This window comes from Leptodactylus fuscus, chromosome 3 (genome assembly GCF_031893055.1).
Source record: "Leptodactylus fuscus isolate aLepFus1 chromosome 3, aLepFus1.hap2, whole genome shotgun sequence".
NCBI classification, from domain to species: Eukaryota; Metazoa; Chordata; class Amphibia; order Anura; family Leptodactylidae; genus Leptodactylus; species Leptodactylus fuscus.
The window spans coordinates 47,042,443-47,114,531 of NC_134267.1; the positions used below are offsets into that span (position 1 = coordinate 47,042,443).

General features: G+C 42.6%; 3 protein-coding genes across 4 annotated transcripts; 1 reads left to right on the forward strand and 2 right to left on the reverse strand.

The window, feature by feature from the left end:
• Window positions 1-2,961: 2,961 nt before the first annotated feature.
• DZANK1 (double zinc ribbon and ankyrin repeat domains 1) lies at window positions 2,962-29,394 on the forward strand. Its single transcript, XM_075267516.1, has 20 exons — window positions 2,962-3,079; window positions 3,714-3,867; window positions 5,235-5,352; window positions 6,590-6,677; window positions 7,179-7,303; window positions 8,920-9,005; window positions 11,077-11,194; window positions 11,498-11,611; window positions 13,493-13,585; window positions 13,668-13,790; window positions 13,892-14,056; window positions 14,893-15,112; window positions 15,637-15,740; window positions 18,604-18,678; window positions 20,005-20,104; window positions 22,577-22,674; window positions 25,731-25,811; window positions 26,873-27,000; window positions 27,728-27,802; window positions 28,914-29,394. The coding sequence occupies exons 1-20, from the start codon at window positions 2,971-2,973 to the stop codon at window positions 29,077-29,079; spliced, it is 2,340 nt and encodes a 779-aa protein (XP_075123617.1). The 5' UTR covers window positions 2,962-2,970; the 3' UTR covers window positions 29,080-29,394.
• A 2,372-nt stretch (window positions 29,395-31,766) lies between these two features.
• On the reverse strand, window positions 31,767-52,013 carry KAT14 (lysine acetyltransferase 14). Of its 2 annotated transcripts, XM_075267513.1 has the most exons (10): window positions 51,760-52,013; window positions 50,566-50,687; window positions 50,322-50,443; window positions 48,172-48,350; window positions 44,716-45,138; window positions 39,454-40,001; window positions 38,234-38,370; window positions 35,517-35,692; window positions 33,368-33,558; window positions 31,767-32,022 (listed from the first exon to the last, which is right to left on the reverse strand). In XM_075267513.1, the coding sequence occupies exons 1-10, from the start codon at window positions 52,010-52,012 to the stop codon at window positions 31,849-31,851; spliced, it is 2,325 nt and encodes a 774-aa protein (XP_075123614.1). In that variant the 5' UTR covers window position 52,013; the 3' UTR covers window positions 31,767-31,848. The 2 variants fall into 2 exon arrangements, with proteins under 2 accessions (XP_075123614.1, XP_075123615.1); XM_075267514.1 differs by lacking the exon at window positions 44,716-45,138.
• Window positions 52,014-52,120: 107 nt separating this feature from the next.
• On the reverse strand, window positions 52,121-54,886 carry PET117 (PET117 cytochrome c oxidase chaperone). Its single transcript, XM_075267515.1, has 2 exons — window positions 54,767-54,886; window positions 52,121-52,402 (listed from the first exon to the last, which is right to left on the reverse strand). The coding sequence occupies exons 1-2, from the start codon at window positions 54,860-54,862 to the stop codon at window positions 52,253-52,255; spliced, it is 246 nt and encodes an 81-aa protein (XP_075123616.1). The 5' UTR covers window positions 54,863-54,886; the 3' UTR covers window positions 52,121-52,252.
• Window positions 54,887-72,089: the final 17,203 nt, after the last annotated feature.

Here is a 72,089-nt window from a genome sequence, read left to right on the forward strand (position 1 = left end):
ATTATCCCCCATAGTGGCCCCTACACACAGTATTATCCCCCATAGTGGCTCCTGCACACAATATTATCCCCCATAGTGGCCTCACACAGTATTATCCCCCATAATGGCTCCTGCACACAGTATTATCCCCCATAGTGGCTCCTGCACACAGTATTATCCCCCATAGTGGCTCCTGCACACAATATTATCCCCCATAGTGGCCTCACACAGTATTATCCCCCATAATGGCTCCTGCACACAGTATTATCCCCCATAGTGGCTCCTGCACACAATATTATCCCCCATAGTGGCTCCTGCACACAGTATTATCCCCCATAGTGGCTCCTGCACACAGTATTATCCCCCATAGTGGCTCCTGCACACAATATTATCCCCCATAGTGGCCCCTACACACAGTATTATCCCCCATAGTGACCCCTGCACACAGTATTATCCCCCATAGTGGCTCCTGCACACAATATTATCCCCCATAGTGACCCCTGCACACAGTATTATCCCCAATAGTGGCTCCTGCACACAGTATTATCCCCAATAGTGGCCCCTACACACAATATTATCCCCCATAGTGGCCCCTACACATAGTATTATCCCCCATAGTGACCCCTGCACACAGTATTATCCCCCATAGTGGCTCCTGCACACAATATTATCCCCCATAGTGGCCCCTACACACAGTATTATCCCCAATAGTGGCTCCTGCACACAGTATTATGTCCCACTGTGGACACCCATAAACAATTATTATAAGTAACATGTTTTTTTATGTTTCTTACCTCTCCCGGTCCGCCAATCATTATACTCGGGGGTCCGAAAAGACCCCCGAGTATAATGATAGCAGCGGTAGCAGCTGTCACCGAGCCCCTAATGTCCCGGGCCCTGTGGCAGCTGCCTCTGCTGCTATGGTGGTAGTTACACCACTGAATGAAACTGATTTTTAGACACACAAATTTCTGCTGGGTGTGAGTATGTCCGATCAGTTATATTTATCTCCTGTGCACCTGATGATCTCTGAAGACTTCGGCGGGTAACCGATTTTTAAGTGGATTGGGTTTTATTCCAGTGTTTTTCATGAGATACCCACCTAACAGCCCTGTTGTTTTCAATGGGAAACTTTTCCCCTTGGGAAGGGGGATTGTTCATTATTGCTGTGATTTTAGAGCCAAAAACAAGGCCAAGACAGGAAGCCGCCCAGAGATTAGAACCTAACGCATGGGGTCAGTAAGTAATTATACTCACTACAGGTCACAACTGCAAATCTCAGCAGAAACCACAGGAATAGCCGAAATATTTCTCTTGCAGATTCAACAGGGGGAAAAAATCTACCTTGGATTTTACCTGACATAACCTTCAATAGTACAGTGGATTGTTAAACCATTAGTTAAAGGGGTTGTTCCATTACAGACACTTATCCCCTATCTAACCTGTCTGAGGGTCCAACCACTGGGACCCCATCAATCCGTAGATCTGTAGACCTTGGTTAGCACTATAGCCCGGCAGTCCTGGAGTCCTAGGTTCAACTCTCACCAACGACAACATCTTCAAGGAGTTTGTATCTTCAGAATCCCTGTGTTTTTGAGGGTTTCTTCCAGATACTCCAGTTTCCTCCAACAGTGCAAAGACATAATAATGAGGAATTTAGATTGTGAGCTCCATATGGGACAGTGACCAAGTAGTCTGTAAAGCGCTGCAGAATATGTAGGCGCTATATAAGTGAGCAAAATAAAATGACTGGTACTGCATTCATTGCTATGGGGTTGCTGGGACTGCAATCTCTGTCAGCCCTTATAGAAATGAAAAGAGGTAAATGCACTGGTGCTTGATTCACATGGAGGATGAAGAGGGGCTTTCTTTCTCTGTAGGTCTGATCAGTGGGAACCCCAGCGATCTGACATTTATCCTTTATCCTGTAGATAGAGGATAAGTGTATTTAATGGCACAACCGCCTTTAAACTAACGGTCCAGATCTATAGCATGTGTGACTGGCTGGAAGTTTAGTATATTCTATAGTGCTCTTTGCCTATGCCAGTATGAGCAGCTCTTCTGGACACCGGGTGAGGGCGTCTCCTTGTTATCTTCCTGGAAATTGTGTGTACTGAATAGAAGATCCTGTTGCTATATGACATAGTACAGTAGATGGGAATAGAAGACAGAGTGTTTTATCTGTATAAGGCCCGGTTCACATCTGCGTTTGGGCCATTCCATTCCCCTCTTTGCATGAAAAACGCAGAGAGAAAAGTCCGGCAAGCAGCACTGAAATCAAGGCCAAAACAAACCAGCTCCCGGAAAAAGAAGCAAGGTGCTCATTCTTCAAGCCGTTTTGCCTCGCGATTCGGCTTGAAGCCACTCCCTCCTCCAGACTAGGCCCATTCATTGGGCCTAATCCGGAGCGGAGCATGCGGCTGTATGCCAGTGCAGTGCATCAGCTTTCAGTCACGGCTACCCGTATTTTGGTCCGGAACCTGAGGCGGCTTCCGCCTCAGGTTCTGGACCAAAAAAACTCTGTCTGATCTTACCCTTATGTTGATCCTACCACCCCCATATGTTCTCTACATACCTGTCTCTCTATTCATAACACCAACAGGACTGGGTTGTCTTACCGTTAAATCCCATATTCATGTAATAGATCATGAAAGTGAACCCTGCTTTCCATTTATATGGCAAGTATATTACATGGCGGTATAGCTGGGAAGACTCCTTGAGGCTAAAGGAAATGCAGCTGATACACATTGCGGGTTTTTTTCCACGTTTTTTTCTGTATTTTTTTTCTTGTCTTATTACATCTATAGGGAAAATTTTGCAATTCCTCAGCTAAAGCTAAGAAGCTGCACTTTTGGAAAAGCAACTTTTCTTCTCCTGAAGGGGTTTTCAATGTTTTCTTTTACACAATAGTAGTACATACCAATAGAAATGGTCCTATTTGCCTGTCATGTAATGCTGATATCATTCTCCACAGGACCTCTCTGAAAAAGTATGACTGCAGGCTCTATATGTGTACCGCAGATTATACCACTTCGTGTTCCTATTCCTGGCAAAGGGAAGTATGAAGTAGACACAAATACTCCGATTGAAATCAAATCCGGTATGAAAAAGGAGAATTTACAATCTGATATTTTTTAATTTGTTTTTCTATTATTATTGTCATTGTCATGCTTATATAAAAGCGTTCGGTCCCTTGCACACGACGAGTCCCTTCTATGGATAACAGTCAGCATGTAGGACCCAGAACTTGGCCATGTGCATGAGAGTCATCACATTATAGTCAGTTATGGTAACAGCGATCATTACTGTAGTGATCAGGCTATTTGGGACCTCACCGCATCATAAATGTCAGACTTGTCTAAAGACTCCCATGCACATCAGAGTTGGCAGAATTGTCCAAAATCAGCAGGACCAGCCAACTTTATTATATGTATATGGGCCTTCAGGCTGATAGGCAATGCTGACACCACAAAGGATTGGGGATCCTGAAGTTTATCATGCCTGATCCTTTGTTTCCCTGGGAGACAAGCCACTTACTCTTCTTACCCTCTTGATAAACTGAGCTTGCATGTGTATGGAGGAGCCAGGAGGAATAGCTATAGCTGTCTGCCACACCAGCGACAGTTGTTGAAGGTGTAGGGGCAGCTTATGCAATCTGTTAGTAAACTAGATAACCTTACTTGGTATAGGACATTTCAATAATTCCTTTTCTCCTCCCTTTCATACACTTTTAGATACACCAGATGTTTCCATATTCTACACACTTGATGGGAGTAAGCCAGAATTTTTAAAGAAGAATAGTCACTCCGAAAACACTACATTGAAATATCGAGGGCCATTTACATTACCTGATGGTAAAATAACTCTTAAGGCTGTAGCTATAAGCAGGTAAGTTGCTACATGACCACATCTAATGCCAAGGTAGCCTGTCAGCAAGATAATCATTGACAGACTAATGACAGTACTTCATAGGGCGCCTTCTACACTTTCCAAAGATGCCTTTCTTATTTTGCATTGAGGACCCATTTTCACGATCCGTTGCAAATTAGCTGAAAAGGGTTTTAGGGGTGTCTGTTCTCTTGATGGGGCTTCAATCTCTGCTCTAGATAAGGAGCCATAACTGCGACGAAGTGGCAGATGTCACTCAAACAATGAGGGGACTGAGCTGTGCAGCAGTTAACTATGGTTATCGAGAACAGAACTTAAAGCCGCAGTAGAAGAAGAAACACTCTAAAGCCATTTTTTTTATCTAATTTGCATAAGAATAAATCCTGATTGTCATGAAAATGGAGCTGCAATGCAAAATAAGAAAGACATCTTTTGAGAGTGTACAAGCTGACCTATGAGGTATTGTCATTAGTTTGATACTGATTTTTGTACTGACAGACTCCCTTTAACATCTGTATCACACATCACTGGCTGGTTATAAATGTAGCTCTTCTGCGGCACAAAGTCTTCTCCGGCACACTATGACACAGCCAGCTCTATTACATAACATGCTTTGGCTGTAAAAATACATTGAACTGAATGTATAACGGCAGGTATGCGGTTACCTCGGCTTTTCACACTCTGTATATCAGATAAGGGAAAAAGCCCAAAATCCATGGGGGCATCACCGATGAAGTGAAATCGCCATCTTACTTTCAATGGGACCCTTTACTGCTGGAAGATTTGTGGTACAAATGTCAACTTAAGAGTTGGACCAGGAGTGACCGGTGGATCCTGTGGATAGGGAATAAGTGTCAGTAATGGCGTAACCCTTTAAGTGTAGCATACCTTTTTTCCATGACAGAAACCAATATGGCATCACTAGGCTCCATTTTTGTCTGAAACCTACTGTTGCACATGCATTAATAACGGAGGAGAAGGAGGAAACCTTAGATTTTTTTTTACTATTTTTTGGCTTGTAATTTCAGCCATAACAATATGAAGAAAGGGCAGAGTATAATGGTTTCTAAAATATGTGCAAAGTTATTTTGGAGAATATGACTAAGACTTCATGGACGTGGACAAGTGACAGGTCTACGGCACATGGATGATATCTGTGTAGTCTCCTTGCTTCCACAAACATAGATCTTCTTCATTGAGCCCAGGCCGCAAAACAGACAGTTATGGGATTTGTTTTGAGTCTTATTCGGTCCCCCATACATGGACACATGATAGCACACTGACAAAGCAAGTGTTCGTGTGCATGTAGCCTAAGTAAAAGTAATTGAGAAAGTAGCCCACCTAACTATTTATATTCTACTATTTAGGGATAGCCGAGAAAGTGGAACAGTAACTAAGGTCTTCATTGTGGAATACATTCCTCCAGAAGTAGACTCATCAGATGAGGACAATGATGAAAACTTCCTAAAAGAGCTTGCTAAACAGGTAACGTATCCCAACAGATGTGACGATCTGAAGCATTGTTAGGGAGCCTTCACACGGAGTAAACGTGCATGTATTTTTGCAAAATACACGTGTAAAAATACACGTGTAAATATAAGACTCCCATTGACTTCAATGACATTTTGCAGGCGTATGCTTACAGGCGTATTTTTACACGTGTAAAAAATATCATCGAAGTCAACGGGAGTCTTATTTTTACACGTGTATTTTTACACGTGTATTTTGCAAAAATACATGCGCGTTTACTCCGTGTGAAGGCTCCCTAATACTAAGGCCCCATGTTGCGGAAAAGCTGCTTTTTTGTTACAGATTTTGCTGTGTTTTTTTGAGCCAAAGCCTGGGGTGGATTAAGCAGAAGGGAGAAGTATATGAGCTTTCATTTATACTTCCCATTCCTTATGTAGACATTCCTTTGTTTGGCTGAAAAGGCCACAGCAAAATCTGCAACAAAAACACTATTTGGATAGTGGGGTTGAGTGCAGTTGTAACTACATCTATAGCCTCATTGCTACATGCCGTCTGCAGTTGTGGTTTTCAGCCATGTTTGTAAATGTGTTTTATCTGTAAGAACCACAACTGCATATATATATATTTTTTTTATATGGTTTTACGCATACCCAACTGCAACATCTTCATACTCCTGAAGTTGCACCTGTATATAGTGCCAGGATCAGCTTGAGTTAAGAGATTCTCCTACTAACAGCATTTGGATTGGCCAGTGTACAGATTCTACATGTGCATGGGGCCTTACAATGCACCATGCAGAGCTCCAGAAATCTAGCAATCCTGACCGTCTAAGGGTCTGTTCACATGAAGTTTTTTGCAGGTGGATTTTGACACAGAATCCACTTCAAAATCTGCCTGCAACAAAGTCTCCCATTCATTTCAATAAGAGTCACTCGTTATTTTTTTCCCGCTAGCGATTTTTTTCAGCTAGCGGGAAAAAGAAGCAGTATGACCTATCTTCCTGCGGATTCCGCAGCTGAGTCAGCCGCAGAGTCCACGGCTCGAGCACCCTCCTGCTTAGGCCCAGTCATCCAGGCCTAATCAGGAGCGGGATGCCGCGACAGGATGCCGATGCACTGCTGCACCAAAATGCTACACAGTGGAAAAATCCTAAGGAAGCACCCTGATCTGAGTCATTTCTGACAGGTAATATAGACAAATAAACAAAAAATAAACCAGAAAGACACAAGAAATGTTTATATCTGTATTTTAGGAGAAGGTTATTTCTCCTGCAAAGCCAAAGAAGGACGTCACATTACAGAGCACATCAGCCTGGGATGAAACCGTGCAAAGTCTTGGAGGTACGATGTACTATAAAGAATAAATATATAAACAAATACCATGTAAATATTTTAGGCAGGTGGGGAGAAAATGCTGGAAAGTAATGTTAGGGTCACACTATACTGGGGTTCGTACGGGTATCCATCATTTTAAAACTGAAACCAGTAGAGGAAAAAGCATCCAGTCTGTCTGGGATCACATGAAGAGACAAGGATTGGAGCAAGTCTACATCCACAGAAGACCTGTGCTTACTTCTCCAAGATGTTTAAAACAACTTCCCTGCCGAGTTCCTTTGACAACTACTAACACTTCTATTTTTGATCTGTGTATACACATATATAGTGTGTAGGTTGTGGTACATCGTCTGCTCTGTATTGTACAGTCATGAAATCTATGTATCTCCGCTATGATTTGTCAATAGTATACAATCTGTTATTTCTATCAGAATTGGTAGACTAAAATGTAGTTACCAGATAGTGAACATTATTTAGAATGCATTGAAAAGAATCCATTTTTTTCAGACCATGAAACGGATGGTAGACTCAGCAAGAAATCCTTCTCCGGTCCAAGATTCATGACAAGCCGTCTAGGTAAACCTAGTCAAGCAGAAGAGCCACTATCTGCACTGCAGACCCAGAGATCTCAGGTACTCAACATAGTTATAACACCAGAAATCTATCAGCCATTGTATAGTAGTAAACCAGAAAGACACAGAGACAGATGTACACAAATTGTTGAAAATATTTCAGAGTAAATTTGGAATGGAGAATGGTATAAGCACATGCACCATCTTCTATAGCGCTTACAAGCTATATTTTGCATGTTCTTCTCAGTGCTAACTGTTGAGCCAAGTGCTTGTACAAGCAAAAGGTTATGGTACAGGCAAGCCCTGGTGGTGAAGGGCCAAAATACTGGCACATATGTAATATCCTGCACTATCACAATTAAATAGCCTTGCCTGTATCATAGCCCTCTGTTTACATGGCTTTTTCTACTTTAGTTCCCTGATGAACCTCCTGTAGTTTGGAGGGGAAACATGTTGGGACCTTTGTATGAGACTCTATTATACTCACTGGCTTAAAGGGATCCTATCATTGGATACCCTTTTTTCTGACTAACATGTAGGAATAGCTTTAAGAAAGGCTATTCTTCTCCTACCTTTAGATGTCTTCTCCGTGCCGCCATTCGGTGAGAAATCCGGGTTTTCTTCGGTATGCAAATGAGTTCTCTTGCAGCACTGGGGGCAGTTCCCAGCGCTCAAATAGCACTGGAGGCGCCCCCAATGCTGTGAGAGAACTCTCCAGCGATGCCTCTATCTTCGCCTGGAACACCCTCTCCCTGTATCTTCTTCCGTCCTGGGTTACAATCTTCTAGGCCTCGGGGATAGCCGACTGCGCATGCCTGGGCCACAAGAAAATGACCACTTACATAGTAAGCTGTGTAAGCGGCCATTTTCTTGTGGCCCGCCCCCAGTGCTGCGAGAGAACTCATTTGCATACAGAAGAAAACCTGAATTTCTACCGAACGTGGAGAAGACATCTAAAGGTAGGAGAAGAATAGCCTTTCTTAAGGCTATTCCGACGTGTTAGGGAGAAAAAAAGGTATCTAGTGATAGGATCCCTTTAAGGCATGAATAGATTTATCCTGCTGGATGTTGCATTGAACTGCAGATTATTGGTATCTCGGTGTAGTCCAACACTTCTAGGGTGAGTTTTTTTGCAATATTAGATTTATACATGATCCTTACAACTAAGAAGCTTCACTGATTAGATTCCATCTCTTTTATTCTGTTGGACAATGACCATCTACAGTATTTGTGAGTATTATCTACATTCTCGTGCCCATTGCTAATGTTGTTTTATGGCCCATTGTGGCTTTTTGCTTAACTACCCTCACTCATCTATTTTTTTGCATTGTTTATGGGGCATCATAAATATAGTAGTTTATGTTTTAAGCCCCTTACAGACGATCTGCAAACTGGAATCACACACTAATGACTCAAGTCTGTGAAAAAGGAACACCAATTACTAGTTTGCAGACGGCAAACTACACACAGTCGTCTGCAACTAGGCTTAGACTGAGCCCCAGTTGTTTTTTGTGTGATAACTCCTAGTAGCAGTGCTGGAGTATTTCTGTATATACAGCACCTAATGGAGCCCGTGTGGCCAGTACGACAACCAGTCATGGTATTACTTTATTCAATATGCAGATACTATATAATATTACTACTTTATATACTTTATTATTCAATCTCTATTATAGCTTAATGGAACATCAGAACCTATTGTTCGGAAGAGTTTGACAAGTACACAGAGTATGAGAATCCAACGGGAGACTGATTTTCTCAAGTAAGTCGTCTCTTTGGACTACGAATGATCCATAGAAGTGATCGGGAGAGAGGCTACTAGCAGTTTGGTTACCTATACTTCTAGGAGTCTCCCCTCTGGCATACTGTTCAGGCTGGTAAATCTGACCAACACACGAGTTTCGTGACACACCAAGTTTCATAGCTTTCAGTGAGTAGCGGGGTTTATTCCTTATTCACACATCAGTCTTTTGCATCAGTGTTTGCAAGTGGAAAACAGGAGTGGAGACTACACACAGATAAGGTATAATGAAAACATTTGCACTCCTTCTGTGTTTTTCACCTTCTCCTGGTTTTGGTTTATAAATATAGACACTTTAGGGAACTTCTGCAACTTGTTCGCTGTGTGGACCTGACTTTAGGTTAAGGCCCATGTAACAAGTCATAGCTAAAAAAATTATGTGGAGAAAATCGCGGCAGAAACGCATCACAACAGTTTTTTAAAACTCAGTATGTCTGCTGCGGATATTTTTCTGGATATTAGCCACAATCCCAACCACTTTGCAGGTACTATAAGTCGCCACGGTTTTTATGCTACATGGGACCTCGGCCTTAGTTTGAACATTTTTTTTTAACCTATGTAACTTTGTAAATTTTAAAATGTTACAACCGCTACTAACAATTACTATAGAGATAGATAGATAGATAGGTTACTAGACAGTACTATATTGTGGTGTATTGTGGCCTGCGATTACCATGGCACATTTATTGACATATTGGACTTACCGGCAATTGATTAGTCAAAGTCTTAATTTATTATTTACATTCAATGCAGCAGAGTATGTGTAATATGCTTGCTACAAATTACTATAAGCTTATGCAAGTAATTTTCAGTTCATTCCTATGAACATTTGGTGCATCATGGTGGATCAGTGGTTAGCACTGTGTAGCACTGAGGTCCATGGTTTGAACCAACTAAGGGCAACATCTTCATGGAGTTTGTAAATTCTTCCCTTTTTTACATGGGTTTCTCCCAAGTGTCAAAAATATACTGATAGGTAAATTGGCTTGTGGGCATTGGGGATCAGCCCCTGTATGGCAGCCCCACAATGCTCTATACACTTTGAGTTTCCGTGGGAAAAGCGCATTACAAATGTTTGTCATTGCCATTGAAATTCAGTCTTGTGCTCTTACTTGCTTTTTATAAGTTGACCACAAGGTGTCACTAAAACACCACTTTGTCAATTACATTCAGCAGTCATTCATGTTTATTGGCTCACATTTACTAAACCTGGAACAAGGATGCTTCTGAAAAGTGGCCAAAAAAAAAAAGGAACCTCAACTTGGCGCATTTTTTGCGCATTGTGATGCATCTGTGCCTCAGCGCCCTGCTCGCCACTTTTTTAAAAAACAGGGCAGGAATCTAGGTTGGCTGGAGCCTCATAGTAATTCTAGCAATCCGGCATGGTGAGGGTATAAATGACATAGGAATCCATGTGTGTAGTCCAGTGGAAGGTGCATCCCTCAAAAATCTGCCCCTGTAATTCTAAAATTCACCAATATTTAGCTTCTCATTGTTGAGTGCTATTATTTGGCTACATTTTAAAGATGATCTGTCAGCAGGTCTGAAAAGCCCAATGTCATACCTCCTCTTGTCGGTGCTGTCACTCTGAGCATTTTGGAGTTTTTAGAGTGACAGCTATTCCAAAGATATAAGTCCTGTTAGTGTTGATGCAAATTTGGGTATACTAGCCAAGTGGGCGGTAACACTGGTTTCTTTGTAGGCGACATCTCTTGTGTGCTGTATGTCATGCAGTGTTGCCGCCCATTTGGCTAGTATATACCCTAATTTGCATCAACACTAACAGGACTTATATCTTTGGAATAGCTGTCACTCTAAAAACTCCAAAATGCTTATCAGATATACTTTTCTATATATATATGTATATATATATATATATATATATATATATATATATATATATATATTAGTTATACAAGTTTATTTGAATAAATATTGTAACAAACAATAACAAAATCCACGGAAGACCCACTGGAGCATATTCATGAAATGTTTGTCATTACTCACATCTGCTCTTTTTATTCATTTCTAGGTGTCCCCATTGCTTAGCACCTCGGCCTTCAGACCCTTTTGCACGCTTCTGCCAAGAATGTGGATCTCCTGTTCCGCCTGTGCCTGGACGTCGTCTCCCGCCACCGGAAGGAGGACAGGTAGCCATTCAGTTACTTATCTTAAGTTACTTTTGTACTTGTTTTGCAATGTGAATCTGTGAATGCAAATATCATGGCATTCTCCATTGGATAACATGGAAGTATAGCTGCTATGTTAGAATATCTGTGACATATGGGACCCAATAGAGAACCTTACGATGGAACACAGTATCCCTGAACGTCCGTGCTACTGAGCCATTGCAACTGTACGGCCTGCTATGCATAACTATTCTGTGTATGAGACCTCAGCTTTATAAGATTTCATGACAGTCAGTTATTTGCTAACATGATATTTCTTTGCAGATGGGGTTGTGTGTGGAATGCAGGACAATGGTTCCTATGAACACACCTTCGTGTATAGTGTGTGAAGCACCGCTTTATGCCCAGATTCAGCCTCAAGCCAGTATCCACCTTAAGGTAAGTTCCTATAGGGCAGGAGTAGGCAACCTTTGGCTCTCCAGCTGTTGCAAAACTACAACTCCCAGCATGCATACTTGCTCTGCTGTTCTTGGAACTTTCATGGAAGTGAATGGAGCATGTTGGGAGTTGTAGTTTCACAGCAGCTGGAGTGCCGAGGTTTCCTACCCCTGCTATAGGGTATGATTATTATAATCCTGTAGGGTATGATAATTATCGGCTATTTATTTTCTTCAGATCTTGCCTCTTGGCTGCTTTAAAGAGGACCTTTCATTGATTTGGGCACAGGCAGTTCCATATACTGCTGGAAAGCCGACAGTGAGCTGAATTCAGTGCACTGTCGGCTTTCCCGATCTGTGCCCCGGGTAAAGAGCTATCGGTCCCGGTACCATAGCACTTTACAGTCAGAAGGGCGTTCCTGACAGTCAGTCAGGTACGTCCTTCTCCACAGCAGTGCCTATAGCACTGTACAATGTGAGCGGGGAGGAACGCCCCCTCCCTCTGCTCACAGTGCTTGTCCATAGACGAGTATTATCAGGAGGGGAGGGGGCGTTCCTCCCCGCTCACACAGTACAGCGCTATAGGCGCTGCTGTGGAGAAGGACGTACCTGACAAACTGTCAGGAACGCACTTCTGACTTTAAAGAGCTACGGTATGGGGACCGAAAACTCTTTACCCGGGGCACAGATCGGGAAAGCCGACAGTGCACAGAATTCAGTACACTGTTGGCTTTCCAGCAGTATATAGAACTGCCTGTGCCCAAATCAATGAAAGGTCCTCTTTAAAGTTCAATTCCTTTAGAGCAGAGTTTTGATGTGTGACTACAGCTTAGCTACAATGTCTATAGGGAGTATGTGGTGGTCTGAGACACACTAGCTGTGTTATCATTGGCTCAGGCTGCTGCTCTCACCCTCGCCCTGCAGCTTTTCCTCCTCAGATTGGCTGCTGTGTGTAAACCCAAGAGTATCTCAGGGAAAATAAGAAAAGTAGAGGCAAGGGAAAAAGTCATATGCAGAAAAAACATATGCAATTGGGTTCTTACCATTTGCTGCACATAATGTGCTTTCAGGGCACCCTGCCTATGTATAGCACAGCAAATAGCCTATTACAAGCAGCAATAAGGGAGGCAGAGAAACGGACCCTCCCCAACTGTCCTCCACCCAGGTAATAGCAAGGCTTCAGGGAACCTGCATATATTTTAGTGGTAAAGTTTATCCAGTGCAGGGAATGGACTTGTAAGCTTTATTTTTCCTCAGATAACCCCTTTAATGATACATTCAACATAATTTACAGCATAATGTATGTTCTCCCGGGTATTTCTCCAGATACTCGGGGTTCTTCCCACTTGCCAAAAATATACTGATGGGTAAATTGGCTTCCTTTAAAAACAACTGACTTTTGTGGGTGTTAGGGACAGCCATTAACTCATCTACTCCACATCGCTCCCTGTGCTTTCCGTTCCCCTGAGAAAGCGCATTACAAATGTTTGTCATTGTCATTTTGCCCCTTTGGCAATGTCTGATGACCTAGCGACCCCTAGAGGCAATTCCCTGCTATCACAGCATTTTCCCAGTTGCAGTTTTAGGTGTCTGATATCTTCATATATTTGTCATTTTTGTGATCCGTCCATTATATCTTATGATTATTTTCCATTTATTGTACATCTCTATATCTATATATAATATTGTAGGCCTGAACTATCAAAAATGTATTTTATTGCTGTAAAGATATACACAACAAAATAAAGTGAACGTAATAGTGTCTATATTTCTATCTGTACCAGAATTGTTTTCAGTTCACACTCATGCTAGCTTTAATATATTGAATATTTTAGGTTATTTTCCACCATTATGTATTTCTGACATGTATTGTTTTTTTCAGGACAAAACAATCTGTCGCTTCTGTGGAACTGGAAATCCCATTAACCTAAAGCATTGTGTGACGTGCGAGGCCAAGCTGCCGGAAACTCAGATGGTACAGTCTGGTCGTATATTTTCTATGTGTGCTGTTGTCTTATAAATGTCACCATTGATGACTTCTATATGTGTATTAGCAGACGTTATTCAGTGGGGAATCCGCACCACCCTTGCCAAACCAGCAGGGCAAAATGCAGAGCTGCTCCAAGTGTGGGCGTGTGAACCTGGCAGATGCTCGATTCTGTGACTGGTGTGGGGCAAAGGTAATATAACTCATTTTAGTCATACCTTCAGTCTACCAGTGTATGTATATGTATAATGTAAATACTGTATATATATATGTCGTCTCCGTTTTCTTTTGCAGCCAGGTCCTACTGTGAGTTATCTGACCTGTTCTAAGTGCAGCGCAAGTAACCAACCATATGCCCAATTCTGTTCTTCATGTGGGGTCTATCTGGAGCCTCCAGCAAGATCCTCCACCTACCAGAATGGGATGGCTCGAACTGCGGACCACCTAACATTTTCTGGCGTAAGGCGGCTTATGTGTTTCATCAGTACCTTTGTTATAAATTTAGAATAAAAGATTACTTTTCATGTAGATTAAACATTTGACAATATTTTCGTAACCAAGGTATTCAGGGGACTGTAGTTCTAAAACATGACTCAACCCCTGGTGTGTGACTTATGTAAACCACATATTCTTTTAGCATGTCATGCTTGTCTTACATTGGTAGATTCAGAAAACACCTGACCTGCCATAGAAACATGGCTGAAGGTATACAATCACTAAGACTTGAAGAGCCTGACTATATTGCTCCTAGGTTATGTTCACTTCTGTGTCAGAAGCTTTACAAATAAGACATCATTGGTGAAAAAGAGGAATTTGCTCTTCACAGTCAGAAGGGCATTTCTGACAGTCTGTCAGGACTGTCCTTCTGTACAAACAGCGCCAATAGCGCTGTGCTCTGAGACCGGGGAGGAACGCCACCTCCCCTCCTGATAATACTTGTCTATGGATGAGCACTGTGAGCAGAGGGAGGGGGCGTTCCTTCCCGCTCCTTCTGTACAGCGCTATAGGCGCTGCTTGTACAGAAGGACGTTCCTGAGAGACTGTCAGAAATGCCCTTCTGACTGTGAAGAGCTACGGTACTGGGACCGCTCGCTCTTCACCCGGGGAACAGATTGTGAAAGCCGACAGTGCGCTGAATTGGCTTTCCAGAAATATATAGAACTGCCTCTGCCCAAACCATGAAAAGTCCTCTTTAACATGCCGAATCCTTCTTTTCTTCAACATCATCTGTCAAGGCAGAGGCAGGGGGTCTGACATCACCAAATTAATATTCTCTTTCTTATCCTTTATTTCAGAATTTAGATGGTCGGGCTTCCTGGCAACCTTTATCAGTCACATTGCCAAACTCAAGGCTAGATGTAGATAAAATGGACAAAGGAACCCAGACCGTTGGATTGTTTTACCCATCTAGTAAACTGATGGAGAAAAAGGAGCTAGAATTATTAAGTGAGAAAGAAAAGAAGGAGAAGATGAGCGATCGCAAGCCTGTGGTCACAGCAGTCAGTCCTGGCCGAGGTGAGCATGTCATGATCATATACATGATATGAGGGCAGAATGTGTCATTGCTGTATGTCATTTGTAATATCACCAGCAGGGGACAATAAAGCAAATAATGTATACAGTAAAATTTCCAGCAAGTCCACAGCAATTTTGTAACAAAAACTGCAATATAGAATGCACAATTCTGCCGCTTCAGATTTGCTGTGGATTTTCTGGGACATAATATCTGCTGCATATATATCCAATATATATAGACTGTAGGATATGCTCCAACAGGTGCAAAACACTGAAGGATTTTTGTGGTATTTTTGTGCAGATAATCTTCCACATTTTACAAGAGTGCAGTACATTACTATGGAACAGTACAGAACTATAAGAAATGCTATAAAATGTTATTTCATGGACAATACAAGTAATTACTAAAACAGGCCAGTTGTAATTAGTAGTGGTTCCCCTTTAAGATTCACATCATTCAATAGAACTTAAAACTTGTTTTAGAATACATAGAAGACATATTAACAACATGGACATCTTTCCAGGCTTTTGGAGACAGCAGTTGGATCATATCTGTGCTCACCTCCGCTGCTACACACAGAATGATTCGGAGTTTAAAGCTTTAATCGGAAAGCCTCGGATGGGAAGAGTAAGTAAGAACATACAGGGTTACCCAGCGCAAACTAGTAGGGCACCAGGTAAAACTGCAAATTTCTTCAAGGGAACTTTACATTCTGACAGATCACTTTAAGGCTGAGGCCCAGCGTTGCACTTTTTTTTTTTTTTTTTGCCCGATCAGTATGTCTTTGTGGAATGGGAGGAAACCCACACAAACACAGGGAGAACATACAAACTCCTTGCAGATGTTGTCCTTGGTTGGATTCAAACCCAGGACTCCAGTGCTGCAAGGCTGTAGTGCTAACCACTGAGCTACTGTGCTGCCTTTTTGTTACAGATTTTGCTGCATTTTTTGAGCCAAAACCAGGAGTGAATAGAGCAGAGGGTAGAAATATAAGAACTTCCTATGTATTTTCCATTACTGTTGTAGCCATTCTTGACTTTGGCCAAAAAAACTGCAGCAAAATCTGTGACAAAGAAATTTCCACCTCATCCTAAAGGGGTATTGCCATCTAAACAAGTTATCCGCTATCTTTAGGCTTGCAGATTGGTAGGGCCTGACTCCAGCTGATCAAGTTAATAAGTGAGTTTTGTTCACCTTTCTGAATGGAGTAATGGGCGCACAGTGGTCAGGCAGCGGGCAAATCCATCTATGTATTTCAGTACAACAGCGCTGTGAAAGTGGCGCATGCTCCGGCTCAACCACCACTCCATTTGCAATGGGGACAAAACTCCTTCATTTTCCTGAAGATCAGTGGGGATGTGAATAGTCGGAAATTTGAAAGTTGTCGCACGGATCCTCTGATTTATAGCGGTATTCCAATCTGAACAGGTTATCCCCTTTCTATAGGATAGGGGATAACTTGTTTCCATGGGATAGGGTATAACTTATTAAGATGGGAATACCCCTTATATCTCACTTGATAATTTTCGTAGCTTCTGAAAGGTTAGAATGGGTCATTTTATACATGTTTGACCAGTTTGACTCTTTGGGCTATCTTACAGATGTCATTATTTGAATAGGCCTGTCATAGTGACACTTTCCTTTCTCTCTTTTACTCCTATTATTTCTGAGACTTCCGGAGATAGCCAATGTACAGCGCTGCAAGGAACCACCAGTCTATGGATAGAAAAGAAGTTGTATTTATGGGAAAATTGTATTAAGTTTTTTTTTTTCTAGGGCATACATACATTAATTCTAGAGCTTCACAATGGGAAAAAAAAACAAAAAAAACTTAGATCTCTGAAATACATTAGAGATGTTCAGTATGATCTCACCTACAGAGGATATTTACACATGTAAATTGTAGTTATGTACTCTGCCTTCTATTTCACTATTGCTGTTTATTCAGGTAGTATTTGCATAGGCTATAGTACATTATATAATGGAGCAGTAAGCGTAATATATCAATAGCAAAGCTGCTCTTGGGAACAGAAAAGTGAAAAGCTAGAAATAAACTTGGGAGCATTCTTGAATTAACTTGTAATAGTCAGACAGAAATGTCCAATAAAATATAATTTTGTTATATAATGGCGGCCAAGTCCTCCTATGTGACATCCTTTGGTTCTGAGTAGTTAGGTTCATCACTTAGCAGTTACTTTTGCACATACAGACTTAGGTTCAGGACAGTGGCGTAACTAGGAATTGCGGGGCCCCGTGGCAAACTTTTGATATGCCCCCCCCCCAACTGACACCAACGCCGAAGACCTCGACCAACCCCCTCCTACGCATTCCTGCGCACTCTATTATGCCCCATAGTGGCCCCTGCACACAGCATTATGTCCCTCAGTGGCCCCTCCGCACAGTATTATCCCCCATAGTGGCCCCTGCACACAGCATTATGTCCCTCAGTGGCCCCTCCGCACAGTATTATCCCCCATAGTGGCCCCTGCACACAGTATTATCCCCCATAATGGCCTCTGCACACAGTATTGTACCCCATAGTGCCCCCTGCACACAGTATTATGTCCCATAGTGGCCCCTGCACACAGTATTATCCTCCATAGTGGCCCCTACACACAGTATTATGCCCCATAGTGGCCCCTGCACACAGTATTATTCCCCATAATGCACACCCATAAACAATTATTATACTCTGGGGTCTTTTCAGACCCCAGAGTATAATAATTGGAGACCCAGGGGGGAGAAAAACATAAAAAAACCCTCTGTTACTCACCTATCTCCCGTCTCCTATGTTGTCGGCCTTTGAAGAAGTCAATCTTCAATGACGTCAGACGTCACATGACCCGGGACGCAGGCCCAGCTCATGTGACGTCGGACGACTAGGCCGAAGCCTGCACGGATCGTGGAGAGGTAAGTAACAGTGTTTTTTATGTTTCTTACCTCTCCCGGTCCGCCGATCATTATACTCGGGGGTCTGAAAAGACCCCCGAGTATAATGATAGCAGCGGTAGCGGCTGTCACCGGGCCCCTAATGTCCCGGGCCCTGTGGCAGCTGCCTCTGTTGCTATGGCGGTAGTTACGCCACTGGTTCAGGATGTAGTCAGGATCTTTTACCTCTCAATGTTACTCTTTGCATTATTTTAGTAAAGATTTCATGCAATCTGCGCATACACATTAGGTGAAGATCAGCCATACCCACTGATTTTGGTGGCACCTTTTGAATTATCTCATGTATATGGAGGTGTCTCAATAGTCCCTAGATGGCAGATGTTGGGAAGAAGTCTTACGGGCCTAGGTGTCCTGCCGAGGCCTAGCTTGATCCCTACTCAGATCCACCCACTTTATTAAGAAGTGGCCAGGAAGGCACAGAAACAAGGAAGTGGGGCATCTTTTCTGGTGTACTTGTAATGGTATCTCCATCTTCCTACAGATTTTTGGTAAAGTCTCTCTTCTCTGGTCTTGTCCTGAATTAATTGTTGTTTACTTACAGATAATCTCAGCAACAATGCATGAGGATGGCTATGAAGTCAGTTTCAGGCTGAATTATGTTTTAGTAACAGACAAGGTTGGTACATATCCCCGTTAACGTTTATATAAGGTGATGTTCCTTTGTACATAGACAAGACAAACCTTTGATAAGGATCCAGCAATAATAGGTATTGTATTTCATGTAATAGATTGTGTAAAATGTCTAAAGCTAGCGACTGATCGGCTGATAACATGTATACACAATCCATCTGATATAGAATAGTATTTACTTACAGAGTTATCCTTTATTAGACTGACTAGTAAAATAAGGTAATACAATAAGATTTAAGGATCTGCTGACAATACAGTTTGTTCTGGAGAAGCCTCACAATACCATTGGAGGAAGTATGATCCAGAATGTTGGGCTTTGATGTGACTATTCAAAACCTTCTGTTACAATAGATATGTACAGCATATGTTTATGGGTAGCTGCAGGTCATTCATTTGACATCTGTCTCACATATGCTGAATACCAGGTGCCGGAGATATAGGTGTTGTTAGTTTTAGGACAGATAGCCTCCACTGTCAGAAGGGCAGGTCTTACAGCCTAGCGTTATCACTGGACTGTGAGGAACGCCCCCCCCCCCTTCCCCCGACCGTACAAGGCTAAAGAAGAGTACCGTAAGGGTAAATGTTCCTCACAACCCGGTGATTGATGCTAGGCTGTAAGTGCTGCCCTTCTGACACTGGAGGGATATCTGTGCTAAAACTAATAGTACCAATATCTCCGGTACCCAGGCGCACACTGGTACCAATATCTCCGGTACCCAGGCGCACACTGGTACCAATATCTCCGGTACCCAGGCGCACACTGGTAAAGCTGACAGTGCTCTGAATTCAGCTAATCTGAAGGGTCCTATGTAATGTTGGATGTTATATGTGTATGCTTTGCTACAATGCCTTTTATTTTATTTCTTACAATGATTTTATCTCAGACCATGTTCTTTAAAAAAAAAAAAAAAAAACAGACAAAATAGCTAAGCATGCTGCCAAAGGCGTAACTTGCAGTTCCTGGGCTCCAATGCAAAATATGTGACATGGCTCCACTTGTCATTTTCCTATCTATAATACAGATGTCTGCTTATGTTGTATAAAGGCCTTTTGACCCTCTGAGGCTCCAGGGCCTGGGTGTTATTGCTGCCTCTGCACCCCCTTTATCTGCCCCCTGCATGCATCAGTATTTTGTGCAGTAAAATGACCGACACTGACAGTAACCTGCTGGATCCCATTACTCAGTCAGTCTAGCACTGCTATTGTTTCTTTGTACTGCTCCAGATCACAATAGTGGATTAGTTTCTGTGTATATTTGTATATACAGTTTTGTTACTTATACTTATTAAAAGAAATACTTACCATCCCAAAGAATGTCGTCACTGGGAGGCCAATGAAACTGTCCAGCAATCACTTCCTGAGCAGCGTGACAGAGGGAAGAGACGACCATGATGAAACCCAGTCTAGCGTGGGTAAGTCTTACAACACAGTCCATGTTGGCCTTGGTCATTGTCACATTATCCTTTACTGATCCTAATATGCTTGATCAGGGAACAGGAAGGCGCATTGTCTCACTGAAGAGAAGGCCATCAAGGAAACCTTGTTTGTGCACTTGATCCATGGACAATACTGAGACTATGACTTTTCCTTTTAATGTATTCATACACAATATCAATATTGATCTCCTGAATCCTGTTCTCTTTGTACAATTCTCACTTACCTACATACATCCTACATACTTACATACAGTGCTGGTTATCTTTTTTTTGCTTGCTTTGTCGTTGGTTTTATCCTTTTTTCGTTCATGTAAGCGGTAAACATGAAACAGTATTTCTCATTTTATAAAAGCAATGCCGCCCTATAAGGCTACTCTCATACTGTTTTTTTGCAGTGTCCGCTTCCCATATGCATAAGGACAGTTCCTAGCGCCTATGTGAAATGTATCCATAGGTACCCATACACTTATTGGTGGAGGCTATGAGCATGGCTGACTCTTCTCTGATAACTAATACCACTCTGTGAGGACCTTACACAATTCAGTCCCTTTGTATATTATAAAATAGTATTCAGCAATTTCTGTATAATTAAATACTCAGTAACCTCTGTATAACACAATACTTTAGGAGCGCACATGGCACAGGAGCTGCCCAGCTACATGACTGCTATAAGTCGGTAATTGATGGGGGTAACATGAATTACACAATACAATGGGTACACATGAATCAAAGAAATCTTCGAACAATGTGTTTATTGACTCAAGAGCTTGTGCCTTCCATATGACATTGTATTTCTTGCAGGACAAATATTGACTTGATCATTGTGCAGGATAACACTGGATAAGAGTATCATAGAGAAACCACATAGTGGAATAAGTTGTGTATACTTATACATTATATATATATATATATATATATATATATATATATATATATATATATATATATATATGTGTGTGTGTATGTATATATATATATATATACACACACCAGAATTAAGATGTTCTTTATATTCTTACAGTCATGCACATTTATTCACATGCACCGAGCTTGTTGTCAGTATGAGCTAAGCCTACAATTACGCACCAGTGAAAACTGGCCATGTGAGTACGTTCTTGCTAAATGGGCAGAAAACAGCGGCATTAAATGCACTGTGTGTGAGTGGGGGCAATTCACTTGACCAATTTTTGGACAGTCCATTTTAATGTCCATGTTCTAATTTTTCTCCATTTTCAAGTTTCCCTCAATAGACTCAAATATAAGAGGGATCTATGATAACAGCCGGTCAATAGTTTCAAAACAGCTGTAAAAAAAACCCTCTTTTTTCACACCTGTTTTGTACCACAGTGGTGTGAAGGTAGGCTAACAGACATCATTTAAAGGGGTATTCCCATAACCCTTGTTCACCAACCTGCAGGCTGTGTGCTCTTTTCACTTCCTGGTTTTCTCGGCACATTGGTGGGCGAGGTTTCACTTGCTCTGCTATCTGCTGTTTGCAAGTCTTCAGTAGGTGATACTGGCTAACATGGTACCAAAACAAACATTTATGTTTGCAGTCAGTGATTAGGGATTGGTTGTAAATGAATTACCACAGTATGAAGCTGATGTAACAGAGCTGGATTTGAGTTAGCTTGCCTTACATACAGAGGTACTGGACTCCCTATCTCAGCCCTTATCAGCCAAATTTAGTTAAATTGGCTGATAAGAGGAAGAGCTGAAAATAGACAGCACAGTAATCCCGGAGCACTCACCTCCCCCCTCCCCTATCTGAGGAGCTCCATTACTTGTCAGATATACACAGCTCAGAGCTGCTCGCAGCACTCAGCCCCTCCCTCCCCTCTGAGAGCAGGCAGCTACATCACAGCAGATAAGCCCGTGGTCATAGAAACACAGTGTAAACAATGAAGTGAATAAATTAAGATAGCAGCCAAACAAAGCAGTTTTGATAAAGCAATGTATTTAGGAAAAGTCTTAAATCCACATAAACTAGCAGTATAGATAGGATGCTTTTCATGGGACAACCCCTTTAAGCTATCAAAGCAGGTTGAGTATTTATCTTCAACCCCAAACATTTCCACAGGATTCACTAACAGTCTAATGTATGTACAGACAGTCCCACTTTCTCCAACATACATTCAGCAAGAAGTATAACTGTAGGATAAGACTACATTAGGGTCTGTTAGTGGTTTTTGACTGTCTCCATAAGAGTTGTAGACACAAAACAATAGGACATTTTTAATCAAATTAGTAGTTGCATTGAATAATAAGATAAACGTATACTTCTGCCACTCACAATACAGCTTTTCAACAAGGCTCTACAAACACCATATAAGAGTACCTATAACCTATTATCCGCAAGTCAGTTTTGCTAGTCATGGTCATCCACTCCTGTGACTGCCAATATGAGTAACTATGTACCATTGTATAATACCGCTATATTCCCTGCAGCAAGTGAGGATGGACTCAGTGCCCGAAGCAACAATGGAAAGGCAAAACGGACCAAGAGAAAAAACAAAAAACCTCTGCAGAAGGAAGACCGGCTCCCGGTATGTATGTGACACAAAACAGGAATGAAACAGAACCTACAATAGGAAATTCTGTTGCCATGTTTCCAAACTCCAAACTAATTTTTTGATCTGGTGAGTCACAGACAAACTGCTCCCCCCTTCCCCGTGCCATATATTAATGGAGTTGTAGGTCACACATGCATGCTGCTCCTCCATTCATCTTTGTGGGATTGTTAAGCTGAGCACTGGCAGTCTCATAGAGCTGAATGGAGCAGCAGCATACATGCACAACCTGCCGCTACATTCATATAGGGCACATGGACCCCTGCTCTTCTGTTAAGTGGGAGTCCCAATAGTACCGTATTTTTCGGACTATAAGACGCACCCAGGTTTTAGAGGAGAAAAATAGGGAAAAAAAATTTTCAGGCAAAAAATGGTAAAATATTTAATATATGGGAGTTGTAGTTTTGGAACAGCTGCAAGGCCACATTGACAGGTGACCCTGCAGCTGTACGGGGATGTATAGGGCGTTTTTTTTGTGGGGCCAGGTGTAGACCGGGCATTTTCAGACACAGGGATACCTAATGTATATGTTTCACAGTAATGTTATACTTTTATATGTATTCTAGGGAAAGGAGGTGAACTTTTATTTATTTTATTTTTTATTATATTTTTTTTAAGTGGTTTTTTTTTTTTTTTTTTTTTTACTATTTTAATATCCCCCGCCTAGAGGGCTTGAACCTGCAATCATTTGATTGCAAGTCCCATAGACGGCAATACAAGTGTATTGCCGTCTATGGGAGATTCTATACATTACTATCGCGGAGTGTCATAGACCAGCCGCGATAGTAATATATATCTATGACTGGCCTGGGAGCCTTCATTAGGCTCCCGGCTGTCATCGGAACAGGCCGGCTCCTGCGGCCTCGCCGTGCAGGAGCCGGCCTGCATCACTAAAGGTATGAGGCCGGGGGGGGGGGGGGGGGGGGCTAACTAACTGTCGGGACCTGCGGAGGAGCAGTGGGTTTGCAGCATGGCCGTGCTACTGCCACCGCTGGTTTTCTTCAGCGGCAGTAGCGCGGCAATCCGCAGGCCCCGGCAGCTAAGACAGTCCCCGGCATCTGCTGTAATAGGCCGGCGGATGCCGGGGAGTGTCTTAGCTGCCGGGGCCTGCAGTATTGTCACACTCCTGCCGCTGAAGAAAACCAGCGGTGGCAGTAGCGCGGCAATCCGCAGGCCCCGGCAGCTAAGACACTCCCCGGCATCCGCCAGTCTATTACAGCAGATGCCGGGGAGTGTCTTAGCTGCCGGGGCCTGCGGATTGCCGCGCTACTGCCGCTGAAGAAAACCAGCGGTGGCAGTAGCGCGGCCATGCTGCAAACCCACATTCAGACTATAAGACGCACCCTCATTTTCCTCCGAAATTTGGGGGAAAAAAAGTGCGTCTTATAGTCCGAAAAATACGGTAATTACAGGATAACATGTAATTAACAGAATGCCAAAATTACAAAACTGTAACTTCCTCTCGTCACCACTAGAAGGAGCTGGCCACTGGCAGATTCTCTGGAAGGGGAGCTGTATAGGGTATAGGTCTAGCTGTAGTAAGCTCTTCTGAGCACTGACATCAATGCAGCCAGAATGTCACTGTATTAAGGTGGATGTGTGAAATGAAGCAAAGGACCTGGGGCTTTATATAAGAAAAACACAGTATAAAGATGTTGGATATGAGTTCTAGGACCACAAGAGGACCCACCAACCTTCAAAAATGTTTTTAAAAGCTATTTAATATGTAAAAACTTTATATACGAGTTTATAGTATGTATAAGGCTGGGGCTACATGGCGATTACAGTCACAACTCCCTTTATGTGAGCAAATATTGCTAGGTTGCCCTGGGAATTAGTGAATAGAGTTGCACTGCGACCCCTAGTGTGCCACAACCGTGAATTCTAACTGCAAAAAAAGTCAAATATTGGTGAACTTTTTTGTAACTAGAAGTTGAGGTCACAGAACACTAGTGGTCGGATTGTGGCTCCATTCACTAACATTAAAGGGGTATTCCCATGACGCTTGTTCACTAACCTCCAGGCTGTTGTGCTTTCTTCACTTCCTGCTTTTCTCAGCACATAGGTGGGCGGGGTTTCACTTGCATGGGATTGGTTGTAAATGAATTACCACAGTGTGAAGCTGATGTAGCAGAGCTGGATTTGAGTCAGTTTGCATTACATACAGAGGTAACCGACTCCCTATCTCAGCCCTTATCAGCCAAATTCAATTAAACCGACTGATAAGAGCTCAGAAATCTCGGAGCTCTCACCTCCCCTATCTGAGAAGCTCCGCTACTTAAAAGACACAAACAGCTCAGAGCTTCTTCCAGCCCCTCCCTCCCCCCTGAGAGCAGGCAGCTACATCACTTGACAAATGAGCAGATAATCCCAAGGGCCATAGAAACGCAGTGTAAACAATGAAGTGAATAAATTAAGATAGCGGCCAAACAAAGCAGTTTTGATAAAGCAATGCATTTAGGAAAAGTCTTATATCCACATAAACTAGCAGTATAGATAGGATCCTTGTGACAGGACAACCCCTTTAAGTGGTGTCCCAGTGAGCTTCTCTGTGTAGCCGTAGCCTAACCCCTCGTTCACATCTGTGTTGGTATTCCATTCGGGGGAGTCCGCATGGGGACTCCCCCCCCCCCCCCCAAACGGAATACCACACGCATTTGCAAGCGGTGTGCAGTGAAAGCACACGGATTCCCATAGACTACAATGGAGTCCGTGTGCTTGCCGCCAGATCTCCGTAGCGCACATGTGGAGAGGAAAGTACTTCACAATCTACTTTCCTGTCCGCATGACTCGTGCAGAGATCTGGCGGCAAGCACACGGACCCATTATAGTCCATGGGGTCCGTGTGCTTTCACTGTACACCGCTTGCAAATGCGTTCAGTAATCTGTTTGGGGGGGGTCCCCATGCTGACTCCCCGTACGGAATACCAACACAGATGTGAACAAGGGGTAAGACTTAGTTACAACTTCTACAGTTAACTAGTAGTTTTCCCTTCTCAATAAAATACTATTAACACATGACTATGTCACAGGCTGAAGATCGCAAGCTTCTCAAGGAAATTGGACCAAACGGAGAAGGAAAGATTTCTGTGGTGGAGGAGCTCTTGGATGAGGTATATAGAAGGAATGGATAGCCTAAAGTGGTATTCCAGTAATAGTGAGATATTATATATCCATTGGATAAATGATAATTCCTCAATTGTCATTGGTCCGACTGCTGCGACCCACACCAAAATGTCCCCTGTTTAAATAGTGCAGTGGTTGAGTATGTGCTCTGTCACTCCATTCAAGTGTATGGGACTGATGAAGATGGCCAAGCACTCTGCATACCTGACCGCATCTCCATTCAATTTAAAAACATGGGACCGCTGTTCAGGCAGTTGTTGGAGATCTCAGTGCTTAGACCCACTGGCGTAATTATAAGGGCCGCAATGGTCGCAGCTGCAACTGGGGCCAGAAGCCAAGGGACCCATAGGTCATCCTCAACACTCTAATAAACTTAGATCTTCTTGTTGATTTACTTTGATGGCTGTCAAGTCTGTGCTTCATAAATTTATGACCTTCCCTTTAGTGCACTTGTATTGAAAGCTGGGAGGGACCTACCGTAATTCAAGCAAGAGTGGCGCAGCAAACAACACCTGATTTTGCCTGTACTTTGTGCAATGGCTTTCAGGCTTCACATGTTTCTCCGCTCATTCTGAACGTAAACTCGTTCAGAGTGAACGGCGTAAAAAACAGATCCCAATGACTTGAATGGGTGCTGGCATACGCACGTATCACATTGAAAGCAATAGGAGGCTTTTTTACCTATTGCTTTCAATGTGATATGCGCGTATGCCGGCACCCATTCAAGTCAATGGGATCTGTTTTTTACACCGCTCACTCTGAACAAGTTTTAAGTTCAGAATGAGCGAGCGTAAACTCCGTGTGAAGGCTCCCTTAGTGACTCTTCATAGTAGCAGCAACATCTCTAGGGCTTCTGAAATACTACATAATGATGACCCTTATACTGTATGTGACCAAGGTAAGCCAGTCAGTTTCCCATATAGTTCCCATTCCTTTTGTTCCATGCTTGGCATTGGCGCAAAACACTGCAGCAAAATTTGCAACAAACAAAGATGAACAGAAGAATTTGGCCTTAATATATATTTATTAAAACTGCTATTGTTTGCAGGGAGCAGACCCAAACTGCAGTAATAATGAAGACCGTCCAGCGCTGACAGTGGCCGTCCTAAACAAACATGATAAAGTTATTCCAGTCCTGGTACAGAAAGGAGCGGATATAGACCAGCAGTCTGGGCCGTAAGTGCTTATTCCTCTACTTACACGTCAATAATATCACAGAAAGACGCCAAAATTTCACTTCTTTTCAAAAATATTATAATGTATCGGCTGTTATAGCAGTAAATGTATAAGTATTTACATTTAAAGGGAATGTTCTCAAAATCAGGAGCAGGCTCTGACTCCCATTCTTTTCAATGGTAGGCTGAGAATAAATCAGGATGCTAAAAAAATCAGCATCCTGCTCCATCTAGCACAGGGGTAGGGAACGTACGGCTCTCCAGCTGTTGCAAAACTACAACTCCCAGCATGCATACTTGCTCTGCTGTTCTTCGAACTCCCATAGGTGTGAATGGAGCATGTTGGGAGTTGTAGTTTCACAGCAGCTGGAGAGCCGAAGGTTCCCTACCCCTGATCTAGCAGCAAATTCAAGGGCACAAGACTCTCCAATGATCAAGCCCATTTATCTGGACTGAATCAGTGACAGAAATCCACGGCTTCCTTTTTTTTTTTTTTTTTTTTAATTATAAATGCAAGTTTGGTATGCCACTTTTTTTGGTGTCCTTCAAAGAAATCTTCACAAATTTTTTTTTTTTTTTTTTTTAGTGATCTCAATATAGAAGCATGTTGTACCCATAAAAAACGTAATAGGAGTGCACCCAGTTACCGGTTTAAAAATAAAAATAAAAAATTTAAAAAAAAACGTTTTGGCCCAAGGTAACGATCTAATGATTAATTTCTCTTGCAGGCACAATAATACCGCTCTACATGAGGCAGTCCTGCTTGGCATAGAAGGGAAGAAATGTATTGAAGTACTACTTGGGTAAGGGCTGACATCAAACTTTTTACAGAGAAATCTTTTACACTGCAATAGAAATCTTAGACCAAGTTCACATGCTGTGAAGACAGAGGACAGTCAAATTTGCTTGGGCGTACATGTAGTTTTCCTGATGATCTTACAAGGCACTACAACTGGTGAAATCTGTAACCTATTATAAGCACATGGTACAGGTAGTAGTTTCAGTAGGCTCTAAAATCTATAAAGTTTTTGCAACATTAAAGAGGAACTTCCACCACCTCCACCTTTATTTCTTAGCATCTGTATTGCTCCACTGATTCTGGCACAGCTCTCACCATTCCTGAGCAATAAGTGCTGTTAGTTTTGGTGCAGATATGCTGTTTAGGCTCCGAACGGTCATATGGCAAGAGCAGGAAGGGGGTTGTGATTCAGAGCCCCAGTCAGAGTGTCATAGATCAGAATCACAACCCCCTGTCTGACACCGCCCTCCTGACAGTATAGAACCTTGTACTGTCAAGGGGGAGTTCCTCACAGCCCAGCAATGATGCTGAGCTGTAAGGACGCCCCTTCTGACAGTTCAGGTATATCAGTGCCAAAACTAACATCACCAATAGCTCTGGCACTGGGGCACATACTGGCAAAGCTGGTCAGCTTTCTATATAACACTACTATTGTCAGAGGACATGAAAAGTCCACTTTATTTCTAAAATCTGAATTATGTCAGTTTCAGATTGGGGTTTTCGGTCTGTCAAATACGAACCTTACATCATCTGTATTTCCTAGACTGAACACTGTCTAAGGACATTATCTCACAGCACCATGGTCACATATGATTTGGAGTCACTGTTTCACTGTGGACCAGGTTCACCTGAAAATTCAGCTGACATATGAGCCGTAATTTACAGATTTAATATGTATGTGCAAAAGAAGTGTAAATGAGAGATTTGGCAACAGCTTATGAATGACCTATAATTATCTTAGTGGGAAAACCCGGATAACCCCTTTAATTGCCATTTCATCTAGATGGGGATGCCATTAGTATTGCCATTGGATTTGCATGGGTAGTTCTCTGTTTAACGTTAGTCTCCTATCAGCTATTGATGAATTTTTACCTACGGCTTTTATTTTTGTTCAGGTGCAACGCAAGTATTAAAAAGAAAAACGATAAAGGGATGACTGCCTATGACCTGGCCCTGAAGAGCGGGAGTGACCAGATCTCCTCACTCTTTGCCTCCAAACTGGGGCAAGGCATGTTAGACAAGCTCACCAAGCCAAAGAATATCAGTCTGGATGTCTTCTGAGCTTAGATTTAAAGTCTACCACCACTAAATTCTATTCTAAATCACTTATATGCTGTTAGGCCGTATTCATACAACCGAGCCCTGTCCGAGAATTGCTGTCTGTGTGAATGGCCAGTTATAATGCAGTGAGCTCCTAAAGGGCCAGTTATAAAGTGACAGCTGTATGCCAGGTCAGTACTGTAGTCATCCAAACATTCAGGAGTTCACCGGGTCATAACTCACTATCATGCAGTCAGTTCCCATCACACAGTCGAGTTCAGTACAGAAAATGAAGCCTGCACATGAATCACGTTCCCTGGACAGGACTTGTTCAATGTTTTTGTGACATAATGACCATACTATTTGTGTGCGTCAAAATGTTATTTTGCTGCTAAGAAAATTAACTTTGTATACATGTTAAAGACTTGTGTCATGCACCAGAGCTCAGCCCTCTCTGCTGGGGCACTAGTTATTGCCTGTAGTTTCTGCACTGACCTGTCAATTATTATGTTTGGGGCAGCAGTGGGTGCTGATCACAGCCAAAAACTATTGTTCCTGCAGACACAGCCATGCCCTGACTGCACCAAACAACTTATCTGCATAGACTTAAGGGAGTCTCTCATTGGGAAAACTCATTTTTAACTAAGAATACATTTGCTCAGCCTTTAGAAAGGCTATTCCAGACATACCTTCTATTTATTGATCCTCCTAGCTGTTTTTGATTTAGCCCGCTTTGATTGATCTGCTAATTAGCCAGGAAGTTCACTGAGCACTGCGTGTAAACAGGGAAAGGTGAGAGCAGGGAAGACTGCTGCTAGTTCTGTTGATGACTCCGCCTTCCCTGCTCTCACCTCGTGTACACATATCACACAGTGCTCAGTGAACTTCCCAAGTGCTCCGTGCTGGCTAATTAGCCTATCAATAAAAGCAGGCTAATTCAAAAACTGCTAGGAGGATCAATAAATAGAAGGTATGTCTGGAATAGCCTTTCTAAAGGCTATACAAATATATGCTTAGTTAAAAATGAGTTTTCCCAATGAGACTTTCTAAAGCTGATTTTCTTAGCAGCCAGATTGAACGGTGTGTTTATTATGCCACCTCCCCTACAACACTGGTTTAACAGAGATAATGATGGTACATGGATGTGGTGGTAGACTCCCTTATAAATGATAAACCCTTACACCTTGATCCTTTTTCTAATCATTGTCACTTGCAACTCAGAAATGATCTGCCTTGATTCTTTACAGAATGCATTGGTGCCTTTATCATTGAATAAATGTGTGACGTGTTCTTATCTTACTATCAGATGGGCTTTTCACTTCTTGTACCTGTAGAGATCACTGTATGTGTAAGATGAGCTGCCAGGCAAACCAGTAACTTCCTCCTCCATCTTAATAGAGACATGGCAGGGTTTATCCCGAACTTCTGTATTTAGGTTAAACTACTGCAGCATCATATCACAGAAGATATCAAGAACCAACAAAAAGTCATTGGAAAAAGATATATACCGTATATACTCGATTATAAGCCGACCCGAATATAAGCCGAGGCCCCTAATTTTACCACATAAAACTGGGAAAACCTATTGACTCGAGTATAAGCCGAGAAGGGGTAATGCAGCAGCTACTGGAAAATTTCAAAAATTAAAATAGTCGGAGCTTTGGGGTGCAGTAGTTGCTGGGGAGGGGGTGGGGGTATTTTAGTTGTCCATCTGCCCCTTCACTGAGCCTGGCTGAATATAGGGTATCTGCAGTGCTCCTATTAACCCCTTCCTGACGGAACAGGAGCTACTGTGATAACATATCACGCTGCAGCAGTTTAACCAGTTTCAAAGTTTGGTATAGCTTCACTATGTCTGTACATGGCCAGGACTAGTACATGTTTTGCAATTTTATTTACTGCCTTTTTGACAATTTTAAGCTGAAATATATAGAGATGTAAACTACAATGCAACTTTATGGACCACCAACCATGTCATCATTAAAGAGGTTGTCCAGGTTAAATACAACAAAATTAGCTGAGGCCCCAGGGAGGGGAGACAAATAAGTAAAAAAATATTATATATTTATAGCATTACTCACCTCTCTTAGGCTCTGTCACAACTCCATATTGTCTTCAGCAGTACTTACTGACATCATGGTACACTGAGGCCTGTGATTGGGCCTTAGATGCAAGTGTCACGACACTGTTTGAGCACTAAGTGCCTCAATTTCACGTGAGCAACCGAGACACAATCAGAGCCCTCAACGGTACCTGACATCAGTCAGAAGCACCCAAGACAGCGAAGACGGGCACAGGAGCCCAGGAAAGGCGAGTAACATTTTTTATGTTTGATCATCTCCCCTGGCCCTCCATTTATTATACGCTTGGGTTTGAAGAGACCTCAGAATATAAGTATAGCAGTTTTGATTGGGGCTGAACAAAATTGCAAGTAGAACCTCACAAATATTATAATGTCCAAACCAATTTGGTTATTTTTCCTTTAATCGCCCAGCCCTTCCCAACACTTAGATCTATGCTATAGCTGCTTGTCCTACTGAACAAGCCATAGACACATATCAGGAATCAGGCACACGTTCACTAAGTAACTGAATTAGAGAATAATGGACGTCCGTGCCTACAGTCTCGACAAGATGTGTGGAGGAAATTGAAGAGCAAAAGTAGTATTTACTGCCGTTTTATTACACAGGCCTCTTCCTCAAGGCACTATTACTATAAAAACATAATTCCCAAAACTATTTTACAATAAAATACAGAAAAAGCCATCTCCGGTATTCTGGTCCTGCGTCATCACCTTCGTAAACGCAGGAAAAAGGCGTGTTTACATTCCTTGCTGTCTATGGGGTAGTACTTGTCATAAAAGTCTAGGATGTACTCCTCAGTCTTAAATCCAAACTTCTGGTACAGCAGCATCGCCGAATTGTTGGCAGAAACATGTAGAGTGACATCTTTCCCCATGCAGGTCTGCCAAGAAGAGAAATAAATGGGAAGAGTTTAGCATTTCATAATATTAAAGGTATAAAGGCGGCTAAAACATGAACCCATCAGTTTAAGTAGGACTGGCCACCTTCTAATGTGGATTGCGGCCTCCTGACCCTGCAAGTAATAGAAGTGTGGGACATACTGAATTGCAACATCCTGATCCTTTTGCTCAGGGAAAGATAAGCTACTGCCTGGGGTGTGGCAGTGAATTTATCCCCTCTCCCGATTCCTAACAAATGCACACTAGGCTTAGCCAAGTATACAAGTGTGTCGTCACATTAGGAGAGGTAACGGTCGCCCGAACCAGTGTCTAATGTGTATGGCCAGCTTAAGGGGCCATGGCTACAGACACACTTTGCACGTTTTATAAAAGCAATACATGTGCAAATGTGAAAAAGTGGCAACAAAGACTAAAAGCATCAAATGCAGGTGTAAAGTACCAGGAAAGGCAGGTAACGGCGACCGGCTACAGTGCAGCATTTGTGTCAGACAGTGTATGCGCAGCAACTTACTATGAGAAAAGGCAGGCATGAATAACAGACATTACCCTTAGGCTGAGTTTACACTGAGTCTTTTGGTCAGGAATCCTCTTCAAAATTATCCTCCCAAAAAAAAAAAAAACCCTCCCAATAGAGTTCTATTGGGAGGCTTTTTTTGGAGGCCGATTTTGAGGTGGATTCCTGACCATAAAACTGTGAACTTACTGACCATGAGAGCAGGATATGAGATATGAGAGAAGCTGAGCTCTGTGATAATTCTGGTTGGTTGTATAAACCAATTTAAGTGGAGTAAATCCTGACAGAATTTCTTGGAGAGACAGAGCGTCCCTTTTACCCCTCACACACAGTGATTGTACACAGACGGCCGTCATACATTTATAAAGGGAAATCTGTCAATTCTCCTTTGTGGGCAGAGTAAGCAGGACTCTCACTGTCTCCTAGGAGTCCTGTCAGGATTTATTCTGCTTTTTATTAAGAGAGTCTGCTCCAAGTCATACAAGCTAATATAGGATATCCATCATGTACTACTCTCAAAAAGACAACAGAAGACACTTGATGGCCTTGCGTTAACTGTGGTGGATTCTAACATTGTATAAGACAGAAGGCAATGGCACTTAGTATTTGGCAACATTCATTTCGATACAACTAAATGGTATTGGACACTCAAAGGGTCACATATACTAAAAGTGCTTTGGAGAAAAAGGGACTTAAAATTTTGCTACTCTGGTTCTTTTAGCAGATAATCTATGAAGATATGGTATGGAGATAACATGGAGATACAGAAATTTGAAGTCTTTTTTTAAAACATCATAGGAGTTCCAGGTTACCTGAATAAGATGGTAGATCATGAATGTTCCTATGCCAGCTCGCCTCCAATCCGGATGGACAAATAGAAATGAAATATAGGCTTCATTGTATTTAACATCGGGCACCATGAAGCCAAAAGCAATAATAACCTTCTTGTACAGGACCACCACACTGAAGTCTGGGTACTGCAAACACTCTGAAACATCTACACCTAGAGACACAAGGAACACCACCGGTTATATTATAGTACCATTTCAAGTGTGCTTTCATCACCAAATATCATTTCACACTGCATTATAAACATCCATTTCATAGGAGGAGAGCAACAGGCATTAATGTTAGTAGGGTGACGAACATAGATGGAGCCCCCCCGTGTCCATTCCTATTGATGCTATTATGTAAAAACAGGAGTGAAGGAAGCTTTTTTTCGTTTTTTTTTTTTTTTATACAACGCTGAACAAAGATGGACACCAGATGGAGTGGGCTCCATCTGCAATCAATCACTTAATGTTCATTGCTCTCATCCCTCATCAGAGGAGTGCAACAGACATTAATAATGGTAGTGTGAAGGCTCCATAGCATTACGAATATTTTACATTAATCTTATATTGATGCTGTGTTATGGCCTGTGCAGTATACAAATTCTATGGGTTGTTACTGGAAACAGTCACCGCACTGCAGACAGGAGCCCCCTTAAAGAGGACCTTTCATGGTCCGGGGCACAGGCAGTTCTATATACTGCTGGAAAGCAGACAGTGCGCTGAATTCAGCGCACTCGGCTTTCCCAATCTTTGCCTTGGGTAAAGAGCCATCGGTCCCGGTACCGTAGCTCTTCACAGTCAGAAGGGCGTTCCTGACAGTCTGTCAGGTACGTCCTTCTTCACAGCAGCGCCTATCGCGCTGTACAGTGTGAGCGGGGAGGAATGCCCCCTCCCTCTGCTCACAGTGCTCATCCATAGACAAGTATTATCAGGAGGGGAGGGGGCGTTCCTCCCCGCTCACACTGTACAGCGCTATTGGCGCTGCTGTGAAGAAGGACGTACCTGACAGACTGTCAGGAGCGCCCTTCTGACTGTGAAGAGCTACGGTATCGGCGCCGATAACTCTTTACCCGGGGCACAGATCGGGAAAGCCGACAGTGCGCTAAATTCAGAGCACTGTCGGCTTTCCAGCAGTATATAGAACTGCCAGTGCCCTGGACCATGAAAGGTCCTCTTTAAAAGTGTACTTTAGGCTAGGGCTGCACAGCGATTTTGGCCACGATTCCCATTGTGTGATCAGAGATCACCAGGTCACCTTGTGTCTCCTTTACTAATTTTTTTTTGAAGAGTTATATTGGAGTCTTCTAGTGTGCTACAACCGCACTTAACACTCTACACTTAACACTAATCAACTTTTTTTCTGACTCCAAGTCACAGTCTTTGCACACTAGGGGTCACAATATTATATTCAATAATATTTGTCAAGGAGTCACAGGGTTAACCTGGCCACCTTTGGTCTTGCAATAGAAGTCGCAGCTAATGTCACCGTGTAGTCCTAGCTCAAACCTTTACACAAATTACACTTTCCTGGCCGCATTTTTGTTACTAATAAATGTTGTAATGAACTTTATCAATTCCTTTCGGTGTAACCCTGCAAGTCTTTCCTGTATTTCCCTATTGCCAGCTGAATTCTATACACCACTTTTCTCTGTAGTATGGGGAGGCAGGTTGAGGAGGTCACTTTAAACCGTTATATCTTGAATACTGTAAAATGTAGAACAATGCTTTCTAGTCTTTTATTTGGCACCATCTCTAGAGATATTGCAGATTGAAAACATTGTCGGGATTAGGAACAGCCGCATACAAATACGCCATTCCCACCTGGCGATACCACTGGAAATATTGCCGGTGGAACTGTCATGCTGTGAGATCAGACTCACATCTTATCTCATATGACACTAAAATCATTGTTCTAGGAGTCATAATACTTGAGATTTAACAGTGTGAAGTGCATATTGCTTGGCAAAGACTTTAGAAAATGCAGAATAAGACATCGGGTTCTTTGCAGACTTTGAGGCAGCTGGGCATACTGAGATAGTGGAGCTCAGGCTTCTAGTAAAATACTCAAGTCTGGCTCCAAGAACAGCTAGCCATAAGTATTATGCAGTACATCCCACCATTTTCTTACCTGGCCAGAAGAATTCCTGGCATATGGAGTTGATTGAGGGGATGTGGCCTGGACGGACATAGCAATAGTCAATGGGAGACTCTGGTTCTGGTACCCAGCTGGGATCCGTTCTGTGGGCATAGGCCTTGATCTGAGCCAAAAGGAGTAGCCTACATGGCTTGGTCTCATAGTCACGTCTGATCAAGAAAGAGAAAGATAAATCAAGTTTTTTTTCGTCAGACTAGCTGATGTCTGTACAGGTGTGTAACAATAATATACAGAAGGAACCTTGTGAAAGTGAATCATATCTATCCCATCTGCTATGTCCTATCCTGTGAAAAAAAGCTAACAAAGTTATAAAACTATGAAACTGGAAGGGGGCAAATATGACAGATTGCAGGCTTTGGACCCCTGAACTCCAGCATAAGGACATGCTGGTGGTTTAGCCGCCTCAACCCTGGTGACAGGCTCGCTTTACAACCTTGGCTGCCCCAAGAGCCAACGCTCTTGTGGTCCCCCAATAGTCTTTGGTTACATATCATAAACCAAACCAGCACATGATGCTGCAACCAATCACTGGCCACATTGGTGACATGACTACAAAGGCTAGTGATGGGCTACAGCAGTCATAAGAATGGTAAGTCATTGCTGACAGCATGTAAATAAAGGCCCATGGGGAAACCACCAGAGCATCAGTGCTAGAGGAATATGGGATTTGAGAAGTGAGCACGGTCTGGTTTTATTATATTTGCTGCTACATTATTTTGTTTAGCTTTGGGTAATCTCTTTTAAAGGATTTTCCAGGGTTGGGGGAAGGGAATCATACTCACCTGTCCCTGGTGCTCTGAAGTCCTTCTAGCGCGGTCCGGTCCTGCTGCTCCAGCGTCTTCTCAAAGTGAAACTGCTCACCGACAGCGATGTCCCGGATAACTTCTGCTGAAACCAGTAATTGGTCTCGGTGGTCACATGACTGTTGAGCCCAATCAGCAGCCTTAGGAAGAGACCCAGGATGTCACATGTAGTGACATCACATAGCCTTCATTGAGGCCGGCAATTGGCCTCAGCGGTCACATGTTGCAGGGATTTCTGCCGGTAGATAATGAACAGAGGAACGGACCACAGTGAAAGGCAACAGAGCACTATGGAAAGGGGAGTAGAATTTTTTTTTTCTTCCTTTCACTGCCCCCGACCGATTTAGAAAATAAACTGTCCATTTTTGCCTCAACAACCCCTTTAATAGGGACAGTACAACACGCAGACTGGTACAACCAGCCAGGACAAACACACCTTTATTGTTCTTATCTAGAAAGATACCAAACATTCTGTACATTACTGAGATAAAGCCATAGAACGAGAGCAACGAGGAAATGAAAAGCCTTCAGTCTGAAAGGACACAACCATAACGTCACCCAGAGAAATCCTTTCTATATTAAAGGGAGCAGAATTTTATTAAATATCAGGTAAATCTGGCACAAACATGACATGCCAGCGTTATTTTAGTTTTAATTTTCATAGCGAATAGGATTTGCCAAGGGGGGTATGGTCACTTTAAATGGCTTTATCTCCCGGATTTACCACCTAGAAAAATGGTTCTAGTGTCGTAAGAAAAACTGGAAAGCTGAAACTCTGTTTTCATATGATGTCAAAACATGAGATAAAACACCAGATAAAACCACAGCTGGGAATGTGATTTCTATATCCAGCTTCTCCATACTGCATATCCAGTGTTTTACTCTGGCAGAAATCCCTGCCGCACGTAACCGCTTAGGCCAATTAGGCGCCTAAGGAAAGGACACAGGATGTCACTACAGGTCTGCTCACGTGCAGCAGGTACGTCTGCCAGAAGAAGACACTGGCGTGGCAGGACTAGACCACGCTGGTAGACACCGGAGCACCAGGGACATGTGAGTGGTAAATGGGTCTAAGGCCTGGCTTATATCTGCATTCGGTATTCTGTTCGGGGAGTCCGCTTGGGGACTCCCCCTAACAGAATACTGAACGCATTCACAAGCGGTGAGTTTATAAAAGCTTTCATAAGCTCACTGCTTGTCAATGTGTTCTGTATTCTGTTCGGGGGTTCCCATACAGACTCCCCGAACGGAATACCCAACGCAGATGTGAACCAGGCCTTAGTAGGATATCAAGCGTAGCAACATGCTTTGTTTTCTGTAAAGAGCCAGCTGCCCTCACCCAAACGTTGCGGTCTCTTCAAACAGCTGGGGGGCTGTGTGTTGCTCCCCACCTTCTCATCTAAAATTGATACCTAGTAAAAAGGATTGTCCAAAATTAGACAAACATGGCTGTATTCTTCCATAAACAGCGCCACACGTGACCACAGTCTGTGTTTGATATTGCAGCTTACCCATCCACCAGCCCCATCAATTAAATTACAGTAAGCTCAATGGCATACACAACCCAAGAACAGGTGTGGCACGGTTACTGAAAGAAAGCAGCCATGTTTATTAATCCTAGACAACCCCTTTAACTAGACAGTTCTGCCCCATCATTCCAGTGAACTGTAGGGTCTCAAGATCCAAATAACATAAACCTTGACATTAAGGGGTTAAACTACAATTTCCTGGTCAAAGCTTTCCCTGTTTTTGATTCTTTAGGTACATTTACTACACTAACCTATATAATACATTTGTCAGGCATTTTGTATGAACCATAAAACCACTGCTAGAAGTTAGCAAAACTAAAATTCCGTCATTCAGAAAGTTTATAATGTTAACCCTTACCTTATGTATGGCTTCAGAATGCGAGCAGTGTACGGGCTAACTATGCTGAGGTCAGCATCTTTATCGTCGGCTGCTCCAAGCCGATATAAGAAACGCACAGCGGAGTGGCGGACACTTTTGGCTGCAGGTACTGCAGTCTATAAAAAAAAAAAAAACCATACCATAAGTTAATAAGGTATAGTACGGTCTAATGCAAAGTGGGTGATATTATTAATCTTCATAAAACATGGATATCCATGAAGCTTACACTTGTTGGTTTTATACTGAAATTGGCGGAGAGAAAGGTCCTCCTTGTACGACTTCTCTGCCAATTATAAGCAAATTTTGCATCGGAGTCTTCTACAGAGACTCCAGCACAAGTGTGAATCCAGCCTTGGTTATATTCTGTATATTTTGAAGTATTTTTGGTAGGCACTAGTCCAAAGCTGTTTAGTCAATGCATAGCATCCATAACACGTGCCAATGCTATTCAGTAGGCAGTCTGAAGGTTCAAGTAAATCATAATGGATAGAAGAGTTACCCTTTAAAATGAATGAAACTATTGAAGGAGTTGTCCAAAAGTAGATAATGGCCTATGCTTAGGAGAAGTCATCAATTATCAATTACGTGGGAGGTCCAATACCTGAAACCCCCACCAATCAGCTACTGCAAATGAGCAGCGTGGGCTCCAAATGGGATCTGAGCTGCAGCACCCTGGGCATGGCCACTACACCGTGTACAGAGCCATCTGTTTCCATACACTATGCAGATCCACTAGCCACAGCAGCCAATTGGTGAGAGTGCCGGATGTCTAAAAAAGCTGTCTACTATTGAACAACCCCTTTAGTTTATTGCACAAAAAGCATGGACTATAAAACAGAACCTGCCAAGTTGATTTGGGCCCCTAAAATACCCACAGACCCTTATGGTTTAGCGGCGCACAGTCTATTCCTAACGCAGTCACTGACCTCTAGGAGAGAAAAGAAACCTTTAGAATTATCTAAAGAGGAGTCTGATAAGTCATTGGACTCATCTCCGCTGCTCTCAGCACCTGTTCAGTCATTCATTGAGGTCCAGGTTTCACTGTGCGTGAACTCAAAGGTCCAGGCCAACTACACAGACACCAGGAGTACAGCAGCCGGCTAAGCATAAAGATTTTGTGTGTGTGTGTGGGGGGGGGGGTTATTGCATGGACTCCATAAGGACCTGTGGCTAGGTTACAGTTTTAAGGATCTTCTCACCTGAAATCTGTCCAAGATACGCATGTCTTTGCTCATCGTCCTAAACTCAGGCCCAGTGGGTAGTGGCCGCAAAACTGACCCTTCCCTGGTTCCATAGACTCCTCCAACAAGCATCAGAGCAGCATTCACTGCCTGATCCAGGTCAAAAAGTGGCAAGTTTCTTTCACGCTTGGCCTTCCGTATAAGCAGCTTCCGCTTTAGTCTTCTGGCGTCTGGAGTCACGGCTATAGCATTAGGACAGGCCTCTAGTCTCTTTAAGAGCAGCTTTTCTTCATATAGGCTGATAGCATGGTACTGAGAGCTTTTGTTTTTATCCTTCTCTATGGGCTGAGGCCGCCTCTTATCTCGGGCTCTGTCCACAGACGGGCCCTTGTGCAATTCACTCTCCAACCGGTCCAGTTTCTCCTCTTCGCTCTCTATTTCTTGTTTCACATGCACAGATGACTTGAAATTCTTTTGACATATAGGGGTTGAGTGAGAGGTTTTGGGAGAAGGTATGTACTCCATCCCAGGATCGATGACACCATCAACATCCATCTCTTCATCATCTGAAATGATACAGGAAAGCAATTCATTCCCTTGAATAACACCAGACTGACAGACACTATATGAACACTATAATAGTATGGATATGACACAAATCCTGCACGTGATCTGAAAGCGAAAGTCGGAATTCCCCAAAATCTCCTTCAAAGTTATCTTGTTGGAAGCAGGTTAAGATATTCTCTGCCCTTCTTGGGCTTCACAGAACTTGGAGAAAAATTCCTGAATATGAAAGCTTCATGTAAGAAGATCACTGCCAGGAGAGTCACAAAGATTACTGGTGCTTTGAAGAGTGCGAGGGAGAACGCCATTAGGAAACCAGTATGGCCCTGGTAATGGTGCTATTAGAGTATCGGGGAGCCCAGCCATGAACGTTTTATACATCACCCTGCTAATGATATCCAAAGGGGAACTCCATGGGTGGATATGACAGGACTGGCTGACAGATACATCATGTTGTTCCCAATCAGAACTGCAGCTTCTTTAGTTTCAAGGCTGTTGGGAGGCAAAGTAATGGACCCTCACCCATCATAAAGTGAGGACATATTCTGACAAGTTGATCATATCCTATCTTTGATTCCTATCCCTTCTCTATAGTATTTATTTCATTTAGTGGCTGACCTGTCATAGAACTATGTAATGTAATGTAATATAATTTTATCTGTTCTCCTATTGTGGCTCCGATAAGGAGAGGTCACAGCGATTCTTGGGCCCGGTAAAGCATCAACCTTAATCCGGTAGCAGAGAACAAATGGTGGGGGTGGCAGCCCCTATTCACACTAAGGGGATTGACAGCCATATAATTATTCATTCTACCCTTTAATACTGTGGCCACCAGGTGGTGGGATGGGATTGGGGGGGGGGGGGGGTTTGGTGTCTCTGCTTTCCATATGAAGGACACACTTATTTCCACCGTAAAAAACTGTCACCAAAACAGTCACTATTGAACTATAACCATAGGCAGGAAGCTGGAATTCACATGATTAAAAAGTTTCGTCATCGGAGTCTCCCTTCAATGACTAAAACGCACATTGCCTGGCAGAGAGGTAGCTCAATGGTGATGTCCTCATTGCACCGAACAGATTAGTATACCAGAAAAGCGCTAATATCTTAGCAATGGTGGCACCGATGTGAAACAGAAAATAAAAAGTTTTATTTAGGTTAACCCCCGCTATCTGGCTATGCTTATAGGATTAATAGTGACAGACTCTCGTATTGAAGCCATTACCCAATACCCTGTCTTAGCACCAATATGATATAAAAAGGACTTAGGCAGTACTAGGCCGTAAGCCTAGCCTAAGTTTTGCCCAAAGAGAACAAGTCCAGTTACATGACAAACACTACTGGTTACCAAGCTCAAGCCAAAGAATCACCATAATCCAAACCACAATAGGGGTCAGACAGATCATATGGACTTTTACATTCACCCTATCGATTCCTACTGACAATCAGCCAGAAGACAAATATAGGACATGAGCCACTTGCCAGGGTTTAATAACATAATATGAAATCATCTTTATATACCAGTGATGGCGAACCTATGGCTCGCGTGCCAGAGAGGGCACGCAGAGCCCCCTCTGCTGGCACGCGTGCTGTCGCCCTGATCGCTCACTAACGGCGAATCCGATGCAGGATTCCCCGTTAGTGAGCGATCGCTGCCTTCAGCTGGTTGTGCAAATGCGCATCCAGCTGAAAGCTGTCAGTGTAGCTCAGTGTAGGCCACGCGTACTACGCGGCCTACACTGACTACAGAGTGTGACCTCTGAACAAGCGCGGGCGTGATGACGTAAGTCATCAGCGCGCGCAGTGAACAGAAGAGAGAACACCCGGCAGCTCTTCAGGTAACTATATTGTGTTTGTTTGCACTGTCAGGGGAGGGGGGCAACGGTGGACATTTCATGTTGTGTAGGAGGGGGCTACTGTAGACTTTCATGCTGTGTGGGTAGGGGGCTACTGTGGACCATTTTATGCTGTATGGGAGGGGGCTACTGTGGACCTTTCATGTTGTGTGGGAGGGGGCTACTGTAGACTTTCATGCTGTGCGGGTAGGGGGCTACTGTGGACCATTTTATGCTGCTACTGTGGATCTTTCATGCTCTGTGGGAGGGGGCTACTGTGGACCAGTTCATGTTGTGTGGGAGGGGGCTACTCTGGACCATTTCATGCTGTGTGGGAGGGGGCTACTGTGGACCATTTCATGTTGTGTGGGAGGGGGCTACTGTGGACCATTTCATGTTGTGTGGGAGGGGGCTACTGTGGACCATTTCATGTTGTGTAGGAGGGGGCTACTGTGGATCTTTCATGCTCTGTGGGAGGGGGCTACTGTGGACCATTTCATGCTCTGTGGGAGGGGGCTACTGTGGACCATTTCATGTTGTGTGGGAGGGGGCTACTGTGGACCATTTCATGTTGTGTGGGAGGGGGCTACTGTGGACCATTTCATGTTGTGTAGGAGGGGGCTACTGTGGATCTTTCATGCTCTGTGGGAGGGGGCTACTGTGGACCATTTCATGTTGTGTGGGAGGGGGCTATTGTGGACCATTTCATGTTGTGTGGGAGGGGGCTACTGTGGACCAGTTCATGTTGTGTGGGAGGGGGCTACTGTGGACCAGTTCATGTTGTGTGGGAGGGGGCTACTCTGGACCATTTCATGCTGTGTGGGAGGGGGCTACTGTGGACCATTTCATGTTGTGTAGGAGGGGGCTACTGTGGATCTTTCATGTTCTGTGGGAGGGGGCTACTGTGGACCAGTTCATGTTGTGTGGGAGGGGGCTACTGTGGACCAGTTCATGCTGTGTGGGAGGGGGCTACTGTGGACCAGTTCATGCTGTGTGGGAGGGGGCTACTGTGGACCAGTTCATGCTGTGTGGGAGGGGGCTACTGTGGAGTATACAGGTATAATCCTGTGTGGGGGCCACTGTGGGCCAGATTGTACTGTGGGGGGGGCCACTGAGGGGCAGATTGTACTGTGTGGGGGGCCACTGAGGGGCAGATTGTACTGTGTGGGGGGGCCACTGAGGGGCAGATTGTACTGTGTGGGGTCCCCTCACTATGTATATCACACAGTATTTGTTTTATAGCAGACGTGAAATTAGTACAGGATGTAATAACATTGCACGGTAACTATAAAACAGATCCTGTGCGATGTAAATAGTGAAAATTAATTGTTTAAAAGTACAGAATGCAGAGACCTTCACCTTTCAGTACAAGATCTGTAAAGCCCCAGTCACATGACTGTAATTTGTGGGTCCGCAATTGTGGACCCACAGAGTTTTAAGGTTAAATTGCCGTGTTGGCACTCCGTGATAATTTATTTGGTTTTGGGTTGCAGTTTAGGCACTCGGTCTCAAAAAGGTTCGCCATCACTGTTATATACCATTACAATTTTTGCAGAGGTTTTCCAACTTTAATTACAGAGTATCGAGTATAAGCCGACTCAAGTATAAGCCAAGGCCCCTAATTTTACCACAAAAAACTGGGAAAACTTATTGACTCGAGTATAAGCCGAGGGGGGGGGGGGGGGGAGATGCAGCAGCTACTGGAAAATTTCAAAAATTAAAATGGCCGGAGTTTTTGGGTGCAGTAGTTGCTGGGGAAGGGGAGGGGGCGTTTTGGTTGTCTGTCTGCCCCTTCCCTGAGCTTGAGGACTGTTTTTTTTTTTCCCCCCACTTGGATCTCAGCCTGGCTGACTATAGGGTATCTGCAGTGCTCCTATTAACCCCTTCCCGACGGAACAGGAGCACTGCAGATCCCCTATATTCAGTAGACCGGGCACTTTCCAACACAAGGATACCTAATGTGTATGTGTTTCACAGTAATTTTCTACTTTTATATGTATTCTAGGGAAAGGAGGGATTTAGAACTTCTATTTACTTTATTTTTTTATTATATTTTGTTTAAAGCTTCTTTTTTTTCCACTATTTTATGGGAGATTCTATACATTACTATTGCGGCTGGTCATAGACCCCCTCCACCACCAAAAGAGAAAAAAAATATTATTTTTTTTTTTATTTGCTTGACTCAAGTATAAGCCGTGGGGGGGCTTTTTCAGCACAAAAACTGTGCTGAAAAATTCGGCTTACACTCGAGTATATACGGTACATATGTCAAAGACTTGGCCTTTAATCTAGGTATAATGATCCCAAAGCCCATACTTCTTTTCTCCGGTCAGTTTTACGAATGGGGGTCATTCCCTTTACATAATGTTTGGTCAAGTCAATCATATATGTCAGAGTACACAGAAGACATTGACTGATATTCTGTACAGATATAAACCACCACAAGAACAGACTGACATTTGCCAAACACTGACAATGCTGTTAAGAAGTACAACACATATTATTACATTTTGCCATAAAGAATGGTTTCTGATCTATTACAAAAAAAAATGTAATAAAGGAAACCTGAGGAAAAAAAAAATATATAAAAATACATAACTCTTTTCCAGCATTTACTTTAAGACGAATGCTTAAACTACGTACGGTAGTTTATTTCTAAATATAATATACATAAAAAGTCTGGGAACTTGGTTTATTACGAATCCTAAGTTACAGCCTGTACTATAGTCCAGAGCTGTATTCATAATTCTTCTCCCATATTACACTTTCTGTAAAGATTAGAAACCATTCATGCTTACCATAAGGAAGTAGTATTACCTTGGGTATAATAAAGGATATATAAAATAGGTTCATTCTTATGACTGCTGTCAGGTATACTAACCATGAAATAAAGCTTGGGGTGGCATGACATCTGGAATAAGATCAGCCTCAGAGAGGAGACTCGGAGTTGCCGAGTGAGAAGCTGGCGTACCCGGACCGGAGAAATCCAAAGAAGGAGATGGAGATGGACTGGTCATGGGTGTCCGGTCTGAAGAGCTCATAGAGGAGAAGTCTATCACTTCCCCCTTCTCAAGGACCATATCTGAGCGGCGGCTTCGTTGGCTGGAGAATGTGACAGGAGTAGAGCATGAGCTGCGGTCCACAAATCCAGAGGCTTCTTTCTGGGCCCTCCTGATGTCTTTAGCTTCTTGGGTACGGGATCTCTTTTCTTTTAGCTCTATAGCAGACTCTACCAGGTTTCCTCTAGATCTCTTTCTGAGTCCTTCTACTGTGATCACTGGGTCCAAGCTAGACTTACCAGGAGCTAGAGAAATCATAATACACAGTCCACAAAACCACTAAGTTGTGCCATCATAATATTCTATCATCCCTAAAATTAAAGGGGTGTTGTGCTACTTATAAGTGTAGCTCAATAGACTGCAAACTGAAAATAATGACACGATGGATTAGAGACTCTGTTTGGTGCTTCTTGCTTTTCCAGAACTTTCTAACTACTGTAATGTAATATTATGCTTGCTGTGGGGTTTCCAATGTAAGGACCACCATCTTGTGAAAAGTCATGTGTCAGATGACCTCCACTCTTGAGTAAATCAGTTGATGCTGAAGACCCCACAGTAACCATGGTGCCATGGTGGGCAAATGACTGCAATGGGTTCAAGAGATGGAGAGAAAAACAAAACAAAAAAAAAACACCCTATTTTTAAGCAACCGTCTCTAGCCAGGGCATACATATGGGTAGGCGGGAATTGGTAAGGACAAGCAGATCATGTGCCAACCCTCTTTTTGTATTTAGATACAGAGTGAGGGCAGTGAATTGAATCTGTGCCCCTGGTAACAAGGCCTAGTTACAGCTCTGCCCAACCTAGTGTATTTCTGTAAGCACAACATAGTCATAGTCTGGAGACATATTAACCCACTTGGCACTGCAGAAAATTACTACATTTTCTTACGTTCCTCCATACCATCCAAAATCTATAACTTTTAAAATGATCAGTTGACGTAGGCATATGAGGGCTTGTTTTCTGCAGAAAAACTATGCATCATCCTATTCTGACACTTATAACGTTTATATGTTTTTTTTCTACAGAGCTGGGTAAGGGCCATTTTTGCAGGATGAGCTGTTTTTCTTGTTGCCATTATGGGTACATATAGGTTTCTTTCACCTTTTAATAATTTTTGGGGGGCAATAGGAGGAGGAAACCTGGAAAATTGAACATTTTTATTTTAGCGCACAGGGTAAATGCTAGGAAGTTTGAAGTCTCATACAATATACTGCAATGCTTCTGTCCGGTAACAAACACCTTCAATACAGCCTGCGGAACGCTCGGTATTGAGTTAGGACAAGAGACTTGAAGGGCATTGATATACTTCTGGATGTCATGACAAGCGATTGCTGCCCCCCACCCCTAAGGGCATAGTAGAGGGCAGTGATTGGCTTCAAGATGGCAGCTCCCACACACCACAACAACCTAAATGCAGCAGTCACAGTTGGCACCCAGAGTTTATTTATTTGGAGAACTCAGCCCAAGAGCCCTTTGCCATGTATCTTTAAATGAAATGCAGGGAAGAGTCTTCAGTTTTTCTTCTAACTTTCCTCTATACTTGTGTGCGATTACTAGATTGTAGGCCCTCGCGGGCAGGGCCCTCTACCCCACTGTGCCAGTCGGTCACTGTTAGTATTTTATCTACCTGTATATTTTGTGTATTGTATGTAACCCCCAAATGTAAAGTTGTACTTGTTCAGAGGACCTGTAAGCTTCAATCTTGTTACAATCTCTTCAATTTCAGATTGACTGAAGTGAAGAAATACAAGCAATACGTACTGAAGAAAATAGCACCAAATATACTATGGCATGTTATTACATGTTTGCAATATTGTTAATGTGAGAGTCTTATTGTGGGCAGTGCATGTGCCCATATTTCAGAACTCCTACTGAAAGCATCACAGGCAGGGCTGTTAAAGGGGCTCTATCAGCAAAATTATGCTGTATGAGCCCCACATATGCGTGAACAGCCTTTAGAAAGGCCATTCAGGAACCGCTAATCTAATTTTTAACCCCCTGCCCGTTTTAAAATAAAACTATAAAAACATATATGTAAATCATACCTGAACGTGCATGCTGGGCGGTTGTGCACGATCCGACGTCATCTTTGGTCCCTCCTTCTTCTACCAGCGACGTCCTCCTGTCCTGGCTCTTCTCCGCCTTCATCTTCTGTTTTTCCGGCAGGTTGTGTTCAAATCCCACGTGTGCGCAGTAGCTCACGCGCTGCCGCCATTTTTGTTGTAGTTCTAAGTATCCTTAGAACTACGCGAGCATGCGCAGTACGTTCGCAAATATCTTCATATCCGGAAGAAAAGAAGATGAAGGCGGAGAGGAGCCAGGACCGGAGGATGTCGCTGAAAGAAGGAGGGACCGAAGATGACGTCGGATCGTGCACGACCGCCCAGCATGCACGTTCAGGTATGATTTACATATATGTTTTTATAGTTTTATTTTAAAACCAGCAGGGGGTTTAAAATAAGATTAGCGGTGCCTGAATAGCCTTTTTAAAGGCTATCCATGCCTATGTGGGGCTCATACAGCAAAATTTTGCTGATAGAGCCCCTCTAAGTCACTGATTGGGACCACTGTTCTATCTATCTATCTATCTATCTATCTATCTATCTATCTATCTATCTATCTATCTATCTAGTCCATAAGTGTCATTATTTTCACGCTTAAAATCTATTAAGTTTGATTTTTAATATACATCACATATTTGATATGTATCAATTAACATTATACATATAAACATTGGGAAGAAGGAAAGAAGGTAAAAGCAAGTACCCCAATGAAACACTCGCTTTAGTAAGAGACCTCCATCACTGCTGAAACCAGGAGGTTGGAGTGTCTATCACTTAGAATTATTGCCTATTGATAGCCAATGGACTGTTAGCAAAACCATAATCAAGAAGGAGTAGTTAGGAGAAAGAGGTTAGACTGCATAATACCACCTGGACATGAAAACACAGCTTCTGTGGAATATCCAGCAACGTACTTTTTCCTGAATGAACAATACTTTTGGTCACTAATTTGGGATGAGGATATTAATCTGACATTGGTAAATCTAAGCAAGTTTCAGCTGCTTAAGAGCAAAGCATAGCATTGAGGACCCCCAAATGACCATCAGAATTTGGGACCATAGATTTATGTACCTGTCTGGATATTCAATTTGAAACTGGATTTTCAGGCGATAGAGTAAAACGATTGACATTTGTGACCAGACATTAAGAAGTTAGTAGAGTGGTTATGGACAACACATGGACACTTGCTTGGGGTGACATTTATATACATACTTTTTAATTTTTGTGAAGATATATACTTGTCTCCTTCTGGTTTCAGAGCAGGCGGTTTGTTGTGAACAAGCTTCCACCACCCCGGTTCTCCAAACTCCTGGGCTCCAGATTTGAAAAACATGGGACTGCCCACAGAGAGACATCCTGCAACTGTGCTCCACCAGGTCGAGGTCTTCTTCCTGCAACAAAGACATGTAAGAGGACTTACCAGACACACCTTCACATTCAACGAGTTTTCTATATTTTCATGACTATGAAAATTGTAGATTCACACTGAAGGCATCAAAACTATGAATTAACACATGTGGAATTATATACTTAAAAAAAAGTCTGAAACAACTGAAAATATTTCGTATATTCTAGGTTCTTCAAAGTAGCGATAGATAGATAGATAGATAGATAGATAGATAGATAGATAGATAGATAGATAGATAGATACGGTACTTAAAGGTTTACACTTTTAAGAACTCTTACCAAGGCTTCACTGCCCATGTGGTAACTATAGGCATTTTTGTTAATAATCCTGAATACAAAGGATATCTGGGACATGAGGTTACTGGTCCATAAGGACCTGCTTTGCTTTAATGTCCCAAACAGACCTAACCAGTTCTCTTTATTGGGTTATATAAAAGAGAAGTAGATGTTCCAGAAATGTCAACAGTACTGGACAACCCCTTTAGGCTGAGGCCCCACGTTGCAGAAACAGTTTTTTTTTGTTGTAGATTTTGTTGCGATTTTTCGAGCCAAAGCCAAGAATGTGTACAAGGGGAAATATATAAAAAGCTTCTACCTTTTGTTCAATCCACTCCTGCCTTTGGCTCAAAAAAAAAAAAAGCCACGTATCAAAATCTGCAACAAAAAAAGCTACGTTTCCGTAAAGTGGGGCCTCAGCCTGAAACAGCAAAATATATTGCAGGAAGCAATAACCCGATTTTATTTTGACACTTTGCTTTTCATTTCAACTTTAACAAATAAAAAGAAATATTCAAGACCAATGGAGACTTAGGAAGTGTTCTACGGACATTTTAATACCAGGCAAAAGTACACCAAATTTTTGTCTACATATGGTATGAATTATGGTATGAACCAAAAACCTGTTTTATTCTCAATGCGATGAAGGAGAAAAAATAAAATAAAATTGTTTCTGTATTTAGATGGGGACCGGGGTTACAATATGACCTATCAACATCTCCATGAAGTCTGGACATAGTCTCTGGGGTTTATCCTCCTTGCAGATGACTGTATGAATGGTCAGGGCGCTATGCAGGTTTTTCTCGGATAGCACACTGACCCATTCGTTTCTATGGGCCTATACACGACCCTGAATGACAATCCAGGCCGACAATCCAGGCTGCAAAATATGGAACAGGTTCCTATTCACTGAATGAAAGGGGTTGCAGAAGCGTGGCCAGTGCACGGGTGGCACACAAGTGACATTCCCGTGTCCCCCATGCCCTTCATTCACAGCTGCCAGTTAGCACATGGTCATGTCCAACCGGCCTAACTCATAGGTTAATAGGTTTTCTGTGAGACTGGACTTGGTGCATTTAGGAAAGGGAATTAAATAAACCCCACTAGGAACAGGGAGTGATGTCCACTTCTGTACGGCACAGCTGAATAGGTTAGTGACAATAAAATGGGTACAGCTGATGGTGTAATAAATATGTAGATAATATCCAATTCTCTGTCAAAACCCATGCAGCAGATTTATGGCCATAAACATTAATAATGTTGTTTAACATGTATGTTGCTCTCCCAACTTTCCACCAAATACACAATATTGGTGAAACGAAGGATTGGACATGTTACATTGCAATGCCCAATACTCGGATTCTCAGAGAAATGCCACCACCTCTAGCATCCAGAGGCGTAACTTGAAGTCCCTGAGTCCCAATGCAAAAAATGTAACGGGGACCCTATCTACTATTTGCTGTCTATAATACAGGTGTCTTATGTTGTGGAAAAGAGTTTGTACCCCTGAGGCTTCAGGGCCTGTTAGCGATACCTAGCTCGGCACCCCTACTAGCAGCATCTTATTCCTCTCTGTCAAGAATAGCTGCCACCCTACAGCTATTGAAAAAATATGGCCGAACACACACATTCATTTCACAACCTCCATTAAAGTGTATTCTGTGACTCCGAACATTCACCTATTTCCCAGTAAGAAGGTCCAGTGCTTCTCTATAAATGAACAGATGTCCTCCTTCCATCTGAAGTACCCCTGGCGGCCGGATCCTTCCAGTGATAAGTTGTACATGGCTAACATTACAACCTACAAGGTGGAAGAAGAAAAAAAAAAATATAATATAGTTTAGGTATCTGAACCAGTGCTGGATATCATAAGAGCATACTATTAGTAAAAGTCACTAAATGTCATGGGGTACACAAACTTACCTGCTGCCAAGTTAGCCTTAAACGCTCAAACTGCTCTTTCCCATCCTCGGAGCAGTCACTACATGTTAATTTAAAGAAATTGTCTCCTTTCAGGTGACTTGGGGGATCACTTCTCAGCTGACCTGCAAAAGGACAACAAAGTGACTGGAGGAACTATATACAGTAAATATACAGGGAGCGCTTGGATTCAAAAAGTTTTTTTGAACGGCAAATTTGGAGCTAGTTGTTACAGTGTCTGGTACTGGATCAACTTCATCAAGGGTCGGAATGGATGTGGCCAGCCGAGTCCTACTATTGGGATCCCCACAAATTACCAGTATGGGACTCCAACACCACATGCCTCTTCCTTATCACGATGGGGTGCGTAGGAATGATATCAATTAGAGTGTAAGTGCTGGAACTTTCAGCATATTTTTCAATATTTAGCACCTCTGCTGTGGATATGTAATACAAGTTGTAATTAGAGATGAGCGAGTACTGTTCGGATCAGCCGATCCGAACAGCACGCACCATAGAAATGAATGGATGCACCTGGTACTTCTGCTTTGACGCCGGCCGTCCGCTTAAACTCCTGCGTGCCGGCTACGTCCATTCATTTCTGAATCCGGCTGATCCGAACAGTACTCGCTCATCTCTAGTTGTAATGAATAAACCCTTAGCAGAATGGAGATGACAAAAGGAGTCCAAAGATTCAATTGTACCTGCTTTCTGTAGCATTTTGTCTGCTATGCGATTCTGTCCGGTACAAGAGACAAAATAAACGGATCTGTTCAAGTAGAAGTATAATTTCTAGGCATTCAGATGAATACCACAAAAGAAAAGCCCAGAGGAAGACTAAACATAATATGAACCGAACATAACCATCTACTGAAACTGTCCTAAGGGCATATCATAGATGACTGCTGCAACCCCACATTCTCCTCTAGGATCCATGCATATGACAGTGAAAAAATGATATGTAAAGGACTTTTGTTTTAATGCATTTTTAAGCCATATTCAGATGACTTATACATAAGATTAATGTGTAAAAAGGTACACTAAGGGCTATGGGATACACAGAAACAGTACAAATTTGGAATTGGAGTGGTGCCAGCAGCTGGATCTGCAATACACAGAACCCTCTTACTGGGATGAGATGTGCCATTATCTGCTTTTACTGGAAAAATCCATTTAAATAGAAAAATAAAGGCTTACTTGCTGGAATCCATTTTTGACATTTGTCACAATGAAACGGCATCTCCTCCATCCATGGTGGGTCTATGTCATCACCAACATCACTATTCAGTGAATCACCGCTTTGATCATGGGACAAGTCAATAGATGCCTGATCTTCAGACTCTACCAGCAAGAGGGTCTCCCCTTCCACTTCCCCCTCCTCCAAGCCCTCAGAGGCAGATGTTCTAGTAGCATCATCGTCCACAGGCGTGATATGAGCAGAAGTATCCATTGTCTTTGCACAGCAAAATATGAAATTCAACAGGAGCAAATCTATCTAGTATATGTCCAATGATCTGCCAACATCAAGCAAAACCCAGCAGAGACCACACTAGACAAGTTCAGAGGATATGGCACTTTTATTATAAGTCCATGAGGTATTTAAGAGGGATCACCAGCCACCAAAATGGTGATTTATATAAAACAAAAACGACCCATAATAATCCAGTCACAGCATGGGAGGTGTCCAGCCTTAAGATTTATTTGCCACTTCATGTAAAAGGTTCTTCTCTCGTTCTGACTCCAACTGTTTGGTTAACTCAATTTGTTCTTGCAAAAGACGTAAATTTTCTTCTTTCCGTTTCTGCCTCTCTAGATCATTGACAACACCCAAACGCAGCCGCTAAATGAGTAAAAAAACCATAAAATCCATTAAGAAATACTATTTAATATTGTCTAACAGCCATAGAGTAGTGATACATTGCTGTCAGGTTCTGGCTCTTGCTGTCAGAGTTGGAGATAGCTAGGATTCCAGCATCTTAAAGAGGATATCTCATTATCTCCAAAAAGTCCAGCTCTTTACATCAATAAATAAGCACTAGTCCACTGATTCTAGTTGGAATTTTTCTCCAGTCACCACCCTCCCTGAGCAATCAATGCTGTTACTTTTGGAACCTGATATGCTATATAGTCTCTGTATTGTCAGGTAGGCGGGGTCAGGCAAGGGGTGTGATTCTGACACTGTCTGTCACTGATTGAAGCTCTGAATCACCTCCCCCTGCCCGACACTGCTCTTCTGACATTACAGAGCTTAAATACCATATCAGGCACCATGACTAACTGCACTTGTTGCTCAGGAATAGAGGGGGTGAGAGCAGCGTCTATTAACAGATGGTAAGAACTTAAAATTGGTACAAGTGGTAGAAGGTCTTCTTTAACCCCTTAGATATCATTATCAGGGCAACTAAGTGGTTGGATAGAAGGGGAGTTCCTTTTCTCACCCCTCTATCCCCAGTGAAGAGATTGCAGGGTGCCACTAAGGTCCCAATTATGGCAAGACCTACTTTTTTTTTTTTTTTTACCCCAGCTCCTGGGGTAGGCTATTCCACAGGTTCAGTTCTTACAGTGAAGAACCCGTGTTGTCTCTGGAGATTAAACCTTTCTTTTCCAGACAAAGAGACCGAGTGCCCCCTTGTCTTTTGAGGAGATTTTACATGAAACAGCTTTTCTGCAATACTTATTGCATGGGACATTTATACATGCCGCAGGGTTTTCCCTTGCTGGGCCTGGAGGCTCCAGGTTCATTCAGACTTAAAGTCAAGCGATCTGAACCAGCATCCGTCCCCCTGGTTGCTCTGTCTCCTCCCTTGATACCTGAGCTGTGGGAAATGGAAGACTACACAGATAGCCACCATGTGGATACCTACATGTGAAAACTGGAGAGTAGGGATCAGGAATCAGTACAGAGCCCCCAAGGACCAATATGAAAAACCCTAAAGCAGGCAAGTGGAAGAAAAAAAAACAAAAAAAAACCTGGACACCCACTTTAGGCTAAGGCCCCAGGGAACATCCCACAGCAAAAAAGTCCTGCAGGACAAACTGTGGCAGCAATACATCACGGTTTCTTCCCCCAATGCTTTAAACAGAAAGTTTGCAGAGTTTTCATTTCAATTATACCTAGGTGGAAACCGCGGGCATGGCGGTTTTTATTGCAAAGTGGGCATAGGATTTGCTGGAATCCTACCCACTTTCTACATACTCCGATTTTTCCCACGGCGTTTCTATTCCACGGAGCCCCAGCCTTTTACAAAGATTTTCAAGCCCCAAATTGTTTTTTCACACTGATGACCTATCTATGGATTGGGTCATTACTATGTCCGACACTCTGACCAGCACAAATCATCTGTTGCAGCAGCTTCCGGAAGCCGCTAATGTTCAAGTAATAAGAGCAGCACAGCAGCCCCGTCCACTGCATAGTGGTGGTTCTGGGGAACTACAGCGCCATTCCTAGTACTTGGATAGAATCAGAGCAGAATACATTCACCATCCACAAGGGCTGGTAGAACTGCAGATCTATGCAAGGTCTGGGTGTCTTACCCTCAACTGATCACATATAGATGACCTTACTATGTGGATAGGTCACAGATATGAAAAAACTATTTGGGTGCAGAATACCCCTTTAATTATAGCCCCACTGTCCCTGTAGCGCTCAGCGTGGTCTGTACTTTAGAATTATGGCGGCCAGACTTATTAAAATGGTCTAAAAGCAAGTAACAACCAATCACAGCACAGCTTTCAGTTTGTATTTTGCTCCCAGAAAAATAAAAGCTGCGCAGTGATTGGTTGCTATGGGTAACTAAGAGTCTTACTTTGCGGAAAACACTAAATAAACGTCCTGTCTCAGTCATACTTTGAGCTATCAGGTTAGGTTATCACTGTTACTACCACGAGGGAGAGCGCAGACTGGTTACTATGTGCAAACGACGCTGATTGGTTCCGCATAACAACCAATTAGATCGGAGCTTTCATTTCCATCAGACTTGCTAATATAAGCAGGGATGCCATTGGCTGATGTCCTCCAGTTCTCTCTCACCAGCTTACGTTACCCTCCGCTATATGAGATTTGTACCCACAGCTGCCCATTGCGCCGCTCCGTTAATTGACCTGACGTCTCGGTACATTGTGCTTACACAGGTCCGCCCTTCTGCTTCACCTTCACTATACCATAAGCCTCCCAGACACAGTGACCGTTCACCCCAACACCAACCTCTCTATCCAGGTTCTGCTTCACGTGCACGCCAATCACAGTGCCGAGTGACAAGACCACCGAGATACCCAGGACCACCTTGGACCGGGTAGACATGCCTGCTGCTAGACCGGATGGGGCGGAGCTTAACTAGTGGAACGCACTAACCCAAAGGTGAAACGCAACGCTACGGGAAGTAAAGAGGGTAAAACTTCCTGAGCATTCCAAGTCAATTACTGGCAAGTCCAAAGCGAGTAGTGTATGTGGTTACTAATACATAGGGTTAAGTAATAGGTTAAAACCATTGCACAAAAGCAGATTATGTCATTGCAAAGATAACAGTAACCCAATGTAACGATGTGGTAACACTAACAACCCTTTAACATAAGTGAAAAAAAACCTATTCAGATAATTTTTGTTCTGTACATAGGGCTTTAGTATAAATTAAAGGGGATGTCCAGGAATTTCAGGGTTCTTTAAGGAAGTGCCTAGCAAATCACATCCATATATTACAGAAAAATGCTCACAGTGGAAATGCGTCATGAATTTTGGAAATCACAGCATGTCAATTATACCTGTGGAAATGCCGGCAGTGTCCCTGTAGGTATAGTAGAAGCAGAAAGTCTGCAGAGGTTTAAAACTGCAAGAAAAACTGCAATGTGTTTCCGCTACAGTTTTCCCACAATGCTTTTTCGCTGAAACCTGCTACATGGGGCCTTAGCCTAAGGGTGCATTCACACTACTGATACGCTGCCTGATTCTGAATGTTAAAACACATTCAGAATCAGCGCGTATAAAGCAGTTCCCATTAATTTCTATGGGAGCCGGCATACGAGCGCTCCCCATTGAAATGAATGGGCTGCTTTTTTCACTACGAGCACTCCCATTGAAGTGAATGGGAATGTAATGTCCCGGTACTGCTCGTCCCATTCCCTTTAATAGTCCTTGCAGACCGAGATGGTATGGACATTTGCATATAAGGTAAAGAGTTTCCCTCCCCCTTCCTTCTATATATTTACCAGTGTTCCTATTTCACCAGAGCCAGCACTCAGGGAGTCTATTAATGCGCCATCTTGTGGATGTTTTTGTGAACTTCAACTGCCTATACTTGCCATTGTAATTTGAGTTTCGAGTGTACAGGAATGTCCAGTATGATCAGGTGACCTTCAGGACCAATCCAGCTCCCATGACTGGCCTGGAGGAGGAGGAGTTACAGCCCCCTCGAGGGGGGTTGGGGACCTTTTGTCTGGGTCCTTTGTGTGAAGACATGTAGACACAGACAGGTGGAGCTGAAAATGGCAGCCAAGTCTCAGAGCACTCCAAACAGAGATGTCTTTTCCTCTGTCCTCAAGATCCTTCTCATAGAGCATTTTCCTCTGAAGCTCCAAGCCTACAAGCACTAAAGTTTACGGACCTGTTTTATCCATACATCTGGGACTTCTACATGTATCTCTCTATTCAAGTAAATCTTTGGGACAAATCTATACTTAAGAAGCCCATAGCTAGTCTGGCAGAATTTGAGGGTCTCCCGCTGTCAAAAATTGTATTTGCTCTTCTACATACGTGTACCCAGTTTGTTGAGGACTAACCCCCTGGATACAGGCCATCTTTACAAGTATATACAAGTTTAACTACCCAAGCAACTACTAATTAAACTATCCAAAGCATTCCTGCTCCAAACTCCATCATCTGCTTAATTGGACACTACCTACGAAGATCGCTGTATTGTATGTGAAGAATTACTCCATATGTACATTTGTATTACCTTGTCCTGCTAGTAAAAGAGCAACGGCTACCCCCGAGACCTGCTTGTCTGTTGTCATTGTCAGATATCACGTGGGGTGGGTAGTAGGGGACATCAAAAAGGAGATTTTGTGCACATTTGGGACCCAGGGACCCCCTGAACGCCGGCCACATCTGATATATTACCCGTGATACCAGCCCTGGCCCTCTGCTCATTCCGAGCCGTACACGCAAGCACTTCCCATTCGACCTGCCACGACCATCGCGGTCGCCTCTTTCCCCTCCTATGTCAGCTCAAATGAATGAGCCGACATAGGAGGGTGCTGCCGCTAGGCGGAAGCCGCGGTCCAGCACTCCGCGGCTTCCGCCTGAAGAAAGGACATGTCGCTTCTTTTCTCCACTAGCAGCAGCCCGCCGCTAGTGGAAAAAAAGAAGCCAGGCGGTCTGCATAGACCACCATTGTAAAGGGGCGGATTTTGAGGCGAAATCCGCTGTCAAAATCCGCCCCTTTGTTCACGTGTGAACGAGCTCTTATATGTGTGATGTATAGTTTTGAGTCATTGTGGGTGGGACTAGAAGCTGCTCTGTGTGTTTTGGGTGGCATTCTGTAAATTGTACTGGGAAGCTGGAAAAAAATACAGAATTGGTTGGAATTGGAGAAAAAAGTGCATTTGTGCGACTTTCTTATGGACTTCATTTTTACGGAGTTCACTCGGAAGCCAGAATGACAAGTCACCTGTATATATATATATATTATACATACAAACAAAAAGCGCAACATAGCAAACAATAAGACAGTAATTCAAACCCAGACAGCAATACATATTCCATGGATTCCAGATGGATTGGAAGTGTTACTAGTGTAAATAAGCGTGGCTGTGAGGAATTCTAGTCTGCGTATGTCTTTGAAGCAAGTCCCAAGGGCCGGGCCTGTAGGAAGATGCACACTTTTCCAATAAAGAGTTATAAATGTTTTAGCGGCAGTGCAGAGGTACAAGCACAGCATAGAGGTCTTTTTGCCAAGGTGTCGGAGAGGTAAATTAAGCAAATAAACAGAAGGGATCAAGCGGGACACCCTGGAGAAAGAGCTCATCAGTCAGTGTTTTAACTTCCCACTGCCCAAAAACGCCGAATCAAAGAGCAGATCCAGAAAATGTGAAATAACGTGCCTTCCTCGATGAGGCATCTCCAGCAGGTCCTGGGGATAGTAGGATTGAGAGTGTGTATAAGACTGGGGTATGGTACCAAAACATAAGTAACTTGTACTGAGCCTCTTGGAACATTATGTATGTTGAGAACTTGGCCACTCGGGACCGTAAGATCTGCCATTGCGCTGGCAGATCTACCCAGCATAACCTTTTTATATTTCTTTGTATGGAGATACATAGGGCGTCTTTTTTTTGTGGGGCCAGGAGTAATTTTTAGATATGCCATTTTTGGGGAATGTCCATTGCTTTGATCACTTTTTATTCAAATTTTTATCAGGTGCAAATTAGTGGGGGAAAAAACGGCGGTTCAGCACTTTTCACCGTACGGGAAACATATCTTTATAGATTTGTATACCGGGCATTTTTAGACACAGGAGTACCTAAGTGTATGTGTTTCCCAGTATTTAAGTACTTTTATATGTGGGAAAGGGGAGGTTGATTTTAATTTTTTATATATATATATATTTATTTTTTTTTTGCATTTATTAGACCCCCCTAGAGGTATTGAACCACAGGGGGTTTGTTCACTAATGCATTGCAAAATATTGACACTTCTATTGCAGGAACTGTAAGCAGCCTGCAATAGAGGGTAATGTCAGACAAGCCTGGGAACCTTCAATAGGCTCAAGGCTGTCATGCCAATGGGATGCTGGCACCAGATCTCACTCTGGGTTCAGCTTTGATATAATACAACAGAGATGCTGCACTCAGTTCCCGAGAATCTGACATATTTAAAGGTACTCTATGATTGGGAAAAGTCATTTTTAGATAAGCACATCCCTGCATAGTCTTTAGAAAGGCTATTCCACACCTACCTTTTGTATGTAAATTGCCTCAGTAGATTTTGAATAAGTCAGTTTTTATTCATATGCTAATGAGCTTCAAACATGCACCAGAAGTGTCTCTGTGCACTGTCTGTTCTAAGTGTATGTATAGCAGTGGCTGCTGTGCTGATGACTCATCTATGTTATACATACACATAGAGCAGACTGTGATCACAGACACATCCGATGCACGGTGGAAGCTCATTAACATATGAATAAAAATGGACTTATGCAAAATTTACTGAGGCAATTTACATACAAAAGGTAGGTGTGGAATAGCCTTTCTGAAGCCTATGCAAGGATGTGCTTATCTAAAAGTGACTTTTCCCAATAATAGAGCCCCTTTAAATACCTGACGTCTGCCATACTATTACAGCGGATGTCAGGAAGGTACTGACCCTCAAATTTATGAGGCATCCATGAAACGGGTTACCCACATGGCACATTGATGTGAATATTCACTAACAGGGACCTGTTACATAGAGAGGTAATGTCCAACCTAGACAAACCGTTTAGAATCAATAATATAATAAATATCCCAAGTTTAAAAAGATGATAAACATTATTTAGCTAAAAATAACCTTCAGAATTTCCTCCTCTTTTAGGTATAAATCTAGAATATTGATTTAGATTTCTCTGTCTTTTCGGATGTAATTTTATGTGTACAAGCTATTGCCCCCTGCTAAATATTGGGAAGCGGAGAAAGTAATATTGAATCTGACCATAAAGGTTTCATGAATATTCATATGTTTAGCAAACTTTACCATATTTGTCTGTAAAAACATGTTCTTTTTTTTTTTTTTTTACCACCTACAATGTAAGGTATTAAGATGGACACCAATTTTATGACAAGGTTTTGTAACATAAAGATATAAATACCCTGTACTACAGCTTACTATATAATAATGTTATACTGATACAGAAACCAAAAGACAAATGTCAAAATCATTGGATATCATTATTATATATTATGTAAGAGCAGAAATTCATCATGAGACTGTACATAATGGAAACGGCAGGAGTTCCATCCATAGATATAGCGCTGAATGGTGTAATACTTCAGATGATGGGATGTCAGTCCGGGGATGGTCTTATGGGGGGCTGTAGGTGATGGTACGAAAGTTGTAGATGTCAATCAATCATCCTCATCATCTCCATTCCAGGTCTTCAGAATTTCTATAACACAAAATGTCACTGTCACCTCCACCAGTCTTCTCAGCAGGTGGTTTGACCTATGAACTCCCCAGTCCTTGGCTGCAGGGGATCATTCATGGTGTCAACCTAGTTAGCAAGAATAAAAAGACCAGCTCAAGTTCAGGTGTCCGGAGCAGCAGGAAGCCATGATGGGCGTACAGACTGTTCAGGGCGTATATTTATACAGCAGTAGCAACATGTGGCCACCAATAATCGCAAAAAGCATGACTATAGTATAATTCTGTGATCACTGGCTGCAGAATGCGGCTGCCATTATGTGAGCATGCACTGTTAGGGTATGTTCACACTGAGTTTTTTGCAGGTGGATTTTGAGGCAGAATATGACTCAAAAATCCACCTCAAAATGCCTCACAACTTTTCCATTCATTTCATTAGTTTGTAGAGATTAGTAGATTTTTTTCCTCTGAATCTTCAGCTAGAGGAAAAAAGAAGCATCATGATCTACAGGCGGATACTGTGTGTGGGCCACTGTGGATCATATAAGACTGTGTGGGGGCCACTGTGGAGCATATAAGACTGTGTGGGGGCCACTGTGGATCATATAAGACTGTGTGGGGGCCACTGTGGAGCATATAAGACTGTGTGGGGCCCACAGTGGCACATATAATACTGTGTGTGGGCCACTGTGGATCATATAAGACTGTGTGGGGGCCACTGTGGATCATATAAGACTGTGTGAGGGCCACTGTGGATCATATAAGACTGTGTGAGGGCCACTGTGGATCATATAAGACTGTGTGGGGGCCACTGTGGATCATATAAGACTGTGTGGGATATGTGTCCAAATGGTCTTAAGCGATAGGAAGGCAGATCTTGCCCGGCCAGTGGCAGGTTATTTGGTCTAGTGCAGCAAAATCGTCCACTTGTATTACGTTTCGCGAGACCCAGTACAAATTACTTATGCACTGGTACCATACCCCTGCGTTGCTCCATTCTCTGAATCCTAACATACCCTTCCAGTGCTGGCGTTGTCAACTTGAAGTGGGCTCGCTTTACCACATCTTGTGGTACTGCTCCCTCATTCGCCCCTTTTGGTTGGAGGTTAAGTCTGTGTCCGATGTTCTCTTTATTCAGGGAGTTCCGCTTGACCCGCTACTTTACTTACTTAACCTCCCACCAAAGCATCTAGGTAAGAATACCTTGAAGCTGTTCCTATATACTTGTACAGCTGCTAAGACGCTTATCGCTCTTAATTGGAGACGTCGCTCCCCTCCCAAAGGTCAAGATCTTATTGCTCGATTGAAAGATGTACGCATATGGAGCATCTTACTGCCTCTTGAATAATGGGTTAGATGCCTTCCAGGCTCTATGGTCATCCTGGGATGCCTATTGCGCTCTCCGTGGCCTGTGACTACCCCTCCCCCTAATTTCTAGATTATTGTATTTGCTGTATGTCATTTCTTTTTGCATTACTATGGTTTGACTTTTTCTTCTATTCCTGTTTGTAAAAATTTTCAAAAATGTTCAATAAAAACTACAGTTTATAAAAAAAAAAGACTGTGTGGGGGCCACAGTGGCACATATAATACTATGTGGGGGCCACTGTGTATCATATAATATTGTGTGTGAGCCAATGTCGGCATATAATACTGTGTGGGAACCGCTGTGGATCATATATTACAGTGTGGGGGCCACTGTAGAGCATATAATATTGTGTGGGGGCCACTATTAACAGTATCAGGCACTGTTCACACGGTGGAATCTGGCACTGATTTTGTAGCGGATTTCGCCCCTAAATCAGAGGCAGATGATTTCCCTCATTCTGCCTCCTATTAAAACTAATTGGAGTAGCAAGCTGAAAAAAAAAGTGTCCTGCTGGATCTTGCCACAGATTCTGCAGCTGATTCAGAGGCCGCGGCTTGAGACTCCGCACTGGATAGACTAATTCATTTGGGCTTGTCAGTGGTGAAAATCCGCAACAGAATGCTGATGAGTCTGTACCATGAGCCGGGGAAAGCAAATAAAGAAGAATCCAAAGCAGATGCCCACCTCAAATTACTCTTTACTTTCCGATACTTTTTTTTTTTTTTTTACCTTTAAGCTGTTGATCATATGGCTAAAATATTTTTTATAGGTTGGGAATTTTTATGGGTTTTTTTTTTTTTTTTATCTTTATTTGTAACCTAAAGAAAGGGGATTTGCATTTTATACAGATATTTATATTTTTAAGTCTATATATTTAAAACCTTTTTATTTATTTGCTATTTTTTGTTTACTTTTTTGTTTAGACCTCCCTTTTGCCTTTACCGGATCTTCAAAAAAAAAAGACTTTTTTTCTCAGAACGCAGTGAAGACTCTTTTTTTGTTGTTTGTTCCTCTCTTGCGTTATCACAAGCAGTTTTTGTTTTTTTTTTTACTGAATTTGAGGATTTTTACCTTCTCATGTCTGACCAAGGCTATCAGCCATTTATGAGGGAGTCAAAGCCAGAATTTGAGAGAGGCCATGGAAAAATAGAAGAGTAAGAGTCGGTGGTTTGGCTTACTGATTCTACAACCTTGCAGTTTAGCAGCCACAATGGTCCACCCAAGCACTACAGACCTGTGAGACAAGACAGGTAGGATAAATAGACATTTTTTAGGCAACTTGGAATTGTTTAGCATGTCTAGAATCTCCATGCTTAAAGAGGACCTTTCACCGATTTGGGCACAGGCAGTTCTATATACTGCTAAAAAGCTGATAGTGCGCTGAATTCAGCGCACTATCGGCTTTCCCGATCTGTGCCCTGGGTAAAGCGCTATCGGTCCCGGTACCGTAGCGCTTTACAGTCAGAAGGGCGTTTCTGACACTTAGCCAGGGACGCCCTTCTGCCCAGCAGTGCCTATCGCGCTGTACTGTGGAGCGGGGAGCAACACCCCCTCCCCTCCTGATAATACTCGTCTATGGATGAGCTGTGTGAGCAAAGGGAGGGGGCGTTCCTCCCCGCTGCACAGTACAGTGCGATAGGCGCTGCTGGGCAGAAGGGCGTCCCTGGCTAAGTGTCAGAAACGCCCTTCTGACTGTAAAGCGCTACGGTACCGGGACCGATAGCGCTTTACCCAGGGCACAGATCGGGAAAGCCTTCTGAATTCAGCGCACTGTCAGCTTTCCAGCAGTATATAGAACTGCCTGTGCCCAATCTGATGAAAGGTCCTCTTTAAGGTAACCTCCACATGTGTTTGACCTATGGTGGTTTAATCTAAGATGGAAAGATAGTGTCGTTCAGCCTATGTATTGTAGTCATTGTAGTCCACACCCACATTCTAATAGATAAATAAAGTCTGACTCACAGTTCAGACTTTGGCCAATTTAAAACCTTTCTTTAGTGTTATTACTTAAAAAAATGTGTTGTATTGTTGTTTTTGGAGAGGTAACATTTGCATCTCTTTCTATTACATTTAAAAATCCCTTTGTTTTTGAGAATTAGAAGTAAACAGTGGTTTTGCTGCTGGTTGTACTTTGCGGAATCTACTGGGAGCTATTATATTTTTGATAGTTCTACCTCTCCTAAAAGTAAGGGCTGGATTGATGGGTATATATTTTTCCTATGATTGGCTTGTTTTTCAAGATGTGCCAGTGTTTATTGAGAATATTGTGAATCTTTGTCGATGATTGTATGTAGTCGAGTAATTAAAAGACCATTTATCATCTGTTTCAACTGTTCTTTTTAGTTCTAAACATTCACCCTGGCTTAGATTTTCTACTCTAGCTTGTGCTGCTAAAACAACAGGTTTTGGATATTCCTTTTTAAGGAATCTTTTAACCATAATTTTGCTTTGTTCATGGTAACCAACTGTTTGGGAGAAATTTCTTCTTAAAGGGATTCAATCATTAAAACTGATTTTTTTTTCTCCCTAACATGTAGGAATAGCCTTAAGAAAGGCTATTCTTCTCCTACCTTTAGATGTCTAATCTGTGCTGCCGATCCATAGATATCCTGGTTATCATCGGTATGCAAATGAGTTTTCTCAGGGGTGGTCCCCAACACTCAAACAGCACTGGGGGCGTCCCCAGTGCTGCGAGAAAACTCTCCAGCGACAGCCTCTTCTTGCTCTGGAACGCCTCTCTCCGCTATATGTACTTCTGATGGCTTCTTCTGGCTTTAAATGGTATGCATGTGCATGCCTGTGACCATTTTCTTGTGGCCGCTTACATGAGCGTACTGTTAACTGCAGCCCGATGGCAGAGCCGACTGCACATTCGAGCTATCTAAAGCCAGAAGAAGCCATCGGAAGAAGACCTCGCAGAGAGGGTTTGCCAGAGGAAGAAGAGGCCATCGCTAGAGAGTTTTCTCGCAGCATTGGGGATATTTCTGAGCAGTGCTGTTTGAGTGTTGGGGACCGCCCCAGTGCTGCAAGAAAACTCATTTGCATACCGATGAAAACTGGGATATCTACAGAATGGTGGCGTGGAGAAGACAATTAAAGGTAGGAGAAGAATAGCCTTTCTTAAGGCTATTCCTACGTGTTAGGGAGAAAAAAAAAATCAGTTTTAATGATTGAATCCCTTTAAACGCTTGAATTGGCTAAAGGGATTGTTTGTTTTCCGTTTTTTATAATGGCTGCTGTTAGCGTTTACTAGGCTATCGCCATCCACTTTTGTTGTTTGTTTTTTTTAAACAAAAAAATAATAATTTTTGTGTGGATTTCTGTGTTCTCCCAACTGAATATAAGATCAAGATATTCAATTTGAGTGGTAGAGCAAGTGCTAGTAAAACTTAGGCCTTGATAATTGGTATTAAGATAGTTGATGAACTTTTCCAACTCAACAGGAGATCTTCTACAGATAAGGAGCAAATCGGCAATGTATCTAGTGTAGAACACAATGTTCCCGCACCAAGTATGTGTATTGTAAATATTCTAGGTTACCCATGTACAAATTCTCAAAACTTGGCACGAATTTTGTCCCCATCACAGTATCCCTCCGTTGTTTGTACAGGACCCCTTCAAATGTAAAGATACTATGTTGTAAGATGAAGTTTATGCTATTCAAAAGAAATAGTTTCTAGACAGATGGTAATGATATATCAGTATTTGGATACTGTTTTTATACCTTTATCATGTGGTATCTTGGAATACAAGGAACTGATGTCTAAGGTAACCCAAATGTAGTCAGTAGACCATGGAATGCTTTTTAAATTGGATATTAACATGGATGAATCTTTGAGAAAGTTTAATGACAAATCGTTGAAGCTGATATCTATGTATTCGGAATGATTGCTGGTGAGTGAATTAATGCCGGATATGATATGACTGACAGGACACATAGGAGGAATAGTGATGCTCTTATGTACTATTGGAAGATGGTAATAAATTGCTGTTCTGGGAGATATTACAATTAAAAATTCTATTTCTTTTTTTATACTAAGAATACCATTGTTTACCGTTGTATTACTTAGGGTATTATATTCTAAACTAAAGTCTAAGGAAGGATCTGATTCCAATATTTTATAGTACTTGGTGTCGGAAACAATTCGATTAGCTTCTACTAGATAATCTACTCTGTCCTGTAAAACTACATCCCCCCACCCCCACCTTGTCTCCATTTCAAATGGCAATATCTGTATTGTGGGATAGATTTGAAAGAGCTTTATTGAATTTCTTTTTTTATTATTTGGTGTGTGGCTACATGGTTTGTTGTTATTTCTAAAGGACTCTGCTATTCATGAATTGAACGAGTTAACCTGATTTTCCATATGATGAATGGGATAGAAAGAAGACTTTAATTTAAAGGGGTTGTCCCATCACAAGGATCCTATCTATACTGCTTGTTAATGTGGATGTAAGACTTTTCCTAAATACATTGCTTCAGCAAAACTGCTTTGTTTGTCCACTATCTTACTTTATTCAATTCTTTGTGGCCACAGCCCTGACTTAGCTGCTCCTGAGTCAAGTGATGTATCTGCTGCTCTCAGGGGGAGGGAGGAGGGGCTAAGTGCACGGGAGCGAGCCTGTGTATCTAGCTATTCCTGTGTCTACACCACGTGACCTAGCTTCCTGCTCTCAGGGGAGAGGAGCTGCTTTCATTTCTTCTGTTCTCCCAGTTATCAGGCTAGCTAATTCAATTGTGTTCATTATGGCAGAGACAGGCAGTCTCTGTATGTAACGCAGAATGGAGCTGCTGCTGCTGCCTGTACTTCATAGTCCAATATGGGCGGGCGGAGCTACACGTGAATTTGGGGGTGGAGCTAAACGACAGGTTGCATGTGAAACCCCGCCCACAAAATGATGCAAGAAACCAGGAAGAAAGAAGATTTTACAGCAGTGAAGACTGGTGAGTATGTGACGTGGGAATACCCCTTTAAGATCTGGCTTTCCAGGTGGTAGTGATTTAGGATAACAATTTTGAAATTTCACAACTTGTGTTTCTGGAAAAATCGTTCCCTTGGTATTTCCAAGTTGATTCTTGTTACGGGTAAAATTATTTAGATGTAAAAATAGACAAAATGTATCTATTTTATCTCACGAACAAAATGATAACCCTTTCGCTAAAGGGGGGGGGGGATAGTAGTGTCCGGTGTATTGGACAATGTATGAAGATCAGGCAAAGTGAAAGCAGAAGTATTATATACCGTGAGTAATGAGTCATCTAATGTAGTGGAAGAACTATGTATACTAAGTTCAAGTAAAGAGGTGTGGTTGCCCTTTGTACCAAAGGATGTAGGTGGTAGAGAGAGGGGTGAGACAATATGAATATTGAGATTTTCTAGAGAGTTGATAATATTAGCAACCACAGGGTTGGAACAGGTATTATCGAGGTATATATTTTGTACAGAGTTGGAAGGTTTTAATGATTATATATGTATATTGATTAGGCCTCAGCAATGACATGGGCACACCGAGCGTCATGTCGTTCTGTGTGCCCATACATGACCGCATTTTTCTGTTCCCTCCACATGGTATATGACCCCTTTTTTTTTGTTTACCACAAAGTATATTACCCCCTTTTTCTGGTCAATCACATGAGATATGACCCCCTTTTTCTGCCCCCCCTCCCCCCCCCCCCCACACACACACAAATGGTATATGACCATAATGGTTTCATGACTATTCACATATTTAATAGACTGTATCATATTTGTCTGTACAAGCCTGTTCTTTTTTTACCACCTGTCAGGGTCTGGGGTTGCTAGGTGGGGTGGCATAGACACACAAGTCCAGTTTCTTTAGTCCAAAACAATAGTAGAGTTTTATTTTCACTCAAAAAGGTAGTGCAGCAACAAAAGGAATAATACAAAAATAAATACCTGCCCGGCTAGGCTCTAACTGAACATAGAATAGGTTACGTCACCTAGAATAATAGAAATCAAAAACCAGTTGAATCACTCAGAACACAGCTCCAAAAATATGACCTCTCTGTTTGGCACTCCAGCCAAACTCTGCCAAATTTTTGCTGCTGGATCTGACTTCTTAAGCCTCCTTGATGAGGAGACTCTCTGCAGCTGAGTTGCTGCCGGAACATCCCCAAATTGTGGACTGGAGGGGGGTGGAATGACAGGTCCCACTACCAACCTACCTGCCATTCCTAAAAATCCAGCCCAGTACTGAGCATTTACCAAAATGCTCAGCAGACGAAAGTTGTCTGCTGAGAACAAACATTCCTGGAGTTTTCTCATCTCACCCACCTTAGTAGTCTGGGTGAGATGTACACCCCCTCCATTACCTGACTAGCCATCAGCTTATACACCTAAAAGGTAAAGTAAGATGGCTACCAGTTTTGTGTCAAGGTTTTGTAACATATCCTGATATCTGTGTATTAGGAGGTGAGGGAGGTCAGTGTACTGATATCTGTGTATTAGGAGGAGGGGGAGGTCAGTGTCAGTAGATGGATCAATACTCTACACATTGTTTGTATTCAGACTTGCCTGCAATTGCTCTTACTAATGACTGTCTAATAGTAGTCAGGGGGCGCTCTGTGTGTTGTATTGTATTGTACTGAAGGGGAGGTGGGGATGTGAGATACAGAATGGAGAGTGTGTGTCTGTGTGTGAGTATGTATGTATGTGTATGTTTTATAAGATAAAGTACAGGTGATGTACTTGAAGGATGTCACAAGGTAAATGGAACCAACAATTGTGTCCCTATAATAAACCTCCCCGGTCACTTCCCTGCCATAAAATGCAACAACAGATAAAGGAGTAAATGTCACAATTTGTCTGTACTGTGATCTGTATTAGTTTATCTCCTTGCCAAGGTTTATTGTTGAGTCACCATTTTCATTATGTAAGTTGCTCTACTTTGATTTGGCTCCTTATTATTTTCATCTTTGTCTTAGGAGCTATCAGGTGTGAGCTATGTAGTCTATATGAATGATATCGCCGGTCTTTTGTTGTTTTTTCTTCTTTTGTACCATTTTTATTATTTTTTCTATGTACATCTGGTGAGTTCTCTTTTATATCTATGTGGTTTTAGTCTCGTCGTCTGTATGTATCTTTTAATGTATGTTGCAATAAATTTGTACCACTTTTTACGGTATATACTTTTCTGGGCTCTGTTTTTGTGATACATTGTTTTAGCACACAAGTAAATTTGTGTATTTGTAGCCCACTTTTGTGTATATAGTGTATGATATATACAATGTTAAAAATAAAGAGTGAACCAGAATGGAAGCGAGAAAATAAATGTATTAAGTAACAGCTAAAATCCCTCCATGTGCATAAAACATAAAAACACAAACCCCTTTCATCTGATGTTTTGTCGTCTGTGGAACACGGGTCCGTGTGTGGGATGTATTTCCCAGACTGAACTAGGCTATGGGCATAGGAGTCAGGGCTGGCGTCAGCTGACTGTTATACTTTACTTCCCTTTTTGACCATGCAGGCAGTTTTAACTGAAAGATGCACATATGCCATTACAACTGTCTGCATGGGCTGCTGTGACTTCCCGGGCCGGGCCGGACCTCTTCAGTGTTTGCTGCTGCTCTTCCCCTTCCCTCAGTATCTGGCCCTCCTATGAAGAAACTGTGATCAGAAGCCTATGGCAGTGATATGACTGAGTACCTGCTACAGGCTGCAAAATGGTGTAAAGTGGTATTGTAGTGGTATGGAGACCTGAATAAGTGACTGTAGTCCTACTGTAGTTCTACATTAGCTATTGGTCGTAAGAATCTTATGTCATAGATCTATGGACCATATTTTTGTTATTGGGTTGCCTGGGTTTACATTGTGATCTCAGGGTCCCCAACGTACCACACCTATTTTTTATAATTCATACACTACATTTCAGCGGATGTCCGCATATTCATGTTAGGGTGCATTCACACTGAGTAAACGCTAGCTTATTCTGTAGAGTAAAATTCCACTTGTAAATTTTGCTATCCCATTGACTTCAATGACATTTTACAGGCGTATTTTTACAGGCGTATTTTTTACAGGCGTATTTTTTACAGGCGTATTTTTACACTTGTAAAAAAATATCATTGAAGTCAATGGGATAGCAAAATTTACAAGTGTAATTTTACTCTACAAAATAAGCTAGCGTTTACTCAGTGTGAATGCACCCTTATATATATTACTAGCTGGTACCCGCGACTTCGTCTGCGGTGATTGTAGAAGTGGGTATATACAGGCACGGGTAAGGTTTTCGTACTGTGTATAAGGTATGGGATATGAAATGTAACTTTGTATCTTGTTTTTGCTGTAATTCTGAGAGCACATAAGACTTTTGTGTTGAATGTAATTTGTATTTCAGCCGCTATACGGTGTTGGTATAAACTGTACATAGTGACTTTGGGACAGAGGTATTTCAGGTTAATATACTTCGATATACGACATTGTAGGATTTGTTATTTTGCGCCAGTACATGTAAGTTTTGGGCACAGGATACTCTTGAGCAAGCAACATAAAGTCTGGCCCTGTGCATGACAGTTTAGTAACTCCATGTGCCTCTTATTAATAGCAATTAACCCCATAATGTCCCTCACATTAACCCCTGTGTAAGAGTTACTGATAGAGATGAGCGAGTACTGTTCGGATCAGCCGATCCGAACAGCACGCTCGCATAGAAATGAATGGACGTAGCCGGCACGCGGGGGGTTAAGCACGCCGGCTACGTCCAAGCGGAAGTACCAGGTGCATCCATTCATTTCTATGGAGCGTGCTGTTCAGATCGGCTGATCCCAACAGTACTCGCTCATCTCTAGTTACTGATATGTGAGAGACTTGGAGGTAATAATTAATTACTTAAGGTAATAATTACCGAGGTCTTTTATTAGTACCTCCATATGTCTCACATATTAGTAACCTTTATATGGGGCACACAGGGGTTAATATGAGGGACATGATGGGGTTTATTCCTATTAATGTGAGGCACATGGAGTTACTAACACTAAACTAATAACCCCAAATGCCTGACATTAATGAGAATAGGAACTAAAGAAAGGGAGCTGTGTGTTTCTTACTTTCAGTTTGCTAGCAGCTTCGGCAGAAGCTATCACTATAGCAGGCAGAGACTTGTGCGATTAAGCTCCACCCCCTGGGTTTCCTGCACACCTCGCAAAGGGGAGTGTCCTTATGCTTGAGCTCTAGCAGAGCACTGAAGAGACTCGGACTTCATTTAACTCTTGCAGGTCCTGTGCTGCTGGCGTGCCAGTGAAATATGGCAGGAGTGCCATTCTTGGCATGTGTGCCAGGGGTTGCAGACCTCTGCTGTAGTGGGTAATATGAATTTTGTGGCTTGCTATGGTCCAAAGTGTGTGAAATTGCAGAGATAGTGATGTGAGTTTGGGTTTTGTGGGGGTCCTGGGAAAAACGTATGTGTGCTATTGTGACGAAAAGTAGCCTATTGCGCAATCGACTATGACTATGTGACTATGTTTGTGGAAAATTTCAGCCAAATCGGTGGAGCGGTTTTTGCGTGATTGACCGCCAAACATCCGAACATCCAAAGTCACAAACCCACAAACTCACAAACATTTCACATTTATAATATTAATAGGATTTGCATTACCGAATAAAAGTTATATTTTACTTGTATGGAACTTCTTTTCAGTGATTCAGTATCTACTTACAGTTCCTCCCACCCTCAGTGATAATAACCCCACGTGTAGTATACTTGTCCGCAGTATCTGCAAGTGTAACATAATGGTCCCCCACCCTGCTCCCACCCCCAGTAATGTCTATATTACATACTGCACTGTATGCAGTTCCACCTGCCTAGGACAGACGCCAATTGACGCCACAATGAGCGCTTCCATCAGTACTATTGAAGGTGCCCATTGCAGGTACTGGTGCCCTGGGAGCAAGTGGTGAGCAGCACACATCAGTCACCGCTATTCTCCATGCTTCATCTCTGCTATGGGGCCTGAGAAAGAGGGGAAGAGAGCGGTGAGTACTATATGCAGCTCATCACTTACTCCCGGGCCGCCTGTAACTTCAATGAGCGACTGCATCAGTACTGAGGTAAGCGCTCATCGTGCTTCTAAAGTAAGGATGACATTCATGGCCATGCACAGCCATCCATCCTAGGCATGGGGAATCTGTATGCCGTGCAGCTTGTAATATAGACCAACGTTTTTCAGATGGGAGCCTTAGAGCATACCCCCTGTAGTAAACATACTGTCTGTTGAGAATCACTGGTTTACATTTCAGAAATGCCATATACTACTGTGTAATGGTATAAAAAATTGCTGCATCAGTTTAGGGTTTACCTAAGGGGAGTATGTCATCAAATACAACATTTCAACCCAGCCCCCAGATATATAGGTTAGAGTCACCTGAATGATATGGTGTTTTCCTCTTGTTAACCAGTACACTTACCTCTTGCTCCAAAGAGCTCATTTACATATGGCCATGAACAGAGAGAGCAAGATAGTGGCACCGATTTACCCTAACGTATGCATTTACAGAGATGAATTGATATGGGGGTTCTGGTGACAGACTCAGACTGTGAACATGAAGACGTTACCCCCAGTGGTTATGTGTGTTCATGTACAAAAGCCACAGTGTCTATAGATTCTATAGATAGAGTAGTGTGTCCTCTATTGCGCAAGCACTGAAAACTTTCGGTGCAGATGCAGAGACATATGCATAGTCAAATGTCTGACAAATGTCCATAGTTTCCCTGCATCTGTGCCTTCTTTTGAATGTTTTCTTCTTGGTAATCTGTGCAAGCTTTGGTACCCATGGTTTCCAGAAACTGCAATACAGGTGTGAACAGAACCTAATTAACTGCAGTCCTCTCTATCTTCAACTAAAGGCTGTATTAGGCTCCGTTCCCACGGAGTAACTCGCCGCTCAATGGGTGCCGTCATACGCGCGTATCACATTGAAAGTAATAGGTAAAAAAGCCTCCCATTCATTTCAATGGGTAGCGCATGTAAGCCGGCACCCATTGAAGTCAATGGGATCTGTTTTGAAGCGCCTCACTCTGACAAGTGTT

What these genes read in the sequence shown, in the direction of transcription:
- DZANK1 (XM_075267516.1), top strand. Translation starts at nt 2,971, where the DNA reads ATGACTGCAGGCTCTATATGTGTACCGCAGATTATACCACTTCGTGTT. An exon ending in TAAAAGAGCTTGCTAAACAG is followed by an intron (nt 5,353 to 6,589) that starts GTAACGTATCCC and finishes TCTGTATTTTAG; the next exon opens with GAGAAGGTTATTTCTCCTGC. An exon ending in AGCAGTCAGTCCTGGCCGAG is followed by an intron (nt 15,113 to 15,636) that starts GTGAGCATGTCA and finishes ACATCTTTCCAG; the next exon opens with GCTTTTGGAGACAGCAGTTG.
- KAT14 (XM_075267513.1), bottom strand. Translation starts at nt 52,012, where the DNA reads ATGGATACTTCTGCTCATATCACGCCTGTGGACGATGATGCTACTAGA. An exon ending in TCAAAAATGGATTCCAGCAA is followed by an intron (nt 50,688 to 51,759) that starts GTAAGCCTTTAT and finishes GTCCTTTTGCAG; the next exon opens with GTCAGCTGAGAAGTGATCCC. An exon ending in ATCTTCACAAAAATTAAAAA is followed by an intron (nt 45,139 to 48,171) that starts GTATGTATATAA and finishes TGATTTCTCTAG; the next exon opens with CTCCTGGTAAGTCTAGCTTG.
- PET117 (XM_075267515.1), bottom strand. Translation starts at nt 54,862, where the DNA reads ATGTCTACCCGGTCCAAGGTGGTCCTGGGTATCTCGGTGGTCTTGTCA. An exon ending in AGCAGAACCTGGATAGAGAG is followed by an intron (nt 52,403 to 54,766) that starts GTTGGTGTTGGG and finishes TTACTCATTTAG; the next exon opens with CGGCTGCGTTTGGGTGTTGT.